Below are 72,089 nucleotides of genomic sequence, written 5' to 3'. Positions count from 1 at the left end.
TTCCTATCACTCGCGCGATATAGGAATTGCAATGTTTACATTCCTGTAATCACTATAAGGATGATGGACGGGATTTGTGTGAGATATCATGGAGGAGATGGTGCCCCGTCTGTGTTGGTAAATTTGGCTAAGGTCGTAGTGTGTGGTAGCGGTGGTTAAACGTTTGAAAGTACTAGCCACATGCCGTGAAATATGGTAAGCGGTAAGCCTAGTAACCAATCGGTCCGAGGAGTGGACATACCTCCCACCACTCGTATTTGGTCTTTCCGGTTACTCGATTCGATGTGTGGGAATACGTGTTGCAGGGCAACCAGGAGTAAGGTCATGTAGTCGCACTACAGACGTACGTCCTGCACATTGGATGTGCGTATGGTCCTGCAGTCGCTTGTGGTGGATCTGATCCACAAATCGGAATGAAAGGCAAACGGTTGCTTCGGAATAATCTCTGGATATTCCAAGCATGTGAGTTAGGTTTACCCTTGCAAGGCTGAAATTTGATTCAGGAATCGTCCGTTTCTCTCGGAGATTGAGACTGCTTGATCCATTTGCCACATAGAGTAACAAGAGCAACTTTATGGTTATCAAAGATGATATTTGCCTAAAGATTCTACCATGCTTGAGTAGTTATAGGTGCTTACCTAGAATAAATTATCACATAGAACTTGAAAGCTAAAGTTGAAATTAAGGATCTACTCTTTGTTGCTTTTCAGCTGAAAACTTTACCCACAACCATTAAAACCTTTATAAATCCAGTTATATGGCTAAAGTATACCATGAAACGGGTAAGCCTTGCTGAGTATTAGAATACTCAGTCTTGCAATGTGACTTTTTATTCAGGTAATCCCCCTGAGGACTTTGCTCTGCCTATGCCATAGCCTTACACTCTGCCCGATGGTTGGTCCGTGGAGTGGGACCCGTCCCCGGCCAACAGTGATCCTACCGAGTGATATCATGCCAGGGCTTAGCATGATATCCGTACCGGCGACGTGTATAGTGGTTGTGGTTTAAATTCTACTGCTGTAAACTTGAAAACTTGAACCGGTTTGTAATAAATCCTATCAGTTGAAACTGATATTACTTTTGACAACTCATGAAATGTAAATGCCTGTGATGTAAAATATGATGGTGATTGTATCTCTAGACTCGCCTTCGTGCGAGGTACCTTGTTTGATCCTGCATTCGGTGGTTTATCGGGACGTTACCCGACAAGCCAAGGTATTACACTGTTTGAAGTACGTTGGAGCCCTTAAAAGAGGACTTGCGTACTTGAGCCGGTGTAATTCAGGTTGGTTCTGTCACAGCTGGTATTAGAGCTAACAAGTGTACCCTAGAGATATGATTGGCCTTAGAAATGTTTTTACTCTAAAATTTGACCAATAAAAGTATTTGGTAAAGCTATGTTGGTTTCGTTAAGGACTGTGCTTAGTACGTAAAGCCCTAGGGTGATGTTTATTAAGGGAATTAGAGGTGGCCATAGTATATATATAACTCTAACTCCCAGCATTACTTTTCTATCAAAACTTAAATTTATGCACAATCCAACTTTACATTTGTAACGACGCCTTCGACGATGACGTAAGAAGGTAAGGATCCTCAGCTAACTGGGGAGTTAGCCTTCCCGTCGGTGATGCGAACCGAACGCTGTTTCTCAAGCAGTGGCCTACTTGAGATGCTGCCAATATATCAACTTAGGTTGATTATATTGGGAGTATATGGTTCGGCGCAGGGTATGGCGATCGTTGGTCATACCCCCGCATTTTGCGGTACCCCCGTGAATACGTTATCTCGATAACGTATGTTAACGTCGTCTGTACGGTGGTAATGGTACAGATGCTGTTTCTATAGTGAACAGTAATGATTGGGAATACTTTCATGACATGCTGGCATGAAAGGTTCATTGGATATATACTGTGGTCTTTTGCAGGTACAATAACCACGATTAAGAGGTTAAGATGGATAGGACTTATTGATTAGATATTAGTGAGAGACGTATGTATTATGCCACCGAAACTAACCACGTAAGTCCGAAGATATTCGGCAGTTGTTTTGGTTGAGAGGTCGAATAATACGTGCATGCATAATCCATCATAAAATAAGTAGGTGCGATGTATGTAGTGTTCTTTTAAGGACGTATAGCATGTTGTTTATCTCTAGTGTGGGTCAATAGGATTTTTGTGGTAGCTTTAGTTGAGTACCTTAAGTATCCATCTGATTTCCAGTCTCTGCTATTATCAAAATCGATTGTCTCGTTCTATTTACCTTGTGAGTTCTCAGCAGGGTAAATATATCTCACCATTTGCATTCTTGTTGCAAATGGCCGCTCCTTCGAACGTCTCTTGGGATCATGCAGGGCATCTTCATACTAATGCCTTGCACTGGGAGGGTTTTCCCCATCTTCTATGGGAATCATTAAGTTTGTTCTCCTACACTGAGCCTCCACAATACGAAGGAGTGGAGTATCGAGAAGAAGGTGTTCCTCGATGCCGAGTCAGGATGACAATTCCTCCACATCCTTTCCATTCCCAGTGGCAGCCCATTGAGATTGATGTGGTAGGCTACCGTCTAGTTGACACCATCGAGGCTGCAGCTTTGGAAGCCATTCATATCTTCTGCAACTAGCATCCAATGGAGGTTGCAGGGTATCCTATGGGCCTATTCCCTACAATAGATTCTAGTGATCCCGAGTGGAATTTTCGGACAGCTCATTATGGTCACTTGTTGGGAGATTCAGCCGAAGAAACGATCCGTGGCATCATCCGGTTTATGAATGTTCAGCACCATTATCAGATTTTGCTGCGTCATAGCATGGGTCAGTTAACTGGTATAGCTCAAGGTCATTACCGGAATGCTGATCGGCAAGTCACCCAGATAGTGGAGCTTCAAGCCTTGGTCACGGAGCAGGAGGAGATTATCACAGCAAGGGAGGAGGCTATTCTTCATCGGGAGGATCAGATCAATGAGAGTGATGCAATCATCACTCAGCGCAACACGATCATTGAGTTCCTCCAAGAGCAAATTCACGACCTTATCCTTGAGGTCGATGATGCCCATGCTCACGTTGACGAACTCCAGGAGCAGCTAATACCTCCTGCTGTACCTGTAGCCCCTGAAGGTGGAGAAGAAGACCCGGAGGAAATTGAGGGAGTTTCCGATCTGGACTCCGAGCATGGAGATCCTGTTATCGCCATAATTTGACTGGGCCAAAGGATGGGCCAAGAGCAACATGTGCTGAAGGAAGTCATCGTAATAGTCTGCAAATCGGCTTCTGAGCGAATGTGTCAAGGGACGGGATGGCCGTGTATCTAAGGATAGTTTAAATATAGTAAGTTAGAGATTGTACCGTAATCAGCTAGGATTAGTTAGAAAAAGATTAAGTCTCCGGACTATAAATATGTATCATGAAACTCAATCAATACGATCAATCATCCACAACAAACTTTCGGCGCATCGCCACCCCTTTCCAAGGGCTTTCTCGAGGTAATCGACATGCTGCTCCGATCATGTCTTGCATGGTCGGAGCAGCGTCGCGTTTATCTGTTTATCCTTGTGTTGCTCATACTGAAGCGTTTTTGATGGCGGGTAGCACTAGTTATCTTAAACGATTATGATGCTGCAATGATTCTAAACAGTGGATCCATGCTTTGCTTGCTGCTTGTAATCGTTTAGCTGTCCTTATGTTCGATTTCGGGCACAGGGGCAGCACCTTGCTCTGTTATTGCTTAGTAGATCTAATCTGTTATGGTAGTTCTTTGTGTTACAAAGAATTGGTTTAATATCCGTATAATTAGGCCCTTCAAACGGGTTAAATGTTCCGGCTGCATGTTTGATGCCTTATGATGACCTGACGAGGGATTGTTCCGGGAATCGACTTGTTAGTTGGTTTTTAGGCCTCTTTTTGGGTTAGTGTATTGTTATCTTTCATGTTCGTTAGGCTTAACCATGCGTAGGATGTTCCGGTTATACGGTGAAAGCTTTTACTGTCACAGATTGAATTAGCTTGGTAATTACAGAGCATGTTTCTATTCTTTCTATCGGATTTGTGCAAACGTTCATATGTTTAGTAGACCCGATCTGTTAAACATGGCAATCGGCTTCTTCTAGCCGATTCTGATAAGTACCCCAAGGTCCAACCTGGTATGAAGATAGGTCCGACCTAGTACGGTGACTCCGTCAGCTTCTTTAGCTGATCTTGGGAGTCATTGTAAGAGCCGATCACGGCTCGGACTAATGTTTAACATGTCTGTGCATGCAGGAAGATAGCTGACAAACGACTTCTACACCTTCCTGATCAGGTATAGGTCAGGTGGCACGCCTAGCACTCCATCAAGCCAGGGCGTGTGCCGGACTCTTGGGCCGTTGACCGAGGGACCGGGGCCCACCAGCAGTCCCGGAAGCCTCCCGGCTCCTCGTGTTGCCTGTCTGTAACACCCTAATGTAATTTTCCCCAATTTTAATGAAATCATTTGGGCCCAAATAAAATGTCCAGGGTTTTCTCTAATTTACCTTGCATTTAAAGTAATTTTATAACGCAAGTAATTAAAATTTATCATAGTATTAAAGTGTTTGTGCATTCATGCTGCAGCATTAATTTTTCTTGTGTTGCGTTTATAGGGTTTGAATTCAAATCTATTTGAATTCAAATAGTTTGTTTGAATAGATTGAGTGAAGGAAAGGAAAGGAGAAGGAATAAATCAAGACAGCCCAAACCTCCTCCTAGCCCGGCCCACTCTCTTTTCTCCCTTGGGCTCCCTTTTCCCCTCCTCTCTCCCGCATGGGCCACCCGAGGCCCAGCACCCTTCCCCCTCCTCCTCCCCGCGTGGGCCGCGCCCCAGCCCATCTCCCCCCCTTAGCGCTGGCCCCTTCTCTCTCTGTCTGATTACCCGGGCCCGCGCGTCAGCGCCCTCTTCTCCATCTCCCCCTTTCTTCTCCGGCGCAACGGCCCCTCCGAGGTCCCCGGCGAGCTCCTTCTCTGGGCCCGCACGCCAGTGTGCCCTCCGCCGCCCCACAAAAGGGGGAACCCCTGCGCCCTGGTACCCAGAACCCTAGCCCTCACCGCCAGCTAAACCCCAGCGTCGCCGCTCCCTTTGCCCCGCCGCGACGCCCTCTCTGCCTCGTCGTCGAGTCGCTGCCCCGGCGTGCCACAGACCCCGGCAACCCCCGCGCTCGCCCCATCTCACCATTCTAAAGCTTGCTGAGCCCCGCAATTTCACCCCGAGCCTCTGCAACATCGGGATTCCGCGAAGAACCGCCGCCGGTGAGCTGTGCCGCCGCCCAAATTCCTTCGTCGCCGGCCGGTCTTGGGCTGCCCTGACCCCCTGGTTACCTCCGCAGGAACTTCCTCGACCAATCCGTGCGGCCAAGGGACCCCGAGCCTCTCTGCTGCTGCCTGTCCATGAGCGCCGCCCCGTTTCCTCCGCCGGTTGTCGTCGACTTCCCTATTCCGCTGCAGCCCCGGCCTCTACAACCCCTTGGTGAGCTCCTCCTCCATCCCCTGCTCCTTTTGCGCCAGTTGTCGCAGGCCATAGGCCGCACCCAAGGCCGGAACGCGTGCGCCGTCGTTGCGCCGCCGCGCTGAACCGCCCCCGCCGTCGTGCTCGTCGCTAGAGCTCTCCCCGTGCCTTGCTTTGGCCCTAGGTGGATCGCACGTGTCGCGCAGGTCACGCCCGACCCAAGCCCGGGTCGATTTGGCCCCCGGAGCGGCGGGAACACCGAGCTCCGGCGAGCCCGAGCCGCGCGCCACCGCGGAGACAAGCTCCGGCGAGCCAACGCCGCCGCCAGACCTTCCAATTTCCTCGGAACCGTTCGATCCGATGTGGGCGTCTGTGATTAGATCCAGATCAGGATGGATCCGAGCCATCAGATCTCGATCTGACGGCTGAGAGTCAAAGGTACCGGTTCGCGGATTAGATTAGATCTCGACCGCCAGATCCAGATCCATCGGCCCCAAACAGAGCATACCGGTTCGGCCTGGACGTTTTGCTAAAGAGTCCCTGCCTTTTCAGAAAATCAACCCGCGCTCCCGTGTAGTTCAAAAGTATTTACAATCAGGCCCTGTTTTACTCGTTTAGACCCCTGAGCTTTCCAGTTTTTGAACCCGCCGTCCATGCCGTGTGTTTTCACGTGCTAGCCCCTGAGTCTATGCTTTAATTACATTTAGGTCCCCAGTTTTTGCACAGAACCCCCTGGAAGTTCTATTTTTCTCGCAAATAGGTCCCTGGATCTTGTTTCAAGCGTAGGTTTCGCGTTTTAGCTCCGTTTTAGGTGTTCTTTATATCCACGCGATCGTTGTAACGCGTAGAATAGTTCTAGCATAGTTTTGTGTGCTGTTCTATTATATTGGTGTACCGTTTTCTTATAGTTTGTTATTGCTTGTGCATGTGTGTATGTGTGGGCTATGCTTGACGATCGTGAGTAGACGCGGAGCCTTTGGACCAGTACCAGGAGCAGCCGTCTTCCGAGCAGTTCGAGCAGCAGCCAGGAGAGTACGAGGAAGGCAAGTATAACATGAACATCCTATCACTTTCAAATACAATTTCATACTGCATTTTAATTCTGTATGCCTATAAGGATTTCCTAGCCACCTTTATATCCTTTATATATATCCTTTGGGTTGCATTTTGGTTAGTTGTGCTAGGTTGCTGCGCTATAACACACCTGGTCCTTGTTAATTAATTTGATTAATGGTCTTATGCAACTTAATCCTGAGAGTGACCCTCTGTGCTGTGTGCTTGAGCGGCTCACGTCTCCTTAAAAGATGTTTTTGTTAGAAACTTGGTTTAGGGGGCCAGCACGGTGCTTAGTGCTTGGTTGGCTACTCTCCATAAGGACCGGTTCATAAAGCGACAACCTGGGACAACCGCGCAACCACAAGACTGGAATGGGATGGTCTTGACTTACTAATTAGGTCGTGTTGGTTCGGGAGTAACTTACCTGCATGGGCAAGAGGGGTGGTAAGCTTCAATGGTCCCTGCTCCTCCGGCTTGGTCTGTGCTGTGTGTCTTGTACCCCCGAAGGTGGGCCCCATCGTCGCCGATCCAGAATCCTTAGCGGTTACACCTTACCAATGTGATCCTTTGTAACGGTCTCGTAGTGTGCTTACTAGCCATCTCACCTAAGGAAGTGTGATGAACAACTAGCGTAGCTCACGACTTGTGGGTAAAGTTGTGCAACCTCTCGAGAGTGTAAAACTGATATATCAGCTGTGCTCACAGTCATGAGCGGCCCAGATCCTCCGTCTGATTAGTGGGGTTATCAACCTTTGATTAGGGAGATTCCCCGGGTGGTTTTGGTTTGGATGGTTCTCAGTAGTTCTTAATTAATATTGGTTAATTTCTTATGCAATCTGGGTTTATGGTAATTCATCCACTTGTAGTAAATAGTTTTAATAAAATTTGCCAAGACTAAAAGCTAATGCAGTTGAGTCAGCCAACCTAGAGCCTCATAGTTTGTGTTATACTTGTTGAGTACTAGTTTGTACTCACCCTTGCATCTCTACTCTTCTGTTCCATTTCGGATATCTTCGACTGCTGCTCAGTGCCCGGTAACGTGGAGGACTACGTCAGCGGCTTCGACAACTTCTAGGCGTTTGTCTCCCAGTCGACGTCCCTGTGGCGCCCAGCTCTTCATGTATTTCTTTTACGCTCCCGCAACTCTTGAACCGATTTTTGATTCGGTTGTAATAAAATAATTCATTTATGAGTCATTTACGATTTATATTAATGTTATTCGTGATATGTGTTGTGATATCTTGATGATTCTGTTGTATATATGCGTGACTTGATCCTGGCGCATATATGATTGCTCGATTTATGTTCTTTATAAATCGGGTGTGACACTGTCGCTGCTAGCCGGTGGGTTTTGACCGACAACACATTCTGGCATGCCCGGTGGGACAATCTTCGTCATCATCATCGCCATCATCTTCGTCGACTTCGTCATCTCCGTCGACTTCATCAATCGCGGTTAGCGGAATGGCAAGGGACGATCCGATCACCTATGAGGAGCTCTCTGCTGAACATAAGCAGAGATACGATGAAATCAAGACTCAGTTTGAAACCGATCTCATCGGCTCTTTTGAAAGGACTCGCAACCACGGTGTCAGGTGGAAAGGGTTTTCACCCGAAGGTGCTCTTGATGGAGTAGATCTGTCTGTCCCATCTGAAGAGCGTACCAGAGCTCTGCGGCAAGAAGTAAATTATGCGGTGGCTCACTCATTGCACCGACATTCTGAGAGTTTGGTCAATGCTTTCGAGCGTGTAGCTTTGCGAGTGGTCCAAAAAATTATGAAGCATCAGCACTCTCCAACTGGGCCTACCTTGGGGAGTCATAAAGAAGAATTGCCATTCCAAACCAGACCACCATTACCTTATGCGCTCGCGGCTGCAGAGTCACATGGTTCTCCAGCTTATGTGGTTTATAAAGTTGGAGGTGATCCCATGGATCACCAGTTCTTCAGTGAGCCACCCAAGGAGATCCCACATGGCTATATGTGTGCGTACATACCAGACAGCAATAACCCGGTACATTCTGCACAGAAAGCAATTGGAAGGGTTTCGGAGCAGAGGCAGACAAGCAAGCATGGTTGGCAACTTATGCTACCAGGCCGAGTCACGACAATACGCATTTTGCCCCTGGGTTACAAACAGCAGAGCAAATCAGCGCCATTCTAAGGGATCAGTTTGGCATATTACCAAAGAGGAGAGCGATCGGCTATACCAAGCCGTATCCAAGCGATTATTATCTAATTCCACTGCCGCCCAAGTATCGGCTTCTTGAGTTTACCAAATTCAGTGGGGCAGAAGGTTCTAGTTCTATTGAACATGTGAGCCGATACTTGGCACAGTTGGGTATGATCTCCGTATTGGATCCGTTGCGAGTAAGGTTCTTCTCGCAATCACTCACAGGACCAGCCTTCGGATGGTATACGTCATTAGGTCCTGATTCTATCCGTACCTGGAAGCAGCTGGAAGAACAATTCCATATTTAGTATCATTCAGAAGCTGCAGAAGCAGGATTTGCCGATTTGGCACCGGTACGACAGAAGCGTGGAGAGACCGTGGCAGAATTCATTCGATGCTTCAGGGAGATGAAGAACAACAGATGTTATTCAACACGGATTTCAGAGAAGGAAACAGTTGAATTGGTATCATTGGGATTATTGAAGCCGATCAGAGATCTGGCTTTTCAATTGGAATTCACCTCTTTGGCGCATCTAGTCTAGAAGCTGACGACGCATGAGCAGCGTCATCCTGAGCTGTATCAAGAAAAATTTAAGCGTCAAGTGGCGGTAGCTGATACAGAAGAAGCCGAAGACTCCAGGGAAGAGCTAGAAGGGTCAGTTGCAGAATGGGCTCGCGGTGCAAATCCTGTGCCTTGCAAGTGGGTGAAGCAAACTGGGCCTGCAAAGGGGTTTGACTTTGATGTGGGTAAAGTCGAACAAATTTTCGACCTATTATTAAAAGAAAAATAGTTGAAGTTTCCAGAAGGATACAAGCCTCCCACGGCGCAGGAGTTGAAAGAAAGATCATATTGTAAGTGGCATGACTCCTTTACCCACAGCACAAGTGACTCTAAGGAGCTCCGTCGGCAAATCCAATCGGCTATTGAGCAGGGCCGATTGATCTTAGGCCAGACCGCCATGAAGGTTGACACTCAGCCTTTCCCTGGTGTGAACATGGTAGAAAATTACGACCGGTCGGCGAGGCAACAGCTGGACTTCACGCTCGGCATCAACATGGCGGGGGTGGCATCACGCCGCCAGGTCAAGAACAAAGAGGCTAATCCCAGCGATCGGCCCCAAAAAGAAAGGAAAGGATATGTCACAGAAGAACAAGTAAGGTATGTGAGGAATCAACGGCCAACTTTTTCAGATCTTCTCAAGAAATATGCATACCAGTACCAGCAGCGCCTTCAGCGGGAATCTGAGGAAGAAGAATATGAGCATCACACTGGAAAGCGCTTGAGGAAGCACGAAGATGCCCGTGATCATTGGCACTGCCCATTCTTTAGGTATTGTTGGGATTCTGGTATGAGCCGGCTGCCTACTATCAGGGAATGCCCAGAGTGTGGACCTATGAAGCCAGGAGCAAGGGGCTGGGTTTTCCGACGGTTAGGGCCTGTTCTAACCCGGCAAGAGCGGGTTTGATCACTATGAAGGGAAGAAGAAGAGGAGGATAGGTATCATCGTCCATGTTGGTGCCCTGATGGACTTAACCGTTCTCAGAAGCGCAGGGTTCAGCGGCTGCGTAGCTTGGAAGAAGCCGAGGCCAAGTATATCAAGTCATTAAGAAAAGCGCGACCGGATCTGGCAGAACAAGTCCATTATGTGCAGGAAAAGGAGTCACGCCCTTCCAGAAAGGAATGGCGGCCCAAGTCAACAAAAGCCGATAAGAGGGAATCGGCTGATACGCATATGGTTTTTGTACTTCCTGCAGAATTCCATGCTCGGACCCACGAAGAGCCATCGGTAGCCCAGCTTGATTTGGGACCACGGCCAGTGATATTCGAAAAGCCACAAGCCAAGAATTACAAGCACCTGAAGGCTTTATATCTTAAAGGATATATTAACGGTCAGCCCGTTAACAAGATGCTGGTGGATACAGGAGCAGCGGTCAATATAATGCCGTACTCAGTGCTGCGCAAGTTGGGGCATTCTGTTGGGGACTTAATCAAAACCAACATCACATTAAGTGACTTCAACGGACAAACATCAGAAGCGCAAGGAGTTCTTAGCGTGGATCTGACGGTGGGAGGTAAAATTGTCCCTACATCGTTTTTTGTGGTCAACAGCAAGGGCTCATACACCGTCCTACTTGGGAGAGATTGGATTCATGCCAATTGCTGTATCCCTTCTACAATGCACCAATGTCTGATTCAATGGGATGGAGATGAAGTAGAAGTAGTCCATGCAGACGATTCTGTTGAAGTCTCGCACGCCGCCATGAGTGTCTGGGATGCGGAGGACCAGGAACCGATCTCAGGGATCAGCTTGGAGGGCTGCGACCGTGTGGAGGCTACAAAAAATAGGGTGAGGCTGGTCTTATCCACTGGCCTTACAGATTAGATGAGGTGCCAAAGTTAGTTTGCACCAGAGAAACAGGAGAGGCCGACCCCTGCGATCGGCCCTAAAAAATAGGACTCGAGTTGTTTTTATTATCCATCTTACATTACACAGTGCACAAAGAGGCCCGTTCAAGTAACCGGCCATGTGTTAATTGTAAAGAAGCACAAGTTAATGAAAAAAAACAAGTCGGTCGATCCCTGCGATCGGCCAAAACCTTTTACGTCATATTCATTGTTTATTTGCAGTGTCGACTTGATGGATGAAGGGAAGCTAGGATACGGGTTTACATCTGCTGACGAGCTAGAAGAAGTCGATATTGGTCCTGGGGATAAGCCACGGCCAACATTCATCAGCAAGAAGTTAAATCCGGAGTTGCGAGAGGCGATGATAACACTGCTGAGAAAATACACGGATTGTTTTGCCTGGGATTACACAGAGATTCCCGGGTTGGATAGGAGTATTGTTGAACATCGACTCCCTCTCAAGCCAGGATTTTGGCCGTTCCAGCAACGAGCACGACAAATGAAGGCCGAAGTCCTAGAAGAAGTCAAGAAAGAAGTTGAGAAGATGATAACAGCAGGCTTCATCAGGCCATGCAAGTATGCTGAATGGATTTCCAGTATTTTGCCTGTACAGAAGAAGGACGGCCGATGGAGAGTTTGTGTAGACTTCAGAGATCTTAACAGACCCACGCCAAAAGATGAGTATCCAATGCCAATTGCGGAAACATTGATTAATGCAGCTGCTGGTCATAAGATGTTGAGTTTCATGGATGGCAATGCTGGTTATAATCAAATTTTTATGGCTCCAGAGGATATTCACAAGACCGCATTCAGAGTGCCAGGTGCAGTGGGGTTATTCGAATATGTAGTCATGACTTTTGGATTGAAAAATGCTGGTGCTACGTACCAACGGGCCATGAATTATATGTTCCACGACTTAATCGGTAAGCTGGTGGAGATTTACATTGATGACGTGGTGGTAAAATCTGCATCGGCTGAGGGACATTTAGGAGATCTATGGCGAGTTCTGGAACGAACTAGGAAGTTTAGGCTTAGAATGAATCCTAAGAAATGTGCTTTTGGTGTATCGGCCGGTCAGTTTCTGGGTTTTCTGGTTCATGAACGGGGAATCGAGATCGGCCTGAAGAGTCAAAAAGCTGTAAAACAATGGTACCACCTACTACGAAGAAGGAACTCCAACAACTCATTGGTAAGATCAACTTTGTTAGGAGATTCATTTCCAATCTGTCAGGAAGAATCGAGCCATTCATGGAGTTGGTGAAGATTAAAGCCAATGACGAGTTCCGTTGGGGGGTAGAGCAACAACAGGCATTTGAAGATATCAAGAAATATTTATCCAAACCACCTGTGTTAGTCCCACCCCAGCAGGGTAAACCATTCTATATTTATCTGTCAGTAGGTGCCACCTCCATTGCTTCAGTCATCGTACAAGTGCAGGATGGCAAGGAAAGAGTTGTTTTTTATCTTAGCAGGAGGTTGCTAGATGCAGAGACAAGGTACCCTGAAATTAAGAAACTATGCCTTTGTCTATTCTTTACTTGTACGAAGCTCCGCCACATCCTGCTTTCCGCCGAGACAATTGTCATCTGCAAATCAGATATTATCAAGCACATGTTGTCGGCTCCGGTGTTGAAAGGCCGACTCGGTAAATGGATGTTTGCTCTGTCGGAATTTGACATCCGGTACCAGCCCGCGAAAGCAGTCAAAGGGCAGGCGCTAGCCGATCTCGTTGCGGAAAGAACCAGCTCAGACATATCGGCGCTTTCCATCCGCGCATGGGCAATGTATTTTGATGGGTCGGTCTGTGGAGATTGTTCTGGCATAGGTATCTTGCTTGTTTCGCATCGGGGGGCAACATATTCCTTTTCAATCAGATTGCCAACACCTTGCACCAATAATCTAGCCGAGTATGAAGTAGTGCATAAAGGTATGGAGTTACTTCTCGAAGCTGGAGCAGAGGCAGTAGAAGTTTTTGGGGATTCAAAACTAGTCATCTCACAGCTCACGGAGACATATTGATGTGAAAGCGAGTTGTTGTTTCCTTTGTGGAGACAATGCCAGAAGCTGATGGCCCAGTTCAGGTATATAAATATCTACTGGATACCAAGGGTACAAAATTCTGAGGCCAATGATCTTGCCCAGATGGCTTCAGGTTACAAGGACACGGCGGATGAAGCCGATCTTCCAATAAACCTGCTGGAGCAGGGAGATTGGAGAGCCGATATCTTCAATTACTTGAAGGATCCGGCTCGGGGGGCACATAAGAAGATACGTTACAGAGCCATGAAGTACGTCTTGATAGGGGATGACTTGTTCTACAGAACTCTGGAAGGGCTATTACTTAAGTGCTTGGGGCCGATTGAATCCAATCGGCTTTTACATGAAGTCCATGAAGGTACGTGTGGTACTCATCAATCAGCCCACAAAATGAAATGGTTGATCAGACGCTTGGGATATTATTTTCCTGATATGTTGGAAGATTGCTTCAAGTATTATAAAGGATGCCAGGCCTGTCAGAAGTTTGGAAGGATACAAATAGTACTAGCATCAGTAATGAATCCCATCATTAAACCTTGGCCATTCAGGGGTTGGGGCATGGACATGATCGGTAAGATTAATCCTCCATCAAGTAAAGGCCATCAGTTTATCTTGGCCATCACAGATTATTTCACCAAATGGGTAGAGGCTGTGCCTATGAAGTCAGTAACATCAAGGGACGTTATCAATTTCGTCAAAGAACATGTTATTCATAGGTTTGGAATCCCTCAGACCATTACAACAGATGGAGGGTCGGTGTTTATATCTGATGAATTCAAAAGGTTCACTGCCGACATGGGGATTAAATTGATCAGGTCATCTCCGTACTATGCTCAAGCAAACGGACAAGCTGAAGCATCCAATCAGAGCTTGATCAAGCTGATCAAAAGGAAGATTGATGAATACCCACGGCGTTGGCATGAAGTATTATCAGAAGCATTATGGGCTTATCGTGTTTCATGCCATGGGGCAACAAGAACTTCACCATATCATCTGGTATATGGGCAGGAGGCCGTATTGCCATGGGAAATTACGGCCGGTTCAAGACGAATAGAGTTTCAGAATGAGTTGACTGCTGAAGAATATGCAGCACTAATGAGTGACAATGTAGAAGACATTACTGAAGTCAGGCTTTGGTCGCTGGAAAAGATCAAGGAAAATAAGGCCAAGGTAGCCCGTGCGTACAACAAGAAAGTTAAACTGAAGGAATTCCAAGTTGGGGATTTAGTATGGGAAGTGGTGTTACCATTGGGGACTAAGGATGCGGTGTATGGTAAATGGTCTCCAAATTGGCACGGGCCTTATAGAGTTGATCAAGTTTTGCCAGGGAATGCATATATGCTTGAAGAATTAGATGGTGTTAAATTTCCGGTGGCTGTCAATGGTCAACATCTCAAGAAGTATTTCCCGAGCATGTGGGAAGACAAGTGATGAAGCCGATGTAATGCATCAGGCTATGGACTAGTATAATCAGGGTATTTGCAAGGGTATAATCGAGTACTTCGCAGTACATCGAGTTGATCTAATCGGGTACCTCGTAGGCTGCAGGACAGCATCTATCGGGTACTTTGGAAGCCGATGCAATGCATCAGGCTGCAAGGTGGAATGAGATGAGCAAGCCAGATCTGTAGAGGAAAAAAAGCAGCGCCGGTCCATACACGGAATTGAAGGTTGAACAGCCGATGTTAAACCATCGACTTTAGAAGCAGTAATTAGGCCTTGCCAATTCTGGGTCTTGATAAAAGCAGAGAGGATGGTTGCAGGAGTCCCTTGATCTTAAAAGAATAGGTTCGACTTCTTCGCAGGGTTTTCCTGGTACTCATATTGTTTGACCCGATTGAGGAATGGGATCCAACAACAAGCAAAGAAGTCGACTGCAGAGTACTCTTGTTATTGGCAAGATCATTTAAAAGGTACTCGAGTTCTTGGGATTTTTCGACATGGAATAAAAGAAAAGCGTAAGATTGGATCAGACAATTCAAGGGAAAGGGCCAATGCGATGCCATCGGATTTTAAGATTAAATGTCAGACATTGGCTTGTTGAAATAAAAGGATTTATTTACAAAAGGTGATTACAAAAGAAGCCGATCTACTGGCTCTGCAATCAATGGCGGAGGATTCTATGAACTACCACCAGTAAGTTCCTAAGGTCTTGCGGCGCTTGTACGGAGGGGACGCGCTGGTGTCGTCGTCGCTGCTGCCATCACCGCCACCGGTGCTGCTGCTGTCGCAGCCATCATTGCTGGCGTCGTCGCTGGTGTCCCCGTCGCCTTCTGAAGTCGACGATCCGCCACGCAAGAATCCTCCTTCTACTGAGTCGTCATTGATGGAAGTCTCCTTGGCATCTTCTTCTGAGAAAGAGAGGAAGTCATCATCGCAGGAATCTTCATTGTCATCTTCGTCCAGGTCCCCATGAAGGAGAATCTGGAGGTCTTCATCGTCGGTCAAGGGCTCATCGTCCTCTGACCAAGTGTTGTAGTCCCACTCCTCTGCGTCCCAATGCAGAGGAGCGTGAGCTTCATACGAAGCTATTGGATCGAACTTGGAGGTGTTGGAGTCAGGGGAAGTGATGGAGATTATGGAAGAAGATGAAGGGGAATTGGAGGAAACAGAAGAAAAGGAAGCCATCGTTGGGGGATGCGGAGTGTGCTGGTACGACTAATGCACGGGGGAAGAAGATGGATAGAAACAAATCCGCTGATGCCGGTTTATAAAGGCAGAGATGGAAGGTGAAGCGGCATTATCGCGATTCCCGAGGAAGAAGTCGAAGGGTCGCGCCCAATGGGATTGGAAGGCAGCGCGTGTGTACAGGCCTTGGAAGTCGAAGGGCCGCGTCCAATGGCGCTGGGAGTGGTATGTGCATACACAAGTCTAAGAAGTCGAAGAGGCGATGGTTTCGGAATTATCATTGCCAAAACCAGGGGGGCATGTGTTATCGCCATAATTTGACTGGGCCAAAGGATGGGCCAAGAGCAACATGGGCTGAAGGAAGTCATCGTAATAGTCTGCAAATCGGCTTCTGAGCGAATGTGTCAAGGGCCGGGATGGCCGTGTATCTAAGGATAGTTTAAATATAGTAAGTTAGAGATTGTACCGTAATCAGCTAGGATTAGTTAGAAAAAGATTAAGTCTCCGGACTATAAATACGTATCATGAAACTCAATCAATACGATCAATCATCCACAACAAACTTTCGGCGCATCGCCACCCCTTTCCAAGGGCTTTCTTGAGGTAATCGACATGCTGCTCCGATCATGTCTTGCATGGTCGGAGCAGCGTCGCGTTTATCTGTTTATCCTTGTGTTGCTCATACTGAAGCGTTTTTGATGGCGAGTAGCACTAGTTATCTTAAACGATTATGATGCTGCAATGATTCTAAACAGTGGATCCATGCTTTGCTTGCTGCTTGTAATCGTTTAGCTATCCTTATGTTCGATTTCGGGCACAGGGGCAGCACCTTGCTCCGTTATTGCTTAGTAGATCTAATCTGTTATGGTAGTTCTTTGTGTTAAAAAGAATTGGTTTAATATCCGTATAATTAGGCCCTTCAAACGGGTTAAATGTTCCGGCTGCATGTTTGATGCCTTATGATGACCTGACGAGGGATTGTTCCGGGAATCGACTTGTTAGTTGGTTTTTAGGCCTCTTTTTGGGTTAGCGTATTGTTATCTTTCATGTTCGTTAGGCTTAACCACGCGTAGGATGTTCCGGTTATACGGTGAAAGCTTTTACTGTCGCAGATTGAATTAGCTTGGTAATTACAGAGCATGTTTCTATTCTTTCTATCGAATTTGTGCAAATGTTCATATGTTTAGTAGACCCGATCTATTAAACATGGCAATCGGCTTCTTCTAGCCGATTCTGATAAGTACCCGAAGGTCCAACCTGGTATGAAGACAGGTCCGACCTAGTACGGTGACTCCGTCGGCTTCTTTAGCTGATCTTGGGAGTCATTGTAAGAGCCGATCACGGCTCGGACTAATATTTAACATGTCTGTGCATGCAGGAACATAGCTGACAAACGACTTCTACACCTTCCTGATCAGGTATAGGTTAGGTGGCACGTCTAGCACTCCATCAAGCCAGGGCGTGTGCCGAACTCTTGGGCCGTTGACAGAGGGACCGGGGCCCACCAGCAGTCCCGGAAGCCTCCCGACTCCTCGTGTTCCTGTCGCTGCTCGCCGGTGGGTTTTGACCGACAACAGATCCAGAACCCAATCCTCAGCTAGATCATTCTTCCTCCAGCAGCCAGTCCTCTGTGGGCAACCTGGATGATTTTTAGTTTATCCAAATCATTGATATCTTAGTTGTAAATAGTGGTGTGATATAGCTCGTGAGTAGATTACCTAGACTTAGAGCCACTTGTTGTAGTATACGGGCATGTGTACATGTAGTTTAACCGTGGCAGTCGAACCACCCTGATGTAAGATATTAAGAACCACCAGTATCTGCGATGTAATCTAAGCTTCATGTTCTGTTATCTTGATCAATATCTTTGCATCTGAAATGAGTTGGTTGAGTGGAGTATGTGAATTACATATCGTAGTAGTGGTATATCTTCTGAAATTGGGAGTAAGGCTATGTGGTTAATAATGGATATCTCCTTTGTTTCAGATGGTTGGAGCCACGCGCGGAACCCCGGAAGGTTTCCGGGCAGATCAGGCCAGCGGTTCCCAACAACCGCCACCGCCACCTCCAAATCTAGCCGAGGTTATGGCCCGGCAGACCGAACTTCTTAATCTGCTGGTACAGGCACAGCAGAACCAACAACGCCAGCAATCACGAGGGGGTCGTGATGATCCTCAAGTGGCAAACTACCAAGATTTCTTCAGTACTCAGCCCCCGCTATTCAGCAAAGTTGAGGAGCCCCTTGATGCCGATGCTTGGCTTTGCACCATTGAATCTAAATTTGTTCTTCTTACGATTCCATGTGCAGACTCTAATAAAGCTCACTTCGCTACCCAACAACTATGTGGTGCTGCCCGTATCTGGTGGGATAACTATTGTGCCATGCAACCTGATGGCCATGTTATCTCCTGGGAAGAATTTCGGAATGCTTTCAGAGCACATCATATACCCGAAGGACTGATGGAGCGGAAATTGAATGAATTCTTGGCACTCACCCAAGGCACCCGCACTGTACTGCAATATGCACAGGCTTTTAATCACCTATGCCAGTATGCGGGTTATCACACTGACAGTGACACCAAGAAGCAAGATCGTTTCCATCGGGGCTTGAGCACTAAGCTCAAAGAACGTCTGAACCTTGTGAAGGCAAATACCTTTAGTGAGCTAGTTAACATGGCCCTGACCCAGGAGGATTGCATCACGGCACACCGTGCTGAAAAGAAGCGAAGGATTTCCACTGGACCCGCGGGCGTTCAACCCTCGCGGTATTGATTTGTTCAAAATGCACCGCCTAGAGCGCCACAGCGGAATGCTCCATTTGGCAGATTAGTTTTCAGGCCGCCTCAACAGCAAGGAGGGTATAGACCTCCCGTACCTCCGCAACAACCCCAACAATCTGGCCCACGGCCAAATGTTCAACAAGTCCAACAGAGAAGCGGCACTTATCGCTGTTTCAATTGCGGGAGTGCGGATCACTTCATCAGATATTGTCCGCGACCTAGGAAACCTAACCAAGGGCGAAGTTCCAATCAGAGTAACCAGAACAAGGGCAAGAGGCCGATGATGCAAGTCCGGCAAGGGTGAGTTAACTTCACAAACCTTGTAGAACTTCCGGATGGAGCTTCCGTCATGTCGGGTACATTCTCTATTTATCACAAACCAGTTGTTATATTATTTGATTCAGGAGCAACTCATAGTTTCATTAGTAACAACTGTGGTACCCGAATCGGACTTGATCTTTTTCCTACCAAGGGGTCATATATGATTTCTACCCCTGGAGGAGAGATTACTTCTAACCAAATGGTTAAAAGTGTGCCAATTCAGTTAGGTAGTAAATTAATCAAAACTGATTTGGTACTGTTAAACCTAGAGGGTATTGATGTCATACTTGGGACAAATTGGATGACAGAACATAGAGTACTGCTAATATCTCTTCCCGAGTTGTCGAGATTGACTCACCATATCAAGGAGCCACCACCCTCTATCTACCTCAGCAAGAGTATCTTCACTCTTGTGCCTATGCTATCACAGACATTAAAGTAAAACATATTCCTGTAGTCTGTGAGTATCCCGATATCTTTCCGGACGACTTACCTGGAATACCACCAGACAGAGACATCGAGTTCATTATTGAACTTCAACCTGGCACCGCTCCTATTTCAAAGAGGCCATATCGTATGCCTCCAAATGAATTGGCCGAGCTAAAAATCCAACTCCAAGATCTTCTTGATAAAGGTTTCATACGCCCAAGTGCTTCACCTTGGGGTTGTCCTGCTCTCTTTGTAAAGAAAAAGGACAATAGCTTAAGGCTATGTGTCGATTATCGTCCACTCAATACGATCACTATCAAAAATAAGTATCCTCTTCCCCGCATTGATATCTTGTTTGATCAACTCGCTGGAGCTAGGGTCTTTTCCAAGATTGACTTACGCTCTGGTTATCATCAGATCAAAATTAAACCTAGCGATATTCCAAAAACAGCTTTCTCGACCAGATATGGATTGTATGAATATCTGATTATGTCTTTTGGACTTACTAATGCACCGACATATTTCATGTATCTCATGAATTCAGTCTTTATGCCAGAACTTGACAAATTCGTCGTGGTTTTCATCGACGATATTCTGATATATTCTAAGACTAAAGAAGATCATGCTAATCACATACGTGCCGTTCTTCAACGGTTACGTGATCATCGCCTTTACACCAAATTCTCGAAATGTGAATTTTGGCTGGATAGTGTGAAATTCTTGGGACATACTATCTCCAGTAGAGGCATATCGGTTGATCCAATCAAAGTTCAGGAGGTTATGGATTGGGAACCTCCAACTTCAGTCCATCAAATCCGAAGTTTCCTTGGATTGGCAGGATACTATCACCGATTCATTCCAGACTTCTCCAAAATAGCCAAACCTATGACTGAACTACTTAAGAAAGAGATTAAGTTCCGTTGGGATGATAAGTGTGAAAATGCGTTTCACACCTTGAGAAAACTTTTAACAACTGCTCCAGTGCTAGCTCAGCCAGATAATACCCAGCCTTTCGATGTCTATTGCGATGCTTCTGGAACTGGACTTGGTTGCGTTCTTATACAAAACAATCGGGTCATTGCTTATGCATCCCGAGCCCTCCAGAATCATGAACAAAACTATCCAACCCATGATCTTGAATTGGCAGCGGTTATTCACGCTCTCAAGATTTGGAGACATCATCTTATGGGCACCAAGTGTAACATTTACACTGACCATAAGAGCCTCAAATATATCTTTACTCAAGCTGACCTTAATATGAGGCAAAGGCATTGGTTAGAACTGATCAAAGACTACGATCTTGAGGTACACTACCATCCTGGTAAGGCCAATGTGGTTGCGGATGCACTTAGCCGCAAGGCACATTGTCATTGCTCATTCATAGAAACCTTCAATGAAACTCTCTGCAATCAGATGAGGAAACTCAATCTGGAGATCATTCCTCAAGGTAGTCTAAATTTATTATCTATTGAGTCTACCCTTCAAGATAAAATCATCATGTCGCAATTACATAATGAAGGTATCAAAATTATCAAATTAAAATATCTCAGGGAGAAGCAAAATATAAGTGTTTCCACACCGATCATCAAGGAGTTCTATGGTTCAACAATCATATTGTTGTACCTAAAGATCATCAACTTCATAAACAAATCCTTGATGAAGCACATCTATCCAAATTCTCTATTCATCCTAGTAGTACTAAAATGTACCAAGATCTTCGACAAAATTTTTGGTGGACCATAATGAAAAGAGAAATTGCTAAATATGTATCCGAATCTGATACGTGCCAGAGAGTCAAAGCCAGTCATCTAAGAGCATCTGGTACACTCCAACCACTACCCATTCCATCGTGGAAGTGGGAAGACATTAGTATGGATTTTATAGTGGGTCTTCCCAACACATCCCAAAAACATGACTCCATATGGGTGATCATTGATAGGCTTACCAAAACTGCTCATTTTCTTCCGGTGCATACCACTTATTCTACCAAGATGTATGCTGAAGTCTATCTTGATCAAATTGTTTATTTGCTTGGTGTCCCAAAAACCATCATTTCTGATCGAGGGGCACAATTTATTTCCCGCTTCTGGGAACAACTACAGTATGCTCTTGGAACCAAACTAATTCGAAGTTCTGCGTATCATCCCGAGACTGATGGACAGACTGAGCAAGTCAACCAAATTCCTGAAGACATGCTCCGAGCTTGTATTATTCACTATGGTGCAAGCTGGGACAAGTATCTCGCCTTGGCCGAGTTTTCTTACAACAATAGCTATCAGTCTAGTCTTCAAATGGCTCCCTTTGAAGCGTTATATGGTCGAAGATGTCGAACTCCTTTAAGTTGGTCTGAGACCGGTGAACGCAAAATCTTTGGACCAGACCTAGTTGTCGAAGCCGAAGATAAGGTCAAGGCTATTCAAGCCAATCTTAAAGCAGCCCAATCCAGACAGAAAAGCTATGCAGATCAAAGGAGAAAACCTCTGCAATTTCAAGTAGAAGATTTTTTTTATCTTCGAGTGTCTCCTACCAAAGGTGTTCAGCGATTCGGCATAAAAGGGAAGTTGGCACCCCGATATGTCCGACCCTTTGAAATCCTTGAAGTCTGTGGCCCAGTGGCTTACAGAATTCGTCTTCCATCTCAGTTAGCTGCCATTCACGATGTCTTCCATATCTCTCAACTCAAGAAATGTATCAAAGTACCTACTAAGATCGTGGAAGCATGAGCCATTGAGATTGAACCTGATCTATCTTACACCGAACAACCTATCCAAATCCTGGACGCTAAGGAGAGAGTCACCCGAAGAAAGAAAATTAAGATGTATAAGATCTTATGGGATCATCATACCAAAGAAGAAGCAACTTGGGAAACTGAATCTTATCTTCAACGAAATTTCCCAAACTTCCTTCAAGCCAATTCCCAAATCTAATCGTCCGATTCCATTCTGCTTTAGAATCTCGGGATGAGATTCTTTTTAGGGGGGAAGGCTATAACATTCAGGTATTTAGAATTATAAACCCTAGATTTTAGTGTAAAAGTGTGTATGTTTGCTATTGCGTATGTAGGCTCAAATTTTAGTGCAAAGGGAAAAAAGGGTATTTATGTAATTTTGAAAAATGTGGGCCCTTTAGTGTTAATTGGGTAAGAATGGGAGGTCGAATCAAAACATAGAAAGAGTGTGACACTAAGTGTCAAATTTGTATCACAATAGGAAAGAAATTATAATAGTTATGTTAAATTCTATGAAATTTGGGGGTTTATGTGGAAATAAGGACCTAGATGTGATTAATGCAAAAGTATGGGTCCTTTTATGCAAAATTATTGAAGTATAAAAGTAACTTTCAAAGTTTACTTAGGGCCAAAATGTAAGAATGCAAGTCATGATGACATTGCACGAAAACTTGCAATTGTGTCCAAAATTACATGAAATCTACCTCAGTAAGGACAAAATCTATTCAAATACCACTTTTGTTCAAAATTTAAAATGTAAAGCTGTATACTTTGGGTTTTTGAACTTGAACCCTAAAGCAATGTTGTAGGGTTTGAAAAACTCTCTAACTTCTATTTTGGGCATTTCCTCATTAGGGTTTTAGATCAATAGGAAATTTTACTTTACAATAGGGTCCCTGAGATTTTTGATATTTCCATAAAGACCCTTTCGGACCCCCCCCTCCTTTCTTCTTCCTCTGGCACCCCTCTGCTCCCCTGCCCCTCACTGCCGCCGGTGCAGAGCACCTCGCCGCCGACACTGTGCAGGCCGCTGCCGCTCCACCTCCTGCTGCCGCCCTCCCCACGCGTCGCCTGGACGTCGGCCGCCGCCCTAGCCCTCCCCTGTTGTCCTATTTCGCGCACGCCACGACCACCCGAGCCTCCGCCGGTCACCACCTCGCCGCCGCCGTGGAGAGCTCACTGCAGAACCCCAGGGCCTTATCTTTCGCACGCATTAGCACTACAAGAGCCCCTGCAACCCATTCCCCTGGTTCTTCTGCTGTGTCCCCAACCCCAGACCCCGATCACCACCACCGCCCGCACCTCCCTTCCGGTGAACTACGGGCCGCCGTGGACAGCCACCCTCGACCACCCATTGCCCCCATCGACCCCCTGGCAAGCTTCCTCCACCCCTGCTCGTGCTTACCAGCCCCTAAACGCCGTCGAATTTTGGCCGCAGCACAATTGCCGACGACCACCGCCCGTCGCCGCCTCCTGCTCGCCATGGAGCACCCCTTCCCGACCCTCCTCGACTGCAATTGACTCTACCACTGGCTTCCCCACACCACCCTGAAGCTCCCCGACCCCTTCCTCGTCGCTCACGACCGCCGGAGCGCCGCCGCCGCCATCCTCCTCCGCCGCCGGCCGTCTGCTCCCGTCGCGCCGCCGCTACAGGCCGTCCCACCCCGATCCCGAGCGTCTGCAGGTGCGCAAGGATTCAGTGATGCTTCCCCACCCCTCCACCCTCGCCGCCGGCGATCGCCGTCGCCGGATTTGCCTGGTCAAACTCGCACCCCCTCTCTAACCACGGCCAAGGGCCTCGGGTTGAAAGATACAAAAGCCTAGGGGGCTGTCTGCAAAGCATATGACTCATATGAATAGTGCTATAGGGACCCCCCTGTATTATTTTTGCTGCAGAATTTGAAATTCCATAGCAATTCAAGGAAAAATCATAAAAATGCAAACTAAAATTTGTTGGATTCCTTATTCTAAGATCTACAACTTTCCTTCTAGGTTTACTTTCAATTTCTAAGTAGTTTCTACTCTAATTTAAATATTAAGTTTAGGTAGTTGTAAGCTATGAAAATGCTTAGTAAATAATAGAAAAATGGCAAAAATGTAAAACCAATTGAGTTAGTTTTGCTTTGACATGTAGTACTTAGGAAAAATAATTGACATGCTGTTGTATAGTATTTTTATAATGAATGAGTTTAATCATGATAATACCTATTTAATCTTGTGTATTTAATATCTGCAGATCTAGATGCTTAAAAATTATGAAACTATTTTGAAGTATTGCTCTTGAATAGTATAACCTATGCACAAAAATCTAGAACCAAATCTTATGTGTATGTACATTTATAAATACTACTTAATATGTTAAGTGCTATTGTTATTTATCCTTGTGACTTAATTTTTGTAAAAAAAATATTGTCTAAAGAAGCTAAGTTAGTTTATATCCGATAAATGACTGCCCGGTAAAAGAGTAAATGATATATGTGATAAATAAACTGTGTTTTCATTGGATTGCAACTTTATTGTGAAATAAAATGAAAATGTATGCATTCCTTAAGCTATATCTTTGCATATCATATAGACTCAACTACTCTCGCCGACGGAGACTATGAACTGATCCCGGAACAAGAAGTGGAAATTTCTGAAGATCCCCGGAACATCGTCAGAAGTCTAACTGAAGCTCCAAACTAAAGTTCGGAAAACTTTGACACTCCTGCCCCCAACCCCACTCAAGAAGGCAAGCCCCAAACATAACCTACTACTTTATTTACACTGCAATCTATATTTATTTATACCTATCTATGCATTAAGTTCTTAGGAGTTGTATGGGAAACCCTAGTTGCATTTTCCTAGGAACCAATGTACTGAATACTAGAACTTGAGTTCGAATAGCTGCTACACTAATAGGACCGGCAGAAGTCGGGTGATTTCCTGTCACTCGCGCGATATAGGAATTGCAATGTTTACATTCCTGTAATCACTATAAGGATGACGGACGGGATTTGTGTGAGATATCATGGAGGAGATGGTGCCCCGTCTATGTTGGTAAAATTGGCTAAGGTCGCAGTGTGTGGTAGCGGTGCTTAAGCGTTTGAAAGTACTAGCCACGTGCCGTGAAATATGGTAAGCGGTAAGCCTAGTAACCAATCGGCCCGAGGAGTGGACATACCTCCCACCACTCGTATTTGGTTTTTCCGGTTACTCGATTCGACGTGTGGGAATACGTGTTGCAGGGCAACCAGGAGTACGGTCATGTAGTCGCACTACAGACTTACGTCCTGCACATTGGATGTGCGTATGGTCCTGCAGTCGCTTGTGGTGGATCTGATCCACGAATCGAAATGAAAGGCAAACGGTTGCTTCGGAATAATCTCTGGATATTCCAAGCATGTGAGTTAGGTTTACCCTTGCAAGGCTGAAATTCGATTCAGGAATCGTCCCTTTCTCGCGGAGATTGAGACTGCTTGATCCCTTTGCCACATAGAGTAACAAGAGCAACTTTATGGTTATCAAAGATGATGTTTGCCTAAAGATTCTACCATGCTTGAGTAGTTATAGGTGCTTACCTAGAATAAATGATCACATAGAACTTGAAAGCTAAAATTGAAATTAAGAATCTACTCTTTGTTGCTTTTCAGCTGAAAACTTTACCCACAACCATTAAAACCTTCATAAATCTAGTTACATGGCTAAAGTATACCATGAAACGGGTAAGCCTTGCTGAGTATTAGAATACTCAGTCTTGCAATGTGACTTTTTATTCAGGTAATCCCCCTGAGGACTCTGCTCTGCCTATGCCATGGCCTTACACTCTGCCCGATGGTTGGTCCGTGGAGTGGGACCCGTCCCCGGCCAACACTGATCCTACCGAGTGATATCATGCCAGGGCTTAGCATGATATCTGTACCGGCGACGTGTACAATGATTGTGGTTTAAATTCCGCTGCTGTAAACTTGAAAATTTGAACTGGTTTGTAATAAATCCTATCAGTTGAAACTGATATTACTTTTGACAACTCATGAAATATAAATGCCTGTGATGTAAAATATGACGGTGATTGTATCTCTGGACTCACCTTCGTGTGAGGTACCTTGTTTGATCCTGCATTCGGTGGTTTATCAGGACGTTACCCGATAGGCCAAGGTATTACACTGTTTGAAGTACGTTGGAGCCTTTAAAAGAGGACTTGCGTACTTGAGCCGGTGTAATTCAGGTTGGTTCTGCCACACAGGGGCTGCGGGATACGTGGCATCGACTACTTATTTTTCGAATATATTCGAGATTCAAGACTAATGTGACCCTCAGCCTTATTCTTTGATTCAACCTAAGGCTCGGGGGCTACTCCATATGGAGTGCGATTTTCCATCGCACCCCATACCAAAGAAATAATTCGGAGCATGAGCACCTCATAGCTTTGATGCAGCCAAGGAAGTACTCGAAGAAGAACTTCAAAATGGAGCTTCAAAAGAAGCCGAAGACTACTTCAAAAGTACTCGAGGAGCCTGCAGTACTCAGCTACGAAGAGCTCGGAGGCTTGTCAGACCCGGGACTACGGGACCGTGTACATAACGTAGTTCATATAGGAATAGGGGATAGGACATGTCCTATACCGTATCTGTGTTGTACTCTACTCGCATGAGAAGTGGAACTAGTCGATACAGAAGGAAGCTACTCGAGTTATACTAGTGTCGGACTAGGATTCATGTAACCCTGTTGTGATATCCAGGTAGTTAGACAACTAGATACTAAGTTTGGGTATATTATATGTAAATAGGATAATGTATACAAGTTGTACAAAGCATAAGGGTATATTTGTAAATTATAAGTTTTATAAATTCTCATGAGCAAATGTGTGACAATGTTCTTAATGTCAAATTTCAGATGGCTATAACTAATAAAAGATCAAAAGTTAAATAAACACTAAGGGGAATGGACTCTATATGAAATTAAGGACCTTTATGTAATTAATACAAACATATAAGGACTTACATGTGAAATGGTAAAAAGATAAAAGTAAAACTTAGTTTTACCTAAGGACTAAAGTGTAAAAAGAGCTAGTCATGATTACTGCAGAAAGAATTACATAAAGGACCCCAAACATTAGGGCATTTTGTTTTAATTAACACATAAAGGTTAAAATTTGAATTGTGTTCAAATTCTCAAAATAAAACTGTACCCTTTAAGATTTCAAACCCAAGCCTTAAAGCAAAGATGTAGAGTTTGAAAAACTCTACAACTTTCATGTTGAGCACTTTTTCATTTGACCTTTGTAGCAGTGGGAAAACTTTAGTTTACAGAGGGGTCCCTGAATTCTTTAGAAATGGCGAACAGGTCCTCCTGACAGCTCTCTGCTTCTTCCTCCTCTGGCCGCGCCGCTTCCCCCTTCTGCGCCGCTCCTGCCACCGCCGCTCGCCGCCGATGCCGCGCCCCGAGCGCCACCTCCAGCTGCAGAACTCATCCACGCGTCATTTCCTTTTGATCCCGACCCCTTTCCTCTCCCCTGGTGGCTTCTCCCACGCGCGCCACGACGTTCCCGAGCCGTCGCCGGCCGCCACCTCCTGGTCGCCGTGGACAGGCCACCCCGGTGCATTAACCCTCTCTCTCTCGCGCGCAGTAGCACTACATCCACTCCCACCTGCTGTTCTGTTACTTCCCGCGTCCAATTTCCCGTAACCAAGCCACATTCCGCCGCCGCCGCCCCTTTCTTCTCCGGCCGTGCACCATCCGCCCGTGGGCAGCTCCCACCGGACCTCCTCCACCTCAGCCAACGCTCGCACCAGCTTCCCCGTGACTTGCTCGTGCTCGCCGACCCCCTGATCCTCCCCAATTTCCACTGGAGCCCGGTCCTCGACGAGCGCCGCCGCCGTCGCCTTCGGCCTCCACCGTGGGCAGCTCGTTGCAGGTACTCCCGAGCCACCACATCACCCTTAACAGAACCACATCATCCCCCTGAAGCTGTCCGACCCATCCATTGACCCTCTGGTGCACCACAGCGCCTTCTCGACGCTCGCCGGCGATCTTCCTCACCGCCGCCGCATCGGATCTTGGCCCCCGTTCATCGCCGGAGCACCCTCGTCGCTGTCGACCTCTCCGCCGTCACCTCGGGTTCAAGTTGAATCTTACTGTTCCGGCCATCCCCGTCCACGACACGTAGCACAACAAGACCACAGTAAGCTCCTGACCCGATTCCGGCACTTGGACCTCACCGCCGGCGACCACCGTCGCCGGAACACGGCCATCTCGATCTCACTCTGTTCGGGTTCACGGCCAGGGACCTCGGGTTAGAAGGAAAAGAAATCCAGGGGGTTAAGTGTAAAGCCATAGACTCAGAGGAATAGTGCCCAGGGACTTACTTAAGTAATTTTGGCTGTCAACTTAGAAATACCATATCTCTTCAAAGAAAATTCATAAAATAGTAAACTAAATTTTGTTAGAAACTTTAGACAAGAATCTGTAACTTTGCTTTAAGAGTCAACTTTAGTTTTTGAATATTTGATGACCTAATTTAAATATCAAAGTTAATTGCTTGTAGACTTAAGAATTACATAGTAATTCATAGAAAAATGATAAATTAGTAAAACCAGTGCCAATAATTTTCTTTTAACATGTAGAATTGAAGAAAAATAATTAATCTTGTACTCTAGTAACATTTTCTTATTGTATAGATTTTGGTTAGAAATAATGTGTAGTTTACATAATATAATTGATAAACACACTTTCATATGTTCAAAAAAATCATGAAAAATATATTAATGTTCTGTTTTGTATTAGTACAACATATTATTAAATTTTCAACTAAGAATTAGATGTTAACTCATAAAGATAATATGTTTGGTTTATAAGGTAATGGTAGCTTAAAATTCAAATAAATTGTGAAATCAATATATAAAGCTCTTTAGTATAAATGTTAATAGGAACCACACCACCTGTTGCCCCATGATACTAATTGAATACTTAACCTAGCTAAATTTGTTGTTTAATGAATCTAAGTAAACTTATTAATGCTCAATAAATGACTGCCCAGTACAGGGTAATTAGGAAATGCATCCAAATAAAATGTTATTTATATTGGATTGCAACTTTTTCGGGAAGTAAAATAAAAGTAAGGGCATCCCATAACTTGTAATTTTGCATCTCATATAGATTCGACCACGCTCGCTGACGGGGATTATCAACTGATCCCGGAACAAGAAGAAGTTTATTCGGAAGACCCCGGGACTCTTGTTACGGATTTCTCTGAAGCCCCGAACCAAGGTTCGGAAGAAAATATTTTGACTAACCCCAACCCCACCAGCGAAGGCAAGCCCCGGACATAACCCCTACTTTACTACACTGCAACCTATATTATTTATATATATCTCTTTATGCATTACGTTCTTAAGAGTTGTTTGAAAACTTAGTTGCATTATTCCAGAAACCAATGTATTGAACACTAGAACTGGAGTCCGACTAGCTGCTCTGCTTATAGGACCGGTAGAAGTCGAGTGATTTCCTGTCACTCGCGCGATATAGGAATTGTAATGTTTATATTCCTGCTATCACTATAAGGATGCCGGACGGGAGTTTTATGAGGTATCATGGTCAAGATGATACCCCGTCTGTGTTGTGAAATTTGATAAGGTCGCAGTGTGTGGTAGCGGTGGCTAAGCGTTTGAAAGTACTAGCCACATGCCGTGAAATATGGTAAGCGGTAAGCCTAGTAACCGATCGGCCCGAGGAGTGGACATACCACCCACCACATGTATTTGCTTCTTTTGGTTACTTAGTTCGACGTGTAGGCATATGTGTTGCTGGGCAACCAGGAGTACGGGTTTTGTAGTCGCGCTACAGACGTACGTCCTGCACTTTTGTAGTGCATATGACCTGCAGTCGCTTGTGGTGGCACTGATCCACGAGTCGGAATGAAAGGCAAACGGTTGCTTCGGAACAACCCTGTGGTGTTCCAAGCGTGTGTGTTAGGTTTACCTTGCAAGGGTTGAATCTCGATTCAGAATCGTCCGCCTCTCACGATGTATGAGACTGCTTATCCCCTTTATCACATAGAGTAACAAGAGCAATTATGTGATTATTAAAGATGATGTTTGAGTAAAGATTCTACCATGTTTGGATAGCTATAGGTGCTTACCTAGAATGGTTAAACAACTAGAACCTGAAAGCTAAAAATTGAAAATAAGGATCTACTCTTTGTTGCTTTTCAGCTGAAAACCCTACCCAAAGCTAAAAGCCATCATGAGTCTAGTTATGGGCTAAGATATACCCAATTCCGGGTAAGTCTTGCTGAGTATTAGTATACTCAGCCTTGCTTTGTTGATTTAATTCAGGTAACCCTTTTGAGGAGCCCGCATTCATTACACCATGGCCTTACCCTTTGCCTGATGGTTGGTCCGTGGAATGGGATCCGTCCCCGGCCAACACAGACTCCGCCGAGTGATATTATGCCAGGGCTAGCATAATATCTGTAATGACGTCGTGTATATTAACTACGCTTTTCAAACTCCACTGCTTTAACCAGAAACTTGAACTTGTGTTGTAATAAACTCTCCTCAGTGAGAACAAATGTTATTTTGTATATTTTTGTAATATAATTGCCTGTGGTGTAAATTATTTTGGCATTGTATCTCTGGACTCACCTTCGTGTGAGGTACCTTGTTGGATCCTGCGTTCGGTGGTTCATCGGGACGTTACCCGACAGACCAATAGTTTTATACCGTTTGAAGTGCGAGGTAGCCCTTCATTGAGGACTCGCGTACTTGAGCCGGTATAATTCAGGTTGGTTCTGCCACACCTGTCCTCCCGGATATATAAGGGCGGGCAGGGACCCCCTCAAAACACATCAACACCCAAGACAATACAAACCACCAAACAGGACATAGGGTATTACGCACATCGTGGCCCGAACCTGTCTAAACCTCGTGTTGCTTGCACCTTCGAGTTTCTGATCTCGACACCCTACCTAAAACTCACCACCTCGGGTATACCCCTCAGTGGGCAGGTGGTAAAACACCAACATTATCTTCCAACAGATTTGAAAAAGAAGTCGATGATGACACGTGTCCCGCAACCCCCGAGCCTTGAATCCAAATCCCCAAGTTTTGGAATAAAGGATCCAAAGAATCGTGGCATGCAATATATGACGGTAAAGATTTGATGGTGAACATGGGCAAATTGGTGTAGGAATTTTGAAAACCTCTTTTTTTGGGATGAAGTCCCTGAAAAAAATGGTGAAACAAATAACATCCCCCAACAAACACCCAAAATTACCTCTCAAATCAATCTTTGTGCCGTGGACCAAGTACTAAATAAGACCTCTGGGTAATAATTTGAACAAACCCCTTAATTTGAAATAAAAACCCTGAAATAATGGTTAACCAACATCTACCCAAGACAAATCTTAAAAAGCCTCCTGGATCGGGTATTATCGAGTAATTGTACAATGTCTAGCATGTAAGCATGAGAGCTATCCCTTGAGGCACGCTGAGTGCTTTGTCCCATCAAGCCCCTGAGCCAGGAGTTTGATGTTAAGCATGAAGTAGTCGTGGCAGAATAGTGGCGCTAGCCCCCGAGTCCAAGCTTTGAGCAAGTAGCCATTGGTGCTTGCCTAGTCGATGAAGGCATCTAGTCGGAGTCCATTCCGACTAGGATTGTAGTCAAGGCAAGTAGTCGAAGTAGTCGAACATATGCAGAGCTAGTCGTAAACTAGTAAACTTCGGATCATGGGAGCGAAACCCCTTCAATAACATAGTGTACAAGTCAAAAACAAGTAATATGTTACTAGAAATAAGGGAGCGAGGCCCCTTCAGCAAACTTGCGCGTAGTACCAGTCGTAGACCAATAGAATGGTGTTGTACTGGAAGTATGAGCACAAAGGCCCTTCACAAACCCAAGAGACTAGTCGGAAAGTAGTAATTAGATACTGGAAATATGGGAGCGAGGCCCCTTCAGCAAACTTGCACGTAATACTAGTCATGAACTAGTAAAACGGAGTTGTACTGGAAGTATCCATCTTCAGGCATCAATAAAAGATGTAGATGCTCAATATTCCAAGAATTTGTTACCTCCTGGCCATCAGGGTGCTGTAAGCGATAAGATCTAGGGCTTGTAACCTTGTGCACAATGAAAGGTCCTTCCCATCATAAGTTGAGCTTGTGTAGCCCGGTATCATCCTGGATTCGTCGAAGAACCATATCTCCAACACTGAAAGAGCATCGTTGAACGTTCCTATCATGGTATTGATGAAGTCCTTGTAAGTAGCGGGCCGTCTGCAATGATGCATTGCATCGGATTTCCTCAGTTGAGTCAAGCTCGAGATATCGTGCAGTGTCAGCCTTGCCTTCTTCAAACATCTCCAGTCGTGGAGACTTCCACATCACATCAACTGGCAATATAGCTTCGGACCCATATACGAGAAAGAAAGGTGACTATCCTGTGGCTTTACTTGATTGTGTGCGAAGCCTCCAGATTACTGATGAGATCTCATTGATCCACTTCCCACCCTTTTTTCTATTCTCATCATAGAGTCATTTCTTCAATCTATCCAGAATCAAGCCATTGGCGCGCTCAACCTGGCCATTGGCTCGCGGGTGAGCCACTAAAATATACTTGACTTCAATGGAACTGCATTCACAGAAATCCCAGAACTGATGCGAGTGGAAATTGGAACCCAAATCTGTGATGATGGTGTTGGGGAAGCCAAAGTGGTGTAAGATGTCACAGATGAAAGTAACCACTCGATCTGCAGTGAGTGTTGCGATTAGCTTGTATTCGATCCACATGGTAAACTTGTTGTGGCCACCAACACGTGTGTGAAACCTCCTAGCGCAGTTGTTAAGGGCCCTATCATGTCCAGCCCCAGCAAGCAAAGAGCCATGTGGGTGGTATGGTGATGAGGTTATGAGCCAGAACATGAGCCTGTTTGCCAAAGAATTGGCAGTTGGTGCACCGGTGAATGAGTGCTTCGGCATCTGCTAAAGCAGTCGGCTAGTAGAAACCAGATCGAAATGCCTGGCTGACTAGTGTGCGAGAAGCTGCACGGTTCCCATAGATGCCCTCGTGAATCTCTTGGAGTATCTCTTTACCCTCCTCCGTGCTAACACACTTCATGAGTGTGCCTGAAGCTGATCGACGCTTGTACAGATTGCCCCCGACTAGAACATACCCTTTGCTACGCCGTAGGATGCGAGTAGCTTCAGTGCTTTTTGGGTCGATGCCGGGGGGTAGTTTGTGCTCCTGGATGTAGTCGTTGAAGGCCACCCTCCAGTCGACCTCGATCATCAAGACCTCTCGATTGGGTTCATTGGGATCCTAAGCAATGGAACTTGAGTCTGTTGCCCTGATGGAAGGGTGATGCAACTCATGAACGAAAACTCCCGGTGAGACATTAGCTCGATCAGAACCTAGTTTGGAGAGCACATCAGCGCCCACATTGTTGTCACGAACCACATGATGAATTTCCAGCCCCAAGAACTTTTTCTTGAGCTTGCGGATTTCCATAACGTAGGCGTCCATGGTGTCCTTGTTGATGTCCCACTCCTTGTTGACTTGTTGAACCACTAGTGAGGAATCACCGTAGACGAGTAGTTGCTTGATGCCGAGGGAGATTGCCAGGCGCAGCCGGTGCAATAATGCTTCGTACTCGGCCTCGTTCTTAGAGACCTTGAATAGTATTTGAAACACGTACTTGAGTTGTTCTCCTCTCAGGCTGATGAAAAGTACTCCCACACCATCACCACCGAGCTTGAGTGAGCCATCAAAGTACATGACCCAATGCTCTGGCTGGTTGGTTGGGGCTTCCACTTTGTTTTCTTGCTACTCCGCCATGAAATCGACTAGTGCCTGCGACTTGATGGCTGTCCGGAGCTTGAAGTCAAGTGTAAGGGCTCCCAGCTCCACTGCCCACTTGGAGATGCGCCCGTTAGCGTCACGATTGTGGAGGATATCCGCCAATGGAAAGTCGGAGACCACCAGGATATTGTATGCATTAAAGTAATGGTGAAGCTTCCTGGACGTGATGAGTATACCGTAAAGTATTTTCTGAATCTTTGGGTAACGAACCTTGGATTCAGAGAGAACTTCGCTGATGAAGTAAACTGGTCGCTGCACCCCGAAGGCGTGGCCTTCTTCCTATCGTTCCACCATGATGGCCGTACTGACGACGTGAGTAGCCGTGGAGATGTAGAGTAGCAGGTTCTCGCCTGGTTGGGGAGCCGTCACAATGGGTGGCGACTACAAATGGTGCTTGAGATCTTGCAGCGCCTGGTTTGCCTCCTCGGTCCACTTGAACTTATCATGGACCTTGAGCAATTTGGAGAAGGGTAGACCCCTTTCTCCAAGTAGGGAGATGAATCGATTCAAGGCTGCCATGCAGCCGATGAATCGATTCAACGCTGCCATGCAGCCTGTGAGCTTCTGAACATCCTTGATCGTTCTTGGAGCATCCATGGCTGTGATGGCATTGATCTTCTCTGGATTTACCTCGATCCCACGGTGACTGACAATGAACCCGAATAGTTTTCCTTGAGGCACACCAAAGACGCATTTTGTCGAGTTAAGCTTCCATCGGAACCGTCGCAAGCTGTTCAAGGTCTCCTCGAGATCAGTGATGAACTCATCGTAGGATCTGGTCTTGATGACCACGTCATCCACGTAAGCTTCAACGTTGTAGTGTAGCTAGTCCACAAGGCATAGTTGGATGGCCCATTGATAGGTGGCTCCTGCGTTCTTCAACCCGAATGACATTGTAGTGTAAGCGTATGCTCCAAAGGGGGTGATGAACGCCGTTTTGATCTGGTCTTCCTCCTTGAGAGTTATCTGGTGATAACCCGAGTAGCAGTCGAGGAAGGAGAGCAAGATGCATCCAGCCGTAGAGTCGATGACTTGGTTGATGCGTGGGAGCGCGAAGGGGTCCTTCGGGCAGAGTTTATTGAGATCAGTATAATCCACACATATCCTCCATTCATTATTATTCTTTTTCAATACAAGTACAGAGTTAGCTAGCCACTCAGGGTGGTACACTTCTTTAATAAAGCTAGACAAGAGTAGTTTTGCTAGCTCTTTCTTGATGGCCTCTCTCTTATCGGGGGCGAAGCGTCATAGTCGTTGCTTCTTCGGAGTGGCCTTGGGGTCAACTTTTAGGTAGTGCTCGATCAGCTCCTTGGGCAACCCTGGCATATCCACTGGTTTGCACGCGAATATGTCACGGTTGGCCCTAAGGAAGCTGACGAGCGCGCCTTCCTATTTGTCGCCTAAGAAGTCTTGGACGGGTCGCCTTCTTGCAGCTGGACGGTCTTGATGCCGACATAGCTGGGGTTGGGTTTAACCCTCGACTGGCTGGGCCGTTGGATGGAGATCTCCATCTCTGTGTTGGTCAGCTTCAGCGTGGCCGCGAGTACTTCTGCGGATGGCTCTAGCACGCATGATGTCATGGCGTACTCGATCGCCTCCTGGTCGTAGTAGTACGACCTCTTCAGGTCGCCACGGAGTGTGAGTACGCCTGTCTTGCCTGCATTTTGAGGAGCAGGTAGACGTAGTGGGGCTTGGCCATGAATTTGGTGTTACGCCCGCGTTTTTATCTTATTTAAATTGCACTACCAATCACTCGCTTAAAAATCTTTTAAACCTTTCCGCCGCTTGAGCTCCCGAAGCCCACCTCCCGATTTTCCGCCATTCCGACATCGCGCAGTCTCTTCCTCTTTTTCTGTGGAGCCGCCCATCCCTTTTCCTTTTCCACTGGCCCCGTCATCCCGTTGCATCACCGTCGTGTCGCGGTCGGCCGCGTGCGCCTGCCCGGCCGCGATCGTCGGTGCCGCCCGCATGTCCCCTCTTTTCTTTTCTCATATTTTGTTCAAATCCATTTTATTTCTCTCTTCTAACTTTTTTCCTAGACTCTTTTTTTTTTGCTTCCTCTTTCTTTTTCTCCCTTGTGCTGCCTGCTGCCTGCTCGAGCTGTAGCCCGCTCCATGCGCGCACGCGCGGGCCAGCGCACGACCCGCCGCTGCCCCCGTTGCTGGTTGTGCACGCGCGCTCGCATCACGCCGCCCGCGTCACGCCACGGCCGCCGTGGCCGCTGCTACTCGCTGTGCCGCTGCATGCTTGCTGCCCGTGCACGCCAAGCTAGCGTGTGGCCAATTGCTGCGCCAGCCGTCTCCGTCCCGTCCCCTCGCCCTCGCAGCTTGCGCCTTGTCCCCGAGCATCCCGGCCGCCATTAATGGCGAGGTTCCTGTACTTCCCGTGATCCTCCCATGCTGGCCATCTCCCCTCTTCCTCTCAGCCTATAAATCAGACCCCAAGCCGCCCCTCACTCCGCCCACACCGCCCCAGCACCTCCCCTCCTCTACCTCGCGCTGCAGCTCACCGCCGCCGCTCACCATTGCCAGCCACCACCCATCCCCGTGGACAGCCCTCCGTAGACCGTCTCCGCACGAGGTGATGGCCGGAATCGGACCCCCTCAGCCTCCTCTCCGTTTTCCCCTCCTCCCCGGGCGTTGCCATGCACCAGGGGACCCGCGCCCATGGCCTGGCCGCCCCCCCCCATTCTACCGTTCCCCTCCCCCTCCTGTTCTGTCTCGAGGAAGAAGAAAGGCAGACTTGTGCACAACCCCCTCCACTTTTCCTCCTTATGCAGTCCACAACCCTCCACCTCCCTCTCCCAAATATTTAACCAGAGCTCCTTCTATCTCTTTATTTCATTACAAATAGGTCCTCGTCCTTTTAAACTACTCCCTAAATGACCTTTAACTCATCAGTTCATGCGACATTTTGTTCTGAATCGATTCCAAACTCCACCACGCATCAAATATTTTCTCCAAGTCTCAGGATCCACATCCGACAAATATAATAGTCTTCTCTATGTTTTATTGAAGCTCTCTATTTCCCTCTCTTTTTTTAGCTCATCGGCGAACTTTGTTTTTATTGTGTGATTGTTTGTGTGTCGTAACCGACGGTGTGACCGAGGAGGAGCAGGACCGCGAGCCGGAGCCCGAAGACCCGTACCTCGAGGAGGAGCTTCCGGAAGGCTTTGAGGACAGCAAGTCCAATCCCATCCTTTGATGCATATTTATTCCAGTTTTATAAACACAACCTATTAGCCTATTTTATAAAATGCATTGTTTTATTGCAAGACATGGTTGGATAGCCACCCTTGATTGCTATGACTATTCCATGATGACCTAGGTTAATGTCTATATAGGATTTGCTCTGTTGGACGTTAACTATAGCTAGAGATGCTTAGGACCTTTTATTCCCTTTATTATATTTTAACCATGACCACAACACGCTTTATCGAAAATAAAGGTGTGAGTATTTTAAAAGATAAAACGGGATTTCGGGAAAATAAAAGAAAGATATAACTTGACGAGATGGACGGTGTTTCCTGTGTGAAATGCCACTGGTGAGCTTGTACCTTTGTGATTGAGCATGGTTGGGAGATGTCCGTCTTGTCAATATAAGGATGAACTGAGGTGTCATCTTGCCTAACCCACTTATCGTACAACCACTCGACCGTTGTGTGGGCAACGGCTTAGCATAAACCCCACTAGTTGTTCTGCTAGCCAAAAGGAGAGCTGGTGAGCAATGGGAGATCATGGAGAAGGAATACAATCTGTGTGAGTTATGTCCCGGTTATGACTTTGTTGATAGGTCATTAACCTCATGGTTGCTTCCGTGTTAGCTAGTTAGACTCAGCTAAGGTGGGTAATGGCTTTGTTAGGATCCGCAGCGACGCTAAGGTGTTCGTAGTGTGGTACCCAACTTGTGGGTAAACTGTACAACCTCTGCAGAGTGTAAAATCTATTCCATTAGCCGTGTCCACGGTATTGGATGAGTTACGGCATGGTCACTTAAATAGACATTTTGGGACGCTTGGTTTTGTGGCGTGAGTTGTTTTGAAAGTGTCCGGTGGTTGTGCCGTGAGCTACTGTGGATGTGGAGTCTGGTAGCATTAAAACTTGGATCCTTTGTGTAGGATCAAACCCACTTATTATTCGATCACTACAGAAATGTTTTGAGAGAACTCTTTTATTAAATGAACCCTTGCTTGTGTAAAACCTCATTTTATCGCAAACGAACCCTAGCCTTATCCTTGATATATCCTATGCATGATCTTTATTATTCCCCTCCGTGGGTGTGGTTGGTCTTGTTGAGTATGTATGTACTCACACTTGCCTAGTTTTTATAGAGGAGGATCCGAACTTCGTTCATGAAGACGTCGAGTAGGTCGCCGTCCTGCACCCAACCTTGCCTGTGGTTCAGGGTCTCCACAGAAAGCTTATCATGGCGTAAGACTCTGATGTAATCTTAAATTTTGTTGGCACTTTAGTTTGGCTTGTAGTCCTTATGTTGTCCCTCTTGATAGTGGCGCTTCAGTGTCCGCTACTTCGACGGTTTGTACGGTAATGAACCATCTAATGTAATAAATGTGTTATCAGCCTCCTGGGACTGATATTTGTGTCAAATTTAGTCACCTCTAATGAGGGGACACTTCAGGTGGTATCAGAGCCATAGGTTGGCCATAGGACGCAACCCTTAGGACCGAGGACATTTTCTAAGCCGTTTCCCACTAGATCTTTCCCCACTTAACTCACCTTTCCACACGGCACTTACCTTTGGCCCTTGTCTAGTTCCAGATGGCTGACAATGGATGGAGTGATGGAATCTGCCCCACAGAGCCTAGCCTCCCGAAGTTATTGCTACTCAGCCTAGAACGCGTCGGAGTTGTGGACCCACCGGAATACACCTACCGGGAGTACAACTTCAGAGGCACCCTTCGGTGTGACCTGATGATCTTCGTGGGAAAAAGCACACTCTACCTCGATGTGGACCCCTGGTTCATCTCCACCACTGGCTTTGGGTTCCCAGACACCAACCGAAAGGCTGCTCGAAAAGCCCTGCGACGCCTACACGTGGACTATAAGCATCATGGATTGCCCGGATGAGAGGATTGGGAAGGGAAGAAAAACTAGAAGATATGGTTTCCCACCTGTCCATTTACCTCACCGGCCTAGACCCACTTTACCGCGAACAGGCAAAACAACTGAAGCACCAAATCCGTAGGGCAAAAAAGGCAGAACAAGAGTTGGAAATACAATGGAGGAGAACAATAGAAGCTGAGGCACAAGCTGAGAGTTCCCTAGCCTCTCTCCAAGATATATGGCGAAGCAACGCTCGAGAGAGGGAACATATCGTGGCACGCAGAAGAGAAGATGGATTACTGGAAGGAGAACCCGAAGAAACCCATTGGGATAAGAGCACTCAGACTGAAGATGAGGTATTGGAGCAATGTCTTCCACCAAAGAAGCGCCCTAACCGGATCGAGGAAGAATCCCCTTGGGAAGGGTAGAGTACCTAAGCTAGAGCAATCATCCTAGTAATAATGTATCCTTGGGAGTTGTACCCGACCCTGTTGAAAAATAAAGACCGTCTATCCTTCTTGTACCCTACCATGTGTGCAAGGCTTGTTCACTCTACCTTTGTTTTCAGATGGCTAAGAATGGTTGGACCCAGGGCGTTTGCCAAGAAGAGACTGGTTTCCCCCACCTTTTGATGAACTCCCTGGAGCGCCTCGGTGTTACTGAGCGCCCAAGGTACTACAGCAGAGAGTACGAACACCTCGGCACTCTTCGCTGTAGGGTGGTTCTTTCCATCGCCAGAAGCACCCGCTACCCCGACATCGAGCCGTGGCGAGTGACTGCCACAGGATTTCAACATCGGGATGCCTATCCCTTGGCCATCAGAAAGGCTCTCCGCTACCTGTGCCGGATCTTTGAGGAACACCTCATTCCCACACCGATGAGGCTTTTTCTCCCGGCCATCAGGATGCAAGTCTGGCAGGCCCGCATGAGGAACTTGGAATGGCGCCGCCATCAAGAAGACCTTTTGTACCATGTGGTCGCCTACCTCGTCTCCTTGGACAAGCTCTTCGACGAGCAAGCCCGATTCCTAAGGGAGCAAACCCACCGGGCCGAGCAAGCTGAGCTTGCAGTGAGGATGCACCAAATCCGGGTGGCTCAAGCCGAAGCAAGGACCGTGGCCGCTATAAGTCATGAAGCCATCGCTCATGAGAACCTCAGGCAGATCCAGGATCGGTGCATGCAGGAATGGACCAGCAGAGGAACGCCCGTCCCAGCAATCGGGGAGACCCAAGTCCTAATTGGAACACCCATCATAGGATGGGGAGGACTTTTTGGGACCCCGCAAGCTCCACCCGAAGGTGCCGAAAGGTCAGCTGCAGCCGCAGAAGATGGAACTGTCGAACAGCCCCGAGAAAATGGGATCCTCAAGGATGACGAGTTAGAGCTACTCATTCCACTAGAAGTGCACTCTGCCACGGAAGACAGCTCGCCCCGCGAGTAGCATGCCTTAGAGATGCCCCCAAGAATGAAGCCGTCCCGGCCCCAAGTTTAGAGTTGTGCCTCTCCCATCTGTTGTGCCCTTTGTACCTGACCGTGTAGTGCGTGTTTTGGCTGTACCCTCCCAAGTGTTGTATCCCCAGCTTAATAAATAAAACTGTATGTGCTTGATGCTTGTTAGTCTGTGTGCTTGTCGGCAGGAGGTGGATCCTGCCTTTTCAAAAATATGAAAATAAATAACTTAAACATCACTTAATTCCAAATCTAAGTCTCATAAAAGTTTTACCCAATCCACAGATGGCCCCCAGGCGTAACACCAGGACCTTCCAAAGTTAGGCACATACCACTCCAAGTGCGGAGAGGCAGCAGGGTGTGCAAGGACAAGCCCCCAGCCATGAAGATCAGGAAGATCAGGAAGTAAGCCAGCAGGGAGGAGAAAGCCAAGTAGGAGCACATCAGGCCCCACCCCCACCGGCCATTGACCTGGTGCAAGTGTTGAACAACCAGAACCTCCTACTGGAAGTTTTGACCAATGTCATCACCAACCCAAGGCCCCATGAGCAGAGTACAAATGACAAGCTGACAGCTTTTCTGAGGACCAAGCCACCCACCTTTGCAGGATCCCACAACCCCTTGGATGCAGATGACTGGCTGCGTGTTATCAAGAGAAAACTTGAACCATTCGAGCATGGAGACCGTGACAAGGTCCATTTGGCTGCTCACCAGCTCACTGGAACTGCTTTGGCTTGGTGGGAGAACTACTGTGCAGCTGCTTAGGATGCCTCCACTATCACTTGGAAGGAATTTATGGATGAGTTCCATCGCTATCACATCCCAGCAGCCACCATGAAGCGCAAGGCAGATGAGTTCTGTGAGCTGCAACAAGGCAACAAGTCCATTGAGGAGTACACATATCAGTTCATAGAACTAGCTCGCTATGCACCGGAGGAAGTAGACAAGGACGAAAAGAAGCAGGACATGTTCAGAAAGGGTTTGAATGCAGAACTTAAGAAGCTGCTTTCCCCATGCATCTACCCAGACTTCAACACACTGATGAACATTTCATCACCGAGAGAGCCATGGCAGAGGAAAAGAGAGACAATAAGCGTAAGTTCCTGGAAACCAAGGCTCGCCAGCAGGACCGTTTCCAGAAACCGAGGCACTTCGGCCCTCCAGTGCCTAGGTCCCAAGCCCCTATGCAGTACAGGACCCAGTCACAAGCTACTGGCTCTCAGGCCCCCAACACCCAGTTTAGATAGTTCAAGAGCCAGAACACCATGAAGGCCCCACAGAGCAATGCAAGCCAAGTTACTGCCAGCAACAATGCCAGAGCATGCTTCAACTGCCGTGAGACAGGGCACTTCATTGCCAATTGTCCATATGCCAACAACAAGCCGGCAGCATCAGCCTTCTCCAACTCGGTGAATGGACCAAGGCTAGCTCTATCAAGAGCCAATCGTGTACCCACCCGCAGCAACAACACCGGCAACAACAACTAGCAGATAGGGCCGCCCCAGCAGTCCTTCGGACGAGCCCGCGTCAACCACATCAACGCGCAAGAGGCTCAGGATGCTTAGGGCATAGTGCTCGGTGAGTTTCTAGTCAGCTCAGTTTTGGCAACAATATTATTTGATTCTGGAGCATCCCATTCATTCGTATCCTCAAGTTTTGTGGAAAAGCACAATATACCTACAGTACTACTAAAAACACCCCTATTAACCAGAACGCCTGAAGGTGACATTAAGTGCCGACTGGGTTATTCTCGGGTAAAGATCATTTTAAGTGGGGTAGAGTTCCTAGCAGATCTAGTAGTAATTAAGTCTAAAGGTATAGATGTGATCCTTGGAATGGATTGGCTAAGCCTGCACAATGGCCTTATAAGTTGTGCTGGCAAGGTGGTACACCTAACCAACCCAGAAGGAGTACAAGTAACCTGCCATACTCGGGGAAGTGGACCGGACCCAATGGTTTTTAGTGTGGAAGCTAAATCATTGGAAAAAGTTTCAGTAGTAAATGAATACCCATATGTTTTCCCTGAAGAACTCCCGGGAATGCCTCCAGAGAGGGATATAGAGTTTGTCATTGACCTTGTCCCTGGAACCTCCCCTATAGCTAAGAGACCCTATAGGATGGCAGCCTCCGAATTGGCAGAACTAAAGAAACAACTGGAAGAGTTACAACAAAGTGGTTTCATTAGACCAAGCTCATCACCATGGGGAGCTCCGGTCTTGTTCGTCAAGAAGAAGGACGGAAGCATGAGGATGTGCGTGGATTACCATGTACTAAATGAAGTCACCATCAAGAATAAATACCCTCTTCCCAGAATTGATGACCTCTTTGATCAGCTAAAGGGAGCCAAGTATTTCTCCAAGATAGACTTAAGGTCAGGATATCATCAGCTCAAGATTAAGGAAAGTGATATTTCGAAGACAGCCTTCATCACCCGCTATGGGCAATATGAGTTTACGGTGATGTCCTTTGGACTCACCAATGAACCTGCTTATTTCATGAACCTCATGAATAAGGTGTTTATCGAAGAGTTAGATAAGTTTGTCATAGTTTTCATTGACAACATACTTATTTACTCTAAGAGTGTCGAAGAACATGAGCAGCACCTACGAGTGGTTTTGGAAAAGTTGAGAGCGCACAAGCTCTACGCCAAGTTCAACAAGTGTGAATTTTGGCTTGAGGAAGTAGCATTCCTTGGTCATATCTTGACCACAGAAGGAGTAGCAGTGGACCCAAAAAAAGTCGAAGCAGTCTCCAATTGGCAGCAACCAACCAATGTCAGTGAAATCAGGAGCTTTCTTGGTTTAGCCGGATATTACCGGAGATTTATTGAAGGATTCTCCAAGATAGCCCGACCCATGACAAAACTACTCAAGAAAGAGAAGAAGTTCACCTGGACCGAGTCATGTGAGAGAAGCTTCCAGGAGTTAAAGAGAAGACTGACAACCGCCCCGGTATTAACCTTGCCGGATATTCAACGGGACTTTGTCATTATTGTGATGCATCCCGTCAAGGATTAGGATGTGTCCTTATGCAAGATGGGAAAGTAGTGGCATATGCTTCCCAACAACTCAAGGCTCATGAGCAGAATTACCCAACCCATGATTTGGAGTTTGCAGCCGTAGTACATGCCCTCAAGATTTGGAGACACTATCTGATTGGGAATAAGTGTGAGATCTACACAGACCATAAGAGCTTGAAATACATCTTCATCCAGCCAGATTTGAACTTAAGGCAAAGAAGGTGGTTAGAACTAGTTAAGGATTATAATGTGGTAATTCATTATCATCCTGGTAAAGCAAACGTGGTAGCAGATGCCTTAAGCCGGAAATCTTATGGACCTAAGGATGCCCACCTACAAGAAAAAATGGCACGATTAAATGTGCACATCGCCCCCCATGGTTCCAGTAGCAAGTTGAGTGTTCAACCCACTTTGGAGGATAAGATTAGAAAGGCCCAAGGTTCAGACAAGGACTTGATAAAAATCCGCATGCATGCTGGAGAAAACAAGGCACCGGATTTTAGAGTGGATGACAAAGGAACCTTATGGTACAAAGATAGAATTTGCGTACCCAAGGAAGGAGACTTCCGGCAGACTATTATGGATGAGGCCCACAACTCGGCATATTCCATCCACCCAGGATCCACCAAGACGTATGTGGATATAAGACAAAAGTATTGGTGGAGTGGAATGAAGGCGGACATTGCACGGTTCGTCGCCCATTGTGATACTTGTCAAAGAATCAAGGCCGAACATCAGAAGCCAGCAGGATTGCTGCAACCCTTACCCATCCCGGTTTGGAAATAGGATAAGATAGGAATGGATTTTGTAGTGGGTTTACCCAAGACACAGAAAGGACATGACTCCATATGGGTGATAGTCGACCGGCTCACAAAAGTCGCTCACTTCCTACCCGTACGGATCAATTATGGTGGAGAAAAGCTAGCCCGGCTCTATGTGGACAACATAGTGAAGCTGTAAGGTGTGCCTAGCAGAATTGTTTCGGATAGAGGAACCCAATTCACCTCTAGGTTTTGGAAAAGTTTGCATAAGGCCATGGCACCAAGTTGGATTTCAGTTCGGCTTATCACCCGCAGACCGATGGTCAAACAGAAAAGGTGAACCAGATTATGGAAGATATGCTAAGAGCATGTGTCCTTACTTATGGCAAGGATTGGGAACAAAGTTTACCCTATGCTGAGTTTTCGTACAACAACGGTTATCAAGCAAGCCTGGGCATGTCACCATTTCAAGCTCTCTATGGGAGAAAGTGCGGAACCCCCCTGATGTGGTCAGAAGTTGGAGAGCGTGCCCTAGTTGGACCCGCACTCATAAAGGAAGCGGAAGAAAGAGTGGCCGAAATTAGAGAAAAACTAAAGGCCGCCCAATCTCGACAGAAGAGTTACTCAGACAAGAAGAGACGAGAAGTAAGCTTCAATCCAGGAGACTTCGTCTATCTCAAGGTTTCACCTATTCGAGGGACTCGAAGATTTCAGGTACATGGGAAACTAGCCCCTCGGTACATTGGACCGTACCGAGTACAGAAGAAAATTGGAGCCGTGGCATACCGTCTAGAGCTACCAGAAAGAATGGCTGACATACACCCAGTACTCCATGTATCCCAACTGAGAAGATGTCTGAGGGTACCTGAGAAAGAGCGTGTGCCGGAAGAAGAAATAGCTTTACAGACAGATCTTCGGTACCAGGAAGTACCTGTCAAGATTTTGGACACTGTCACAAAAAGGACAAGAAACTCCGAAGTACGGATTTGCAGAGTTCAGTGGAGTAGACATGGAGTGGAATAAACTACATGGGAACATGAAGATGCCCTGAAGAAAGACTTCCCCATCTATTTAGGAGCCAGCCAAATCTCGAGGACGAGATTCATTTTAAGTGGGGTAGGTTTGTAACGCCTGCGTTTTTATCTCATTTAAATTGCACTACCAATCACTCGCTTAAAAATCTTTTAAACCTTTCCGCCACTTGAGCTCCCGAAGCCCACCTCCCAATTTTCCGCCATTCCAACATCGCGCAGTCTCTTCCTCTTTTTCCGCGGAGCCGCCCGTCCCTTTTCCTTTTCCACTGGCCCCGTCGTCCCGTTGCATCACCATCATGTCGCGGTTGGCCACGTGCGCCTGACCGGCCGCGATCGTCGGTGCCGTGCGCGTGTCCCCTCTTTTCTTTTCTCATATTTTGTTCAAATCCATTTTATTTATCTCTTCTAACTTTTTTCCCAGACTCTTTTTTTTTTGCACTGGCTTCCTCTTTCCTTTTCTCCCCTGTGCTGCCTGCTGCCTACTCGAGCTGTAGCCCGCTCCTTGCGCGCACGTGCAGGCCAGCGCACGACCCGCCACTGCCCCCGTTGCTGGCTGTGCACGCGCGCCCGCATCACGCCGCCCGCATCACGCCACGGCTGCCGCGGCTGCTGCTACTCGCTATGCCGCTGCGTGCTTGCTGCCCGTGCATGCCAAGCCGGCGTGCGGCCCGCTGCTGCGCCGGCCCGTCTCCGCACTGTCCCCTCACCCTCGCAGCTTGCGCCTTGTCCCCGAGCATCCCGGCCGCCATTAATGGCGAGGTTCCTGTACTGCCTGTGACCCTCCCAGGCTGGCCATCTCCCCTCTTCCTCTCGGCCTATAAATCAGACCCCAAGCCGCCCCTCACTCTGCCCACACCACCCTAGCACCTCCCCTCCTCTACCTCGCGCTACAGCTCGCCACCGCCGCTCACCATTGCCAACCACCACCCATCCCCATTGACAGCCCTCCGTAGACCGTCTCCGCATGAGGTGATGGCCGGAATCGGACCCCCTGGGCCTCCTCTCCGTTTTCCCCTCCTCCCCGGGCGTTGCCAGGCACCAATGGACCGGCGCCCATGGCCTGGCCCCCCCCCCATTCTACCATTCCCCTCCCCCTCCTATTCTGTCTCGAGGAAGAAGAAAGGCAGACTTGTGCACAACCCCCTCCACTTTTCCTCCTTATGCAGTCCGCAACCCTCCACCTCCCTCTCCCAAATATTTAACCAGAGCTCCTTCTATCTCTTTATTTCATTACAAATAGGTCCTCGTCCTTTTAAACTACTCCCTAAATGACCTTTAACTCATCAGTTCATGCGACATTTTGTTCCGAATCGATTCCAAACTCCACCACGCATCAAATATTTTCTCCAAGTCTCAGGATCCACATTCGACAAATATAATAGTCTTCTCTATTTTTTTATCGAAGCTCTCTATTTCCCTCTCTTTTTTTAGCTCGTCGGCGAACTTTGTTTTTATTATGTGATTGTTTGTGTGTCGTAGCCGACGGTGTGACCGAGGAGGAGCAGGACCGCAGACCGGAGCCCGAAGACCCATATCTCGAGGAGGAGCTTCCGGAAGGCTTTGACGACGGCAAGTCCCATCCTTTGATGCATATTTATTCCAGTTTTATAAACACAACCTATTGGCCTGTTTTATAAAATGCATTGTTTTATTGTAAGACATGGTTGGATAGCCACCCCTTGATTGCTATGACTATTCCATGATGACCTAGGTTAATGTCTATATAGGATTTGCTCTGTTGGACGTTAACTACAGCTAGAGATGCTTAGGACCTTTTATTCCCTTTATTATATTTTAACCATGACCACAACACGCTTTATCAAAAATAAAGGTGTGAGTATTTTAAAAGATAAAACGGGATTTCGGAAAAATAAAAGAAAGATATAACTTGACGATATGGACAGTGTTTCCTGTGTGAAATGCCACTGGTGAGCTTGTACCTTTGTGGTTGAGCATGGTTGGGAGATGTCCATCTTGTCAATGTAAGGATGAATTGAGGTGTCATCTTACCTAACCCACTTATCGTACAACCACTCGACCGTTGTGTGGTTCAGGGTCTCCACAGGAAGCTTACCATGGCGCAAGACTCTGATGTTATCTTCAATTTCATTGGCACTTTAGTTTGGCTTGTAGTCCTTATGTTGTCCCTCTTGATAGTGTCGCTTTAGTGCCCGCTACCTCGATGGTTTGTACGGTAATGAACCATCTGATGTAATAAATGTGTTATCAGCCTCCTGGAACTGATATTTGTATCACATTTAGTCACCTCTGATGAGGGGACGCTTCATTTGGCTAGTGTCGGTCTGCTAAGGATGGCATGATATGATGAGTCAAAATCTCCCACCTCGAACTTGATGTACTCGGTGCGGTAGTTGTCTTTCATCCCAAAGGTAACTGGCAGGACCACTGACCCGAGTGGTGTAGCCGCATTACCCGGGACGATGCCATAGAAAGGAGCCTTGCTGGAAGTGAGCATCTTGGAGATGTCCAGTCCCATCTTCTTGAGAGTACTCGCGAAAAGCAGGTTGAGGCTGCTCCCGCCGTCGATGAGTACTCGGGTGAGCTGTGAGCCCGCCACGATAGGGTCTAGGACGAGCGGGAATTTTTCCGGCTCAGAGAAGCTGGTCCATTGATCATCCCTGGAAAAGGAGATCAGGACTTTGCTGTATCTCAGGGGCCTTGTCATGGCCGGCTCCACATAGAGTATTTCGCGCACGGTTAGCTTCTACGTGTGCTTGGAGGGGAATCCGCTGTCTCTGCCGAAGATGACGTTGATGACGTTCTTCGGATCCTAGAATTCTTGAGCCCTCGACTTCTCACCTCCTTCATCATCATCCTCGTCCTTTCTCTTTCCTGCTTGAGGGAGGGCGGTGCATTGAGTGATTTGCGGATGGTGATGCACGCGAAGAGTGTGTGCCATGATTTCGGGTGTATTGGGCATTACTTGTGCAAGACTTTCTCATAGTCTGAGTTGTTGTTCCCCGACTTCATGCCACGTGGGTTGCGCTCGACAGCCGCGACTTCATGGTCTGGCTTGCACTTTCGGGTATTCCCCGAGTGGTTCCGCTGGCTTTTGTCAAAGTGGCTATTACCATTGCCTTGCTTGTCATGGTTGCGCTTGGGGAAGCGGTCGTTTTCCTCATCTTCCTGGGCAGCCCACCATGCCATCATGTCACACAATTCCACGGCGGTAGTCAAGCGGTTGCGCCCGAAGTCGTGATATGTGTTCTTCAAGAAAAGGCCATTTTGGAAGCAATGAATGACGTCCTCAACGGTGATGTTGGCAATGGTGGTGCGCGTCTCAAAGAAACACCGTGTGTAGGACCTTAGGGTCTCGTTCATCTCTTGCTTCACATGGGATAGGTCGTGGCGAGTGCCCGCCCTGATCATGGATCCCTAGAAGTTGTCGATGAAGGCTCGCTTGAGGTCCTCCCACGAGTAGATGGAGTTTGGCTTGAGGCTTTCAGGCCACGTGAGGGGTGCGGACTCCAGAGCCACCGGGAAGTAGAGAGCTTTTGTAGAGTTGGATCCTCCTGAAACTTCAATGGCGACGGAGTATGTAACACCCTAAGGTAAATTTCTCAAGTTTTAATTAATTTATTTGGGCTCGAATAAATTTTCCAGGGTTTTCTCTAATTTATCTCGTATTTAAAGTAATTTTATAACGTAAGTAATTAAAATATATCATAGGATTAAAATTGTTGGTGCATTCATGCTGGTGCATTGTTTTATTTGTGTTGATGTATAGTTTTGAATTCAAATTGGATTTGAATTCAATTAGAATGGTTTGAATTAGTGAGTTAGAAAAACAAAAAGGAAAGAAAGAGTAGAAGAAGCCAGCCCAGCCCAACACACTCCCCTCCTCTCTCTGTCCGCGGGCCCTCTCTTCCCCTCTCTTTTCTCCCCTGGGCCCCCTTCCCTCTCTCCTTTCCCTCCCGAGGCCCGGCACCCTCCCTTTCTCTCTTCCCCCCGCGTGGGCCTCGACCCCGGCCCGTTTCCCCCTCAGCCCCGCGCTCCCTTCTCTCTCTCCCGCTGCCACTCCGGCCCCACCGGTTGGCACTTTCCCTTCCCCTTCCTCCCAGCGCCGATTTCCCCCTCCTCTGTTTTCCCCTCGCCGGTCCGGCCGTCCTGCCGCTGACCGTGGGCCGCCCCGCCGCACCCCGAAGCTCCCCTCCCCTCGCTCGCAAGGCCCCACCGGTCGGCGCCTGAGCCTCATCTCCCTTCTAGAAACCGGGCCACGATTGGATTAGCTCGATGCCGTAACGACCGCGGGAAGCTCGGGGTCCGTTGTGACCCGCACGCCGAGGCCTCCCTTCTCCCCTTTTCTTAGCCCGGCCGTTCTCTCTCGTTTTCTCTCAGCCTCTGCTGCCTCCCTCAGCTCTCCTCTGTGCCCTAGCGCCGCCGTGCCGCAGCTCGGCCCGAGGACAGCGCCGCCGCAATCCCACCTCCGCGCCGCCAATCCCTCACCGCAGGCCGTCGTCGCAGCTTCCAGGCGTGGTAAGGCTCCTGCCGTGCCCTTTCCCCCTTCCCCTCTCCCTCCGCGTAGGCGCGTTCCCTAGCCACCGTAACCCCGAGCCGCCTCCGCCGCGAGGAGCCTCATCCCGAGCTCCAATCCTCCACCAAGACCGCTCAGATGGGTGCGCCATCACTTCCTCTCTCTCCCCGGCGTGGTCCCGATCACCCAGAACCCCGGAGCACCCAGATGCGCTGCAAGCCGGCGAGGCGCCGCCGCGGGGACGAGCTCCGGCGAGCAATCGCCGCCACCTGCGTCCCCAATTTCCCCTGACCGTCGGATCAATAGCCAGCGTCCCTGATTAGATCGTGGCCTCCTTTGATGCGAACCGTAGGATCCTGATCCGAGCGACCCCGTCCGCGCGTACCGGTTCGCCGGGATTTTAAATCGGAGCCGTCCGTCATTGATCCAGCGCACCGTATCAGATCTAAGGAAAGTGAGATTAGGAGCGTTGGATCCAGATCCGAGGGTCACGGTGCGCGCGTACCCCTTCGCTTTAAGAATCTAATCTCAGCCGCCCGATCTGGATCTAAGGGCCCAGAACAGATCTTACCGCTTCAGTCACGTCTTTTTGCTAAAGAGCCCTCGCCTTTTTGGGGAATCAACCCGCGGTCCGCGTGTAGTTCAAAAGAAATTACGGATAAGTCCTGTTTCATGCGTTTAGACCCCTAGCCTTTCTGGAAATCTAACCCGCAGTCCAGCCTGAGGTTTCTAACCAGCTAGCCCCTGTGTCTAGGGTTTATTTACGTTTTAGTCCCCGAGTTTTGTCCAGAAGCCCCTGGTTTCTCTGTTTTTCTTACAAATAAGCCCCTGGATCCTGTTTTAAGCGCAGTTTTCACGTTTTAGCTCCGTTTTAAGCGTTCTTTATATCCACGCGATCGTTGTAACGTGTAGAATAGCTTTAGACTAGTTTTGGGTGCTGTTTCTATGAAATGTTGTACTGTTTTCTTATAGTTTGTTCTTGTATTGCATGTGTGTATGTGTGGGCTATGTTTGATGATCGTGAGTAGACGCGGAGCCTTTGGAGCAGTACCAGGAGCAGCCGTCTTCCGAGCAGTTCGAGCAGCAGCCGGGAGAGTACGAGGAAGGCAAGTATAACATGAACCTCCTATCACTTTTAAATACAATTTCATACTGCATTTTAATTCTGTATACCTGTAAGGATTTCCTAGCCACCTTTATATCCTTTATATATCCTTTGGGTTGCATTTTGGTTAGTTGTGCTAGGTTGCTGCGCTATAACAAATCTTGGTCCTTTTTAATGAATTTGATTAATAGTCTTATGCAACTTAATTCTGGAGCCGACCCTCTGTGCTGTGTGCTTGAGTGGTTTGTGCGTCCTTAAAAGATGTTTTTGTTAGAAACATGGTGTAGGGGGCCAGCACGGTGCTTAGTGCTTGGTTGGCCACTCTCCCTAAGGACCGGTTCATAGAGCGACAACCTGGGACAACCGCGCAACCACAAGACTGGTATGGGACGGTCTTGACTTACTAATTAGGTCATTTTGGTTCGGGAGTAACTTACCTGCGTGGGCAAGAGGGGTGGTAAGCTTCAATGGTCCCTGCTCCTCCGGCTTGGTCTGTGCTGTGTGTCTTGTACCCCCGGAGGTGGGCCCCATCGTCGCTGATCCAGAATCCTTAGCGGTTACACCTTACCAACGTGTCCTTTGTAACGGTCTCGTAGTGTGCTTGCTAGCCATCTCACCTAAGAAAGTGTGATGAACAACTAGCGTAGCTCACGACTTGTGGGTAAAGTTGTGCAACCTCTCGAGAGTGTAAAACTGATATATCAGCTGTGCTCACAGTCATGAGCGGCCCAGATCCTCCGTCTGATTAGTGGGGTTATCAACCTTTGACGAGGGCGATTCCCCGGGTGGTTTTGGTTTGGATGGTTCTCAGTAGTTCTTAATTAATATTGATTAATTTATTATGCAATTGGGTTTATGGTAATTCATCCACTTGTAGTAATTAGCTTTAATAAAATATGCCAAGACTAAAAGCTAATGCAGTTGAGTCAGCTAACCTTAGAGCCTCATGCTCGTGTTATACTTGTTGAGTACGAGTTTGTACTCACACTTGCCTCTCCACTCTTCTGTTCTATTTTGGATATCTTCGACTGCTGCTCAGTGCCCGGCAACGTGGAGGACTACGTCAGCGGCTTCGACGACTTCTAGGCGTTTGTCTCCCAGTCGACGTCCCTGTGGCGCCCAGCTTTTCATGTATCTCTTTTACGCTTCCGCAACTCTTGAACCGATTCTTGATTCGGTTGTAATAAAATAATTTATTCATGATTTATTACGATTTATATTAATGTTATACGTGACGTGTGTTGTGATATCTTGATAATCTGTTGTATATATGCGTGACTTGATCCTGGCGCATATATGATTGCTCGATTTATGTTCTTATAAATCGGGTGTGACAGATTGGTATCAGAGCCGTGTCGACTGTAGGACGAAGCCTAGGTAGAATTGGTCGAGTTTAGGAATTCTTTTCTCTTGCTTGCCTCCGCAAAACTTCAGCCATCGTTTTTTCTGCTTCTATTCCTTGAGTCTTAAGCCCTAGATTGGCCATCTCCCCCGTCTTTTCCGAGAAATAGCTTGAGCTTTCCTTAGACGTTGGCCTGAGTCGCCTAATCTCATAAGTTATAAGTTTAGGTTGTCCCTATGAAATACGCTAGAACGAGTGTGTTAGTCGAGTAGTGTGGAAAACTCGACTAAGTTGTGAATATTGAATGTTTGTTATTGTGCAAATGTTTGATTTGGATTTTTGGCTGATTGCATAGGCTAGTGGTGTTAAACTTGTTCATGCAAATCGACCTAACCCAACTCGAACTAAATAATAAAATTGAGTTAGAATGTTGGGGGTAAAACCTATATTCCTTTTCTTTCTGTCATATCCTTCCGAAGTTTCATTTCCGCAGTGGCACGATATCTTTTTCTCATAAATTTCGGTTGTTGCAATCAGATGGTGAACACCAGGCGCACCGGTTCCGGTTCTGACCAGCAGGAGCAGAACAACCAGGGTACTGGTCAGCCGCTGCCGATGCCGCCACCACTAACCCCGGAGCAGTTCTTCCAGCTCCAGATGCAGATGATGGCGACCCTGAACAACACCGTTCAGGCTCTGCAGCAGATCCATGCTCAGCCACCGCCTCCTCCGCCGCCTCAGCCCCGTGACAGGCGTGCGGATTTTCTGAGAGGTCACCCTCCGACCTTCTCTCACGCCACGGACCCACTCCAGGCGGACGACTGGCTTCGCTCGGTGGAGCGCCAGTTGGTTGTTGCGCAGTGCGACGACCGTGAGCGAGTCCTTTACGCAGCCGGGCAGCTGCGAGGCTCCGCTCTTGACTGGTGGGAGTCCTACCCAGCTTGGGATCGTGAGGCTCTCACGTGGGACCAGTTCCGTGAGCGTTTCAGGAACCATCACATTCCTGAGGGCATTATGAAGATGAAGCAGAAGGAGTTCCGTGCCCTTAAGCAGGTAAAAAAAAAATTATTAACGGAATTCCCTACCATTCCTTTTGAGCTTGATCCATCCTCGATTTCTTTCGTAAAACCTAACCAGTTGAGCGGTTCCCATCCTTGTTATCTGTGTACGTTATTTCAGGGATCTATGACGGTGACGGAGTACCGTGACCGCTTCCTTCAGCTTGCCCGCTACGCCCCTGCTGACGTCGCTCGTGATAGCGACAAGCAGGAGTACTTCAAGGAGGGACTGGATGATCACATCCAGTATGCGCTGCTGAACCACCGCTTCGACAACTTCAACCAGCTGGTTGATGCGGCCCTCAACACCGAGCGCAAGCGCCGGGAGATTGAGGAAAAGAAGAGGAAGATGGCTCCATCCTCTTCGGGCAGCAACACCCGTCCCCGCTACCAGTACCCTCCACAGCAGCAGCAGCAGAGGCCGCCCCAGCAGTACCAGCAGCGGCAGCAGTACCCGCCTCGTCCTCAGCAGCAGCAGCAGGCGGGACAGGGTCAGAGGCTTCCGGCGCCTCCGGCTCCACCAGCTCAGAGGCAGGGAGCGCCCACTCCTCCTCCTGGGCAGCAGGCTCCGGCACTTCCTCGAGTGTGCTTCCACTGCGGCGAGCCAGGGCACTACGCCAACGTCTGCCCTCGGAAGGCGCAGGCAGGACAACAGGGGCGTGCAGCACCGCCCAAGGCCCCAGCTCAGGGCAGGGTGAACCACGTGACGGCCGAGTCAGCGGCCGAGGCTTCCAACGTGGTTATTGGTACGTTCATGGTTAATGCCCATCCTGCTACAGTGCTTTTTGATACTGGTGCTACGCATTCTTTCATCACCCAGTCTTTTGTTGAGCATCATGGCATCCCTACTAGCACGTTAAAGAGGTGCATGTTAGTATCTTCACCGGGAGGGCAGTTGAGGTCTCATGTCTTCTGTCCCAGAGTCAGTGTGGCCATAAGGGGGGTAGATTTCAGTGCAAATCTGATGGTGCTAGACGCCAAGGGCATTGATGTGATCCTCGGAATGGAGACCCTTGCTAAGTGGGGAGTCCGGATCGATTGTGCTCAGAGGACTGTTCTTCTGTCAGCACCGGATGGTCAGGAAGTCACTGTTGGTGCCGCAGAGCCTTCTGGATTTCTTCATCAGATGGAGGCTAAACCCACGGATGGTATTCGCGTGGTGTCTGAATTCCCGGATGTCTTTCCGGATGATTTGCCAGGTATGCCGCCTGATCGCGACATTGAGTTTTCTATTGATCTCTTGCCTGGCACAGCTCCTATTGCTAAGAGGCCCTATCGTATGGCTCCTGTCGAGCATGAGGAGGTTAAGAAGACTGTCGACGAGTTGCTAGCTAAGGGTTATATCCGTCGCAGTTTCTCTCCTTGGGCTTTTCCGGTATTGCTTGTAGAGAAGAAGGATGGTGCGAAGAGAATGTGCGTCGATTATCGGGATCTGAATGCGGTCACCATCAAGAACAAGCACCCATTGCCCCGTATTGAGGATCTTTTTGATCAGCTTCAGGGTGCTTGTGTATTCTCGAAGATTGATCTGCGTTCGGGTTATCACCAGCTGAAGATTCGTTCTGAGGATATTCCGAAGACGGCATTCACCTGCAAGTATGGGCTCTATGAGTATACGGTCATGTCCTTTGGCTTGACTAATGCTCCGGCTTTCTTCATGCATCTAATGAACAAGGTTTTCATGGATTATCTGGACACCTTTGTGGTGATATTTATTGATGATATCCTGATATATTCCAAGTCAGAAGCGGAGCATGAGAAGCATCTGAGACTTGTGTTGCAGAGGCTCAGAGAGCACAAGCTGTATGCCAAGCTCAGCAAGTGCGAGTTCTGGATTGACGAGGTTCCATTCCTCGGTCATGTTATCTCCAAGGGAGGTATTGCTGTGGACCCCGGAAAGGTGAAGGATGTGCTTGACTGGGTTGTACCGCAGACAGTGAAGGAAGTCCGCTCTTTTCTGGGCTTAGCTGGATATTATCGGAGGTTCATCGAGAATTTCTCCAAGATTGCGAAGCCTTTGACTTCCTTGTTAGAGAAGGGTGTGGATTTCTCTTGGACTGATGGGCGTCAGAGTGCCTTTGAGGAGCTGAAGAAGAGGTTGACTACGGCGCCAGTCCTTACTCTGCCGGACCAGAGCAAGAGGTTCACCGTGTATTGTGATGCTTCGAGGGATGGTCTTGGTTGCGTCCTGATGCAGGAAGGCAGAGTGATAGCTTATGCCTCGCGGCAGTTGCGCCGGCACGAGCTGAATTATCCCACTCATGATCTGGAGTTAGCTGCAGTTGTGCATGCTCTGAAGATATGGAGGCATTACTTGTTTGGGCAGAGGTGTGATATTTACACCGATCACAAGAGCCTCAAGTATATTTTCACTCAGAGTGAGCTGAATATGCGGCAGAGAAGATGGCTAGAGTTGGTCAAGGATTATGACTTGGAGATTCACTATCATCCGGGCAAGGCCAATGTTGTAGCAGATGCTCTGAGCAGGAAGAGCTATGTTAATATGGCCGTGGCTTTCCAGATGCCTCAGGAATTATGCGAGGAGTTTGAGCAGTTGAGTCTGGGTTTCTTGCATCACACCTCGGGTACGTCGTTCGAGGCGGAACCCACTCTAGAGGCCGAGATCAGGCAGCATCAGAAGGAAGACCAGAAGCTGCAGGAGATTCGTGAGTTGCTCAAGATTGGCAAGGCTCCTCATTTCAGAGAGGATGAGCAGGGTACCTTATGGTACAAGGGTCGTATATGTGTGCCGGATGTAGCAGATCTCAGAAAGTTGATTCTAAGTGAGGCTCATGATACAGCGTATTCTATCCATCCAGGCAGCACGAAGATGTATTACGACCTGAAGGAACGATTCTGGTGGTCTGGAATGAAGCGTTCAGTTGCGGAGTACGTGGCTATCTGCGACACTTGTCAGCGTGTCAAGGCAGAGCATCAGAGGCCAGCCGGGTTATTGCAGCCGTTGAAGATTCCAGAGTGGAAATGGGAGGAAATCACTATGGATTTCATTGTTGGCTTGCCTCGTACTCAGAAAGGGTACAACTCCATATGGGTAGTAGTGGACCGGTTGACGAAGGTTGCTCATTTTATTCCGGTGAACACTACTTATTCCGGTGCTAGACTCGCAGAGTTGTACATCTCCAGGATTGTCTGTCTGCATGGTGTTCCGAAGAAGATTATATCTGATCGAGGATCTCAGTTCACTTCACGGTTCTGGGAGCAGTTGCACGATTCGTTGGATACGAAGTTGCGCTTCAGTACTGCTTATCATCCTCAGACAGATGGACAGACAGAGAGAACCAACCAAGTGTTGGAGGATATGCTTCGAGCCTGTGCTATTCAGTATGGTACCAGCTGGGATAAATGCCTGCCGTATGCAGAGTTTTCTTATAATAACAGTTATCAGGCCAGTCTGAAGAAATCCCCGTTTGAAGCTCTGTATGGTCGGAAATGCAAGACTCCGCTGTATTGGGATCAGATTGGTGAGAGGCAGGTGTTTGGTCCGGATATTGTTGAGGAGGCCGAACAGCTGGTACAGCAGGTGCGAGAAAATCTGAGGGTCGCTCAGACTCGTCAGAAGAGTTATGCGGATGTTCGTCGCCGAGATTTGACCTTCGCAGTGGGTGATCATGTATATCTGAAGGTCTCGCCGATGAGAGGAATCCGCAGGTTTAATGTACGAGGGAAGTTAGCTCCTCGGTACATTGGTCCGTTCAAGGTGTTGGAACGGAAAGGTGAGGTGGCATATCGTCTGGAGTTGCCACTCAGTCTCTCAGGAGTGCACGATGTGTTTCACGTATCGCAGCTGAAGAAGTGCTTGAGAGTGCCAGAAGAGCAAGCACCGATAGAAGGGTTGGACGTGCAGGAGGATCTGACCTATGTTGAGCATCCGGTAAAGATTCTGGAGACATCTGAGAGAATTACTAGAAACAAGAAGATCAAGATGTGCCGTGTTCAGTGGAGTCATCATACGGAGGATGAGGCTACTTGGGAGCGAGAAGACGAGCTGAGAAAGACATATCCCGACCTCTTTGCTAGCTAGCCTATCCGAATCTCGGGACGAGATTCCTGTAAGGGGGGTAGGTTTGTAACACCCTAAGGTAAATTTCTCAAGTTTTAATTAATTTATTTGGGCTCGAATAAATTTTCCAGGGTTTTCTCTAATTTATCTCGTATTTAAAGTAATTTTATAACGTAAGTAATTAAAATATATCATAGGATTAAAATTGTTGGTGCATTCATGCTGGTGCATTGTTTTATTTGTGTTGATGTATAGTTTTGAATTCAAATTGGATTTGAATTCAATTAGAATGGTTTGAATTAGTGAGTTAGAAAAACAAAAAGGAAAGAAAGAGTAGAAGAAGCCAGCCCAGCCCAACACACTCCCCTCCTCTCTCTGTCCGCGGGCCCTCTCTTCCCCTCTCTTTTCTCCCCTGGGCCCCCTTCCCTCTCTCCTTTCCCTCCCGAGGCCCGGCACCCTCCCTTTCTCTCTTCCCCCCGCGTGGGCCTCGACCCCGGCCCGTTTCCCCCTCAGCCCCGCGCTCCCTTCTCTCTCTCCCGCTGCCACTCCGGCCCCACCGGTCGGCACTTTCCCTTCCCCTTCCTCCCAGCGCCGATTTCCCCCTCCTCTGTTTTCCCCTCGCCGGTCCGGCCGTCCTGCCGCTGACCGTGGGCCGCCCCGCCGCACCCCGAAGCTCCCCTCCCCTCGCTCGCAAGGCCCCACCGGTCGGCGCCTGAGCCTCATCTCCCTTCTAGAAACCGGGCCACGATTGGATTAGCTCGATGCCGTAACGACCGCGGGAAGCTCGGGGTCCGTTGTGACCCGCACGCCGAGGCCTCCCTTCTCCCCTTTTCTTAGCCCGGCCGTTCTCTCTCGTTTTCTCTCAGCCTCCGCTGCCTCCCTCAGCTCTCCTCTGTGCCCTAGCGCTGCCGTGCCGCAGCTCGGCCCGAGGACAGCGCCGCCGCAATCCCACCTCCGCGCCGCCAATCCCTCACCGCAGGCCGTCGTCGCAGCTTCCAGGCGTGGTAAGGCTCCTGCCGTGCCCTTTCCCCCCTTCCCCTCTCCCTCCGCGTAGGCGCGTTCCCTAGCCACCGTAACCCCGAGCCGCCTCCGCCGCGAGGAGCCTCATCCCGAGCTCCAATCCTCCACCAAGACCGCTTAGATGGGTGCGCCATCACTTCCTCTCTCTCCCCGGCGTGGTCCCGATCACCCAGAACCCCGGAGCACCCAGATGCGCTGCAAGCCGGCGAGGCGCCGCCGCGGGGACGAGCTCCGGCGAGCAATCGCCGCCACCTGCGTCCCCAATTTCCCCTGACCGTCGGATCAATAGCCAGCGTCCCTGATTAGATCGTGGCCTCCTTTGATGCGAACCGTAGGATCCTGATCCGAGCGACCCCGTCCGCGCGTACCGGTTCGCCGGGATTTTAAATCGGAGCCGTCCGTCATTGATCCAGCGCACCGTATCAGATCTAAGGAAAGTGAGATTAGGAGCGTTGGATCCAGATCCGAGGGTCACGGTGCGCGCGTACCCCTTCGCTTTAAGAATCTAATCTCAGCCGCCCGATCTGGATCTAAGGGCCCAGAACAGATCTTACCGCTTCAGTCACGTCTTTTTGCTAAAGAGCCCTCGCCTTTTTGGGGAATCAACCCGCGGTCCGCGTGTAGTTCAAAAGAAATTACGGATAAGTCCTGTTTCATGCGTTTAGACCCCTAGCCTTTCTGGAAATCTAACCCGCAGTCCAGCCTGAGGTTTCTAACCAGCTAGCCCCTGTGTCTAGGGTTTATTTACGTTTTAGTCCCCGAGTTTTGTCCAGAAGCCCCTGGTTTCTCTGTTTTTCTTACAAATAAGCCCCTGGATCCTGTTTTAAGCGCAGTTTTCACGTTTTAGCTCCGTTTTAAGCGTTCTTTATATCCACGCGATCGTTGTAACGTGTAGAATAGCTTTAGACTAGTTTTGGGTGCTGTTTCTATGAAATGTTGTACTGTTTTCTTATAGTTTGTTCTTGTATTGCATGTGTGTATGTGTGGGCTATGTTTGATGATCGTGAGTAGACGCGGAGCCTTTGGAGCAGTACCAGGAGCAGCCGTCTTCCGAGCAGTTCGAGCAGCAGCCGGGAGAGTACGAGGAAGGCAAGTATAACATGAACCTCCTATCACTTTTAAATACAATTTCATACTGCATTTTAATTCTGTATACCTGTAAGGATTTCCTAGCCACCTTTATATCCTTTATATATCCTTTGGGTTGCATTTTGGTTAGTTGTGCTAGGTTGCTGCGCTATAACAAATCTTGGTCCTTTTTAATGAATTTGATTAATAGTCTTATGCAACTTAATTCTGGAGCCGACCCTCTGTGCTGTGTGCTTGAGTGGTTTGTGCGTCCTTAAAAGATGTTTTTGTTAGAAACATGGTGTAGGGGGCCAGCACGGTGCTTAGTGCTTGGTTGGCCACTCTCCCTAAGGACCGGTTCATAGAGCGACAACCTGGGACAACCGCGCAACCACAAGACTGGTATGGGACGGTCTTGACTTACTAATTAGGTCATTTTGGTTCGGGAGTAACTTACCTGCGTGGGCAAGAGGGGTGGTAAGCTTCAATGGTCCCTGCTCCTCCGGCTTGGTCTGTGCTGTGTGTCTTGTACCCCCGGAGGTGGGCCCCATCGTCGCTGATCCAGAATCCTTAGCGGTTACACCTTACCAACGTGTCCTTTGTAACGGTCTCGTAGTGTGCTTGCTAGCCATCTCACCTAAGGAAGTGTGATGAACAACTAGCGTAGCTCACGACTTGTGGGTAAAGTTGTGCAACCTCTCGAGAGTGTAAAACTGATATATCAGCTGTGCTCACAGTCATGAGCGGCCCAGATCCTCCGTCTGATTAGTGGGGTTATCAACCTTTGACGAGGGCGATTCCCCGGGTGGTTTTGGTTTGGATGGTTCTCAGTAGTTCTTAATTAATATTGATTAATTTATTATGCAATTGGGTTTATGGTAATTCATCCACTTGTAGTAATTAGCTTTAATAAAATATGCCAAGACTAAAAGCTAATGCAGTTGAGTCAGCTAACCTTAGAGCCTCATGCTCGTGTTATACTTGTTGAGTACGAGTTTGTACTCACACTTGCCTCTCCACTCTTCTGTTCTATTTTGGATATCTTCGACTGCTGCTCAGTGCCCGGCAACGTGGAGGACTACGTCAGCGGCTTCGACGACTTCTAGGCGTTTGTCTCCCAGTCGACGTCCCTGTGGCGCCCAGCTTTTCATGTATCTCTTTTACGCTTCCGCAACTCTTGAACCGATTCTTGATTCGGTTGTAATAAAATAATTTATTCATGATTTATTACGATTTATATTAATGTTATACGTGACGTGTGTTGTGATATCTTGATAATCTGTTGTATATATGCGTGACTTGATCCTGGCGCATATATGATTGCTCGATTTATGTTCTTATAAATCGGGTGTGACAGAGTAGCAACAAATCCACTTGCGCGGGTCCTACTTACCGTCATACTTGGGGATTCCGACTAGTTTGAAGTCCTTAGGATAGGACTTGTCGGTGATGCTGGTGGTGAAGGCGGGGAAGCGCTCACTGTCATCGTTGTCGTGGCGCCTGCCGGTACGGTCCCTTCTCCTCGCTTCAATGACAAGCCGCGCATCACGGCCTTCATTGATCTTCCACCTGAGGTCGATCGTGGGGATGTCGTGAAGGTTGGCCTCGAGTGGATCTTGGCCGTGATGCCTTGCCCCACGCTAGTTGCGAGTGGGTTGTTGTACTTCTTGCTCATTGTTGCCGCGCGCGGACGGGTGGCCCTTGTTGCGCTGGCGGTTGTCGTTCCTCCAGCTCCCAGGGCCTCCTCCAGGGGTGTGACTGACCAGCGCGGTATCACCATGGTGCTCAAACCTCAAGGGCTGATTCCGAGTGGAAGACACTGGATGTTGCCCATCGAGTTGCACGAGCGCGCGCTGGGTCAAGTACTAAAGCCTTTGTATTTGAGGATTTGGTGGGAGTTGTTGAGCTAGGAGTGCTGCTTCTACAATGGCACCAATCGGCATATGGTACTCGCGATCTGCGACTGCTGCAAAGGCGTTGTTAAGATTCCTTGTTTCGCGGGCATGATTCTACGCGTTGCGCATGCGTTGAGCGCACTTGGAGTTCTTGACCCGCCGGATCCTTCGGTGCTCCTCGTCTTCGTCTTGGGGAGCATCAGCTGTGAGCTCGTCGGCTAAGACATCTACGAGTTCTTCATTGTCGTACTGGGGGTCCAGCTTGTCGTCCTCCGCGTTGCGAAGGGAGGCTATGCAGACTTGACGATCCGACAAGTGGTTAGCCCTAAGGCTATACTCGAGTAGCTCTGTGCTACTTTCTCCTTCTTCCGTGATGGGAGAGAGAGGTCTACCCTTTTGGAAGGGTAGTCCCTGCGTGAAGGGCACAAGGCGGGATTCGTAATTGAGTAGTTCGGAGGGCTCAAAGCCCATCCAGTACACGAAACATCCTTGCGGCGTTGATGTGATGGTTAAACCCAGACGGCTGCCCGAAAATATTTCGGTGTGGCCGTCGGGTTGCGAGTGGTTTTCAAGGGTGGGGGCCGCCCGACGAGTGGTGGCTCCCTCGTCTCCAAGTCCTTTTCGGAACCGGCTTGAAGGTGTAGTACTGTGCGGGGAGTACTCTTCGTTGGAGTCTGAGTAGGTGTCAAAAATGGGGGCCGCCCGGCAAATGGTGGCGCCCATGTCCTTGACCTTGAGCAGCATATCTAAGTCCTCCTCCAAGTCGGAGAGGGATTTAGATTGTGTGGTCTTTTCAGATCGGTTTGAATCCGATCCGAATAGGTCTGGTGCATCATAAGTGGAAGTCGCGTTGAAAACGGACATCTTTTTGATCTGCTGGGCCAGATCGGGAAGCAGCTGTCAGGGATAGATCCCCTGGGTACTCCAAGAAAGCTACCCGTGAGGAAAAAGAAGTCTGATTCCTACTAGGATTCCACTGTAATCCTATTAAAACTCATACCTTGTAATCCTACTAGGAACCTCATCCCCCGGAATATATAAAGGAGGGCAGAGATACCTAGATAAGCAGAGAACCAACAGAGAGCAGCCAACAGGCAACTCAACGCCCAAGCGCAATTTCTCCTAAGCAATATTGTTATGAATGTCCAGTTTCTACCCGATTCTATTGAAAAACTGCTTCGTTGTGCACACGCTCAGCCTGTAATTTAGAGCCGTTAATGCGTTTTATCCAAATTTAAATGGTTTCAGGTATAATCTCCGTTGTTTAAGATTCCAGCAAAAAGTGGTCCAGAGCTCAAATGTTGTCCCACTAAGTTTCTTTTTTCAGAAAAGAAAATCACTACAACATAAATAAACAATAAGAAAATGTGTATTTTTCATTCACTAAATATCATGAAAGATCGCTAAAGTGTGTCTTTGATCCCTTATATTTCAATGGGTGCAAGTCGATCCATTAACTAATTAAACGGGTGCACTAGTCATCCTTATCTCAGCTCAACGATAGTTTAGTGCTATCTTACAGTGGTTTATGCAAACAGTTATTTGTCTAATCATTGCATAGCCACGTCATTATTGCTGGAAGATTAGTGAACTTGGTTCATTAACAAATTTAAAAATTCTAATAAATGTTAAAGGTCCATGTGTGCAAGAAGTGTGCAAGAAGAAATGGTATAAATTTAGTTCCATCTTGCTAGTGGAAGAGTGGGATGACCAAAATAAATATGGAGGTTATCTTCACTCCTCCAAGCTATGTGTGACAGTTCGTGTACTTGTAATGTTAGACACATATTTTGTTAGTGTGAAATATGTGTTTGTTGAGTGTAAAGTTTGTGTGTGTTTGTGTGAAGCTTTTGAAAATTTGAAGTGCAAGTAAAAAGGGTATTTTTGTAATTATAGAAAAACCTAGGGTTGTTTTTGCAAAATGTATTTGGATTAGGGTAATTTCAAAATAAGAGAAATATATTCTTCTTACTTTATGTCTTGTAAAAATATATATTTATCCAAAAGTTTCAATTGAAATATATAGGTTGAAGTGGGTAAAAAGTTAGGGTAAAATGGTAGAAATAAGGGTATTTATATAATTTTATAAAAGTGCAAGTCCTTTTATGCAAATGTTGGATTTACAAAAGTAACTTTCAAATTTACTCAGGACTAAAGTGTAAAAAGTGCAAGTCATCATGACATGTCTATCCAACCATTATGACGAGTTTATCCCGTCATTATGACGTGTCATAAATGCTTGCATTTAGGTCCTGAATTTTATAAAATTACACTTTAAGGACAAAAGCAATTCAAATCCGACTTTTGTTCAAAGATTCACGTGTAAAAATATAAGTTTTGAGTTTTTGAACTTGAGCCCTAAAGCAATGTTGTAGAGTTTGAAAAACTCTCCAACTTTCATTTTGGGCATTTCTTCATTTGGGTTTTAAATCAATGGGAAATTTTGGTTTTACAAACAGGTCCCTATAGTTTTTGGAATTTACGCAAAGGTCCTTGGGGAAAGCTGTTCATCCTTCTCCTCTATTTCTTTTCTCCCCTGGCGTCTGTGTCTTATCCATTCCTGCCGGCAGCAGCACTATCAAAGTTCCTTTTTCCCTCCTTCTTTTCTCTCTGTTTATCTCCTATTTGGCCTCCTCCTTCATTCACTGGCGTCTGTTTCTGTTTTTCTCTCTCTCCCGTCTACCCCCTCATCCAACCAAACAGCACAGGCAGCAGCAAGCTCGGGCGCTCGGGCGGCGCCACAGGAGCAGGCGCTGGGCGGGCTGCGGTAGGCGCGCGGCCCAGGCGCGTAGGCGAGCAGCGCGCGCAGGCGGCGGTCCCGAGCGGGGCCCGAGCGGCGCGGCTCCTAGCGCGGGCTCGGGCGGCTAGCAGCGGCGGCTGCGGCGGGAGCCAGGGCGGCGAGCCGCCCAGGCCAGGCGGGGCGCGCGCGGGCGAGCGGCCGCACGACCCAGGCGCACTGGCGGCAGAGCAGCTCGGGGTTGGAGCGGGCCCGAGCAGCGCGGTGGGTCGGGCGCGGAGCAGGCGGAGAGCGGCCGACGCAGGTGGGCGTGCGGGCCGGCGCTGGGGCGCGAGCGCGCGGCTGGCGGAGCAGAGGCAGGTGGCGCGCACGGGGATGGCTCGGGCGTGGAGGCGAGCCCCTGGCGGTGGCGCGCGGCTTGACCAACGGCATGGAGGCGCGCGGAGCGGGACCAACCCGAGCGGCGAGCGGCCCACGCGGGCGGAGCGCACGGACGCGCGGCCCAGGCGCTGGGCGTTGGAGCGACGGCAGCTCGGCCCGAGTGCGGGTGAGCGAAGACGCGTGAGACCGGAGTGAGGCGGAACGGCGCCTGAGCGAGCGCATGGCAGCAGGTGGCTCGGCTCTAGGCGAGCGTGGCCCTAGACGATGTAGCTGGCGCGGAGCGCGCGGTGGCTCGGGAGTAGCGCGGGAGCCGGAGGTGAGCCAGCAGCTTGGGTAGGTAGAGCAGGCCCAGGTGGGGCGAGCGGCGCGCGGCACTAGCCGTGGGCGCGCAGATGAGATGCGCGTGGGAGCAGGCAAGCCCTAGCGGCGGTTGCGGCGCGTGGGGTGGAGCGGAGTGGCTCAGGTGGCGTGAGCCGGAACGGCGTGTGGATGTGGGGCATTGGAGAGCTAGCGGTCGTAGGCGCCAGTGCGCAGCGCGTATGGATGAGCGAGAGCAGAGCTAGCCCGGGAGTGGCTACGGCAGCAGGCAAGATGGTGCGGGCGCTGACGCAGGCGTACGGATGGAGCAGTCACGCGGGCAGGGCGACACGGTGTGCACGGGCGGCTCAGCGGGAGCGCGGATACAGGGAGCCGGTGAGGGTGCGGCAGATGCGGGCGCACGGGTAAAGCAGCACGTGCGCGGCGGAGTCGGTGCAGGTGCTGGAGCGGCAGGAACATGGGCGGCACCGAGCGAGTGGCGCGAGCATGTGCGTGGTGGCACGCGGGAGTTGGCGGTATGGGCAGGTGTTGAGCGGCCGGAGAAGAACGGACCCATGGGCACGAGCAGATAGTGTTGGAGTGCGACGTGCCGAGCAACGGCACGCGCAGGAGGAGTTGCGGTGAAGTGTTTCTGCGCGAGATGCAGGAACGCGACGGCCGTATCAAGGACGCAGCTCAAGTGTTCGATGAAATGCCGATACGCGTGCTGCTGGAGGACGCGAGGGTCCTGCCGTTGGGCGAGGTGTCAAGGGTGCAAGACGCCGTCGGGCGGATGTTACGACGGTGTGCAGAGCAACGGTGTGCCGATGCAGCACGACAAGGTCAAGGCAACGCCGGTCCAGCAGATAAGGAGGAAGAGGAGCAACAGCACGAGGTGGTTGAGGCGGAAACACGGATTTAACAGCGGTTAGTCCGCAAACGGCACAACGTCCAGCAGCCCCTACCTTCATTGGTCGCTCAACCGTTATCACCACGAATCGCCGCAAGAACTACTTCTTCGGCCATTCTCTAACCACTACAATTCCCGATGAACTTCTTCGTCAACCACGGAATCTCGTCATCGTCGAGCTCATCTTATCATCGCCAATCCTATTCACCCCGGGAATTCTCTTCCATTTGTTCTTCTCCACAACCAAGGTTTGCTCTGATTCTTTGAATCTTTCTAATGCCGGCGATTCCTTTGCCGGAATATCGTCGTTAACTTCCTGTTATCTGTTTTCCCGAACCAGGAAATTGATTGCTATGTTTTAGAAAGTTCTAGGGTGTTCTTTATAAAATTTCCAAAACTTTCTGTATTTCAAATCGATGAACTTCTACATTTCATAGATTTTCGTAGGAATTTCATAAAAATGTAAAATCAATTTTGTTTGGAATCCTAAGTCAAAACCTATAAGCTTTATGTTGTGATCTTGAGTGAAAGTCTTTGATGTGTGGTTTAGGTCAAATGTTAGGGAATGAATGTTTTATTGTGTTTTATATTGTGTGCTTGTGTTATAACTGAAAAGTAAACCATAGAATATAGGTCCTAAATAAAAATGTGTGTATGTTTCGTTAAACCTTCCATATGAGTGCTCATATCCTTGCCGTCAAGACGTTATCCTTATCTTGTTTGCCGTTTCCTTAAGTTTCTCTTCGTGTAAAGGTCTTTGTTAATTCATGTGCATTTATTGCTTAGCTTATACATCTCTGCAGCTACGTTTCAACATCAGCTTCTGGTTCAGCCGCTAAGCATCCATTTCCTTGAGTCGATGACATTCCTGTGTAACAGCTATCAGTCGATGCTTCTACCCTCGGCTGGTCAGTTGATCCGATGGTTATCCTTCTTATATCGGCTACTGCCGATACAGTCCTTTTGTTCTGTCCTACATCGACTGCATGGAGTCGATGTATCGGCGAGACACCCATGATCTTAGGATTCTTGCCATCGGCTGACCCAAGCCGATTTTGGTTGCTTTTCCATATCAGTTAAACACGGCCGATCGATCCTTAGTCTTCCCTTCCTTATCCCCACATTTCTATCAGTCGATTTATCGACTGAGAGATCGGCTATCTATATCTATCAGTCATGTATCCTCAATCACACCCAGTTATCTAGAATAACACTTAAACACATCTCAGTAAGACACAACCACTTAAGGAATCATTCTTCTGCCAAAGTAATCGACGCTTCCATCAATCATCTAGGAACCGATGCACCTTTCCATCGGCTAAACCCTCATTGTTTCCAATCGACTCTGTTGTAACCCTCAACAAGTAGCTGTTTCTAGTTAGTTGTTCCTCCTAAAGCTCTGTCTAAGTTTAGTTCAAATCTTTTTGATTGTTATGTGAATAGTGTGTTATATGAGTGTTGGATTACAACTTTGTTGTGAAGTAAAATAGTTTTGAGTGCATACTTGAATGTGATGTTGCATTACATGTAGATACGACTACGTTCGGCAACGGTACCTGCGAGATCTCCCCGGAGTTTAAGGAGGATGTTCTGAAGATCAAGTAAATGTCACCAAGGGAATATCGGAAGCCCCGAACCAAAGTTCGGGAGATATTAACATTCCTAACTTCAGACTCACCAGTAAAGGCAAGCCCCGGACATAACCTACTATTTTATTACACTGCAATCTATATCTATTTACGTATTCTATGCATTAAGTTCTTAGGAATTGCTTGAAAACCCTAGTTGCATTTTCCCTAGGAACCAATGTGATGAATACTAGCACTTGAGTCCGACTAGCTGCTATGCTAATAGGACCGGTAGAAGTCGGGTGATTTCCTGTCACTCGCGCGATATTGGAATTGTAATGTTACATTCCTGTTACCACTATAAGGATGCCGGACGGGAGTTTTGTGCGGTATCATGGCTGAGATGATACCCCGTCTGTGTTGATGAATCTGATAAGGTCGCAGTGTGTGGAAGTGCGGGTTAAGTGTTTGAAAGTACTAGCCACATGCCGTGAGTTATGGGTAAGCGGTAAGCCTAGTAGCCAATCGGCCCGAGGAGTGGACATACCTCCCACCACATGTATTTGGTTCTTTTGGTTACTTGGTTCGACTGGGGAAATACGTGTTGCAAGGGCAACCAGGAATACGGGTTTTGTAGTCGCGCTACAGACGTATGTCCTGCACACATTGGGTGTGCGTATGTTCCTGCAGTCGCTTGTGGTGGCTCTGATCCACGAGTCGGAATGAAAGGCAAACGGTTGCTTTGGAATGACCCTGTGGTGTTCCAAGCGTGTGTGTTAGGTTTACCTTGCAAGGTTAAATTCGATTCGAATCGTCCGCTTCTCACGAAGATTGAGACTGCTTGATCCCTTTTCCACATAGAGTAACAAGAGCAATATTATGGTTATCAAAGATGATGTTTGACCAAAGATTATACCATGCTTGCTTAGTTATAGGTGCTTACCTAGAATGGATAATTAACTAGAATCTGAAAGCTAAAACTTGAAGTTAAGGATCTACTCTTTGTTGCTTTTCAGCTGAAACTAAACCCAGAACCATTATAAGCTTTCATAGGTCTAGTTATGGGCTAAGTATACCCAATCCCGGGTAAGCCTTGCTGAGTATTAGTATACTCAGCCTTGCTAGCTTTATGTTTTTCAGGTAAAGCCTTTGAAGACCCTACTGTTTCCTTGTCATGGCCCTGTGCTTTTCCAGAAGATTGGTCCGACGAATGGGATCCGTCCCCGACCAACACTGATGATCTCGAGTGATGTCGTGTCTGGGCTTAGCATGACATCCACCTTGACGACGTGTTGTTATTCTTCGCGTATGTTTTCCGCTGCTTTTGACCCTAGCTTTACAGTTGTAATCTTTCTGTAGATTTGAAAATTCATACTTCTTTTGGAAATTCTTGTAATGAAATTCTCTATGATGTAAAACGTGCTGGTGATTGTATCTCTGGACTCACCTTCGTGTGAGGTAACCTTATTTGATCCTGTGTATCGGTGGTTTATCGGGACGTTACCCGACAGGCCAAGGGATTATACCGTTTGAAGCACGTTGGAGCCCTCTGGAGTGGACTCGCGTACTTGAGCCGGTATAATTCCGGTTGGTTCTGCCACAGCTGGTATCAGAGCTATAAGGTTACCCTGGAGATACATTTTACCTTAAAAATACTTTCAGTATAAAAGTTTGACCAACAAAATGTTTGGTAAAGCCGCGTTGGATTCGTTAAGGATTATGCTTAGTACGTAAAGCCCTAGGGTAATGCTTATAAGGGAAATAGAGGTGGCTATAGTATATATATAATCCTAACTTCCAGCATTACTTTTCCGTTAAAACTTAAATTCATGTACAACTCAATCTTATATTCTGTAACGACACCTTCGATCGTGAGGTAAGAAGGTAAGGATCCTCAGCCAACTGAGGGAGCTTGGCCTTCCTGTCGGTGATGCGAACCGAACGCTGTTTCTCAAGCAGTGGCCTACTTGAGATGCTGCCAATGTACCAATTTCGATTGACTACATTGGGAGTATATGGTTCGGCGCAGGGTATGGCGATCGCAGATCATACCCCCGCATTTTGCGGTACCCCCGTGAATACGTTATCTCGATAACGTATGTTAACGTTGTCTGTACGGCGGTAATTGTACAGATGCTGTTTCTATAGTGAACAGTAATGATTGGGGATGCTTTCATGACATGCTGGCATGAAAGGTTCAGTATATACATATTGTGTTTTCTGCAGGAATGCTAACCACGATTCGATAGGTTCTAAACGGTTAGAATTATCGACTAGATATTACAGGGAGAGACGTATTTATATGATGCCACCGTACTTAACCACGTAAGACCAAGATTACTTGGCAGTTATTTTTGTTTGTGAGGACGTGTAGAACGTGCATACATCATGACATCTTGGATTGACCTGATTGCCTTGTTTGTTACATTGATGTACTGAAATATGCGCTTGTATCTGAATGCTGGTTTTGACTTTGTGTGGTAGGAGCCGACATAATCTGCTAGGCTGACCTAAAGTGAGAAAGTCTTTTGTGAATCCCATGGGATGGGTCATGTTTAGACCCTATCACCGATCTTAGCGTGACAGCTAAATCAAACCCTTGATCGTGCTTCGAATCTGTTTCGGTAAAAGCATTGAACTTTTCCTTTGATGATTAAACCTTGATAACTATCATCAAATCCTTCAATCCATCGTTTAGTGATCCATCTATCCTCTCCTGATGTTGTACCTTATCTTGTTGGCTATTCTGGTTACAACATCCGAAAATTTGTACCCTCCATTTTTGCTCAGATGATTTTGGATAAATTAAAAAGATGTATGGCAATAATTACTTTTTGAATACAATTCTACTAGCAAAAGTCATGCATTATAACATATACCATTTCTGGTCAGTGCATGGTATTGCATCGTCATCGACAATCCGTAGACTAACTAATGGGTGTGTCTCTAGTATAACTTTGGGGTGTCCTCGGTTTCCTAAGTCTATCTTGTTGCTGTTGGCACTATAGGGTTGCTATTCCTCTTTTGTGGTGGTGTTTAATCATATGACCATGATGCCGTGTCGGAACCTAAGGCCTCATGTGTGCTACAGTCACATGATTAAGCCATTAGGGGCGCACTGGTGACTAGGTACATGTGACGTAACCCCACTGCAAACTCTTCTTGTGCAACCTTACTAGTGTCCTAACTTTTGATCCTCGCTTAAGGATATAGAACTACCCAGGTGTTCGTTACGAGAGAACGGTTGTAGGGCGCGAGTCACGTGCATCATCAGCTCATGAGGGTATGCATCATACTTCATGCATTTCATACGTGCATACATTGCAAGTACCATTATCCTTGCATCATGGTGTATACATCATTTGGTCAACATCATGGCAATTGCATTGTGTCATATGCATCATCTCGGTCGTGCATGGGATCCCTCATCCTCATGATGCACTGTCAATGCAATCATATATCTCAACAGTGCATCACATTCATGGTTATATATTGAGCATTGCACTCTGAGTAGAGCATTTTGTCATTATTCCTTAATTGCATCGGTCTAAATAGGCATGTTTTGCAATAACATCATCTAAAATTATTCAAGTAATAAACTCTGAGCAAAAAAATATTTCAAACATCACTTTGTCAATCCCTCGTACTATCCTTACTTGCTATCCACAAAGTTTTGTGATGAATGTCGCTGACATTTATCGTCCTCCTGTTGTGATCGTAACTCTGTGAGAACTCGATCACCTTTTCCTCTCTTATCCTGTTAAACTCATCTATGTACCATCTCTTCATGCTCTCGTTATGTTCATCCCGTCATGCTCTCGTCACCAACCTTAATCTTCTCTGGTGTGATTGCTTTTGCCACTTTTGGTGTGTGATTCACTTCTCTTCCCCTTAGAGCCTTTCGTCCGAATCTCGGGACGAGATTCTTTTTAGGGGGGAGGGCTGTGACAGTTCGTGTACTTGTAATGTTAGACACATATTTTGTTAGTGTGAAATATGTGTTTGTTGAGTGTAAAGTTTGTGTGTGTTTGTGTGAAGCTTTTGAAAATTTGAAGTGCAAGTAAAAAGGGTATTTTTGTAATTATAGAAAAACCTAGGGTTGTTTTTGCAAAATGTATTTGGATTAGGGTAATTTCAAAATAAGAGAAATATATTCTTCTTACTTTATGTCTTGTAAAAATATATATTTATCCAAAAGTTTCAATTGAAATATATAGGTTGAAGTGGGTAAAAAGTTAGGGTAAAATGGTAGAAATAAGGGTATTTATATAATTTTATAAAAGTGCAAGTCCTTTTATGCAAATGTTGGATTTACAAAAGTAACTTTCAAATTTACTCAGGACTAAAGTGTAAAAAGTGCAAGTCATCATGACATGTCTATCCAACCATTATGACGAGTTTATCCCGTCATTATGACGTGTCATAAATGCTTGCATTTAGGTCCTGAATTTTATAAAATTACACTTTAAGGACAAAAGCAATTCAAATCCGACTTTTGTTCAAAGATTCACGTGTAAAAATATAAGTTTTGAGTTTTTGAACTTGAGCCCTAAAGCAATGTTGTAGAGTTTGAAAAACTCTCCAACTTTCATTTTGGGCATTTCTTCATTTGGGTTTTAAATCAATGGGAAATTTTGGTTTTACAAACAGGTCCCTATAGTTTTTGGAATTTACGCAAAGGTCCTTGGGGAAAGCTGTTCATCCTTCTCCTCTATTTCTTTTCTCCCCTGGCGTCTGTGTCTTATCCATTCCTGCCGGCAGCAGCACTATCAAAGTTCCTTTTTCCCTCCTTCTTTTCTCTCTGTTTATCTCCTATTTGGCCTCCTCCTTCATTCACTGGCGTCTGTTTCTGTTTTTCTCTCTCTCCCGTCTACCCCCTCATCCAACCAAACAGCACAGGCAGCAGCAAGCTCGGGCGCTCGGGCGGCGCCACAGGAGCAGGCGCTGGGCGGGCTGCGGTAGGCGCGCGGCCCAGGCGCGTAGGCGAGCAGCGCGCGCAGGCGGCGGTCCCGAGCGGGGCCCG

The sequence above is a fragment of the Panicum hallii genome, chromosome 1 (genome assembly GCF_002211085.1).
Source record: "Panicum hallii strain FIL2 chromosome 1, PHallii_v3.1, whole genome shotgun sequence".
In the NCBI taxonomy this organism is placed as follows: Eukaryota; Viridiplantae; Streptophyta; class Magnoliopsida; order Poales; family Poaceae; genus Panicum; species Panicum hallii.
Note: the sequence above shows the minus strand (reverse complement) of the source record.